Source organism: Amphiura filiformis, chromosome 9, assembly GCF_039555335.1.
Source record: "Amphiura filiformis chromosome 9, Afil_fr2py, whole genome shotgun sequence".
NCBI classification, from domain to species: Eukaryota; Metazoa; Echinodermata; class Ophiuroidea; order Amphilepidida; family Amphiuridae; genus Amphiura; species Amphiura filiformis.
This window is the reverse complement of record NC_092636.1, coordinates 60,069,279-60,141,367: the sequence shown is the minus strand read 5'-3', so window position 1 is coordinate 60,141,367 and position 72,089 is coordinate 60,069,279. Positions and strand designations below refer to the sequence as shown.

Sequence of the window (72,089 nt, the reverse complement as noted above, 5' to 3'; positions counted from 1 at the left end):
CATATTACCGTCTATACCTCACTTGGCTGTGACCTTGACTTACCACACTGAATTTCGTCATCTTTCCCAGGACAATGATAATTCCCATCACACACTTGTTGCATCTCGACGCATGATCTCAATGTGACATCTGCAACTACGTCACACAAATACGACCCAGGACAGAATATGTCAGCTGACGGTGAAACACAAAGGTAAGTGCTTTAAAGCCTTAATGTACGATCTTTTTAAATTTTTAGATTTTTCTTTTTTTCTTCCAAAATGATAAAATAGTTTTAATATGTAATCATTATGAAAGTTCCCAATACATTTGGACGCGAAAAACATTGGAAATTTGCAAAGAAACAACATCATAAACTTCACCTCTATCACTCGAAATATCTCGCACTTTTTGGGAGTTCGGACTCAGAGTTAGTCTCCTACGCAGCCAGTTTGGTTACAAATAGGGCGAATTTGACAGTTTACTCATAGATGTAAGTTGGAACATGTGCAAGTATTACAAATATGCCAAAAAATCAGTTTTGAAAAAATATAGGTATATTCTGAAAAAGGATCGTACATTAAGTTTTTAAAGGTTTTGGAGGTGATTACTGGATGCTTGAATAAATAATAAAGAGTACCTCTTGAGAGGTATGAAATTTACTCGGACGTGCATTATTGATCCTTGCTTGCCGTATTACACATTTGCCAATTAGATAATAGTCCGCGAAAAAAGAAAGAAAAATTTAACTTTGATGTCACTAAAATGTGTCATTATATTGCACATACTAACATACAATAACACACAACACCCTGCTTATAGCATTGTGTGGATAGAATTTTAACAGCTTCTGTTTGATAATACTCACTGCAATCTATTTCATCTGCATAATTGACGACACAATCTTTGAAACCATTACATTCAGCACTGATGTCGGTACAGAATCCTTCCCCGCAATCGAAATCAGAAGGTCTACAAATGTATAAAATATACAATCAGTTGATTTAGATTATCCTAGCCGTCTATCGTGTAATCAGCCCGATTCGATGAACTATGGATGTTCCAGGCGCAACGTAATATCTTTGCAAAAAGTAATTTCTAGTTATTGATAAATTCTGTTTTAAACTACTGAATGACCGAGAACATTAAGGCAGATTATTATTTTTAATTGAAACAAAAGTACTGTCAACTCACTTTCTATGTTTGCAACCAGCTTAACCGTTATTGTAAACCCTTGAAAAGATACGAGATCATCTGTAATCATCCCGATCCACACATCAGTATGATTTGCTGTTAGAGTGCGAAGCTTGGTAGTTCCGGTTAAAATTGTTATCACTGATGATTCCAGTAAGGAATCATGGCCATTTCCAAAAGTAAGAAAATCAAAACCGTCCTCAAGATGGAACTCCAAGATATCAACTGCTACTTTGAAGCCATCCAACCCGAATATTTTCCAGACACAGTTGATATTGGGCAAGTAATATCCAGGGTAACTTGGAGAAGACAAATTGGTTTGAGTGTCATGTGATCGCAGATAAATAATAGGGACACCGCACACACCTTTTGAGAGAAAAAAGAAAAAAGAAAACAATTATAAATGTCCCTAGACATGCTAGAATTATAACGAGACATGTATCAGTTCATATTAAAATGTACAAAACGCCTGATACATGCATGTGTAACTATAATATTGTGAACTCCATGTTTTGAAACCGACGAATTTACATTAACCCTAAAACTACGAAGGGGGAACTGTACCACCCCTAACTTTTTTATCCGTCGTTTATACGCCAAACGACATAAGCTAATCGTAGATCCATTCTTTGCGCTTATTTTAGTGATAACTTTTTTACCCAAGCACCTTACCCAGGAGTAGGACCGGCCATCAAAAATTACTATAGAGGTGGGGTTGGTAAATCCCCAATGATTTTCAAATTATTACAAGAGCTACTGACTTTTTACTTCTTTTATTTCCTTTTATATTTAGAAGAAAATTCGGTGAAAATCGCATTTTTGTAGAATTTTTAGCCAAAAATCAATTTTGCCTATACTTTTGTACATAGCCGAAATTTCCCAAATTTGCATGGGTGCCCTCACTCACATAATGACGTCATAGCGACATTATGTGTAGAATGTTTAAAGTTTTAATGAATAGAGGAGACCCATAGCTATGTATACATTGATATCAAATATAACGGTATAAGGCTTATAATTGCAAATAGGGGGAATGTCAACAAAAACACTCTTCGTAGTAGGTGTTACAAAATATGGCTCGGTAGCTCTAGGGTTAAGAGACAAGTGAAAATCATTGAGAGTCGCGCAATAATTTTTCTCATGAAATTTGAATTGAGGAAAAACGTTTGAGAAGCACATAATAATAACGTTGTAATATTTTCAAGATTGAAAGCTTTAATTTTAAATAGTGTACTGATTGCACATTATAATTTTTAAGCATTTTGCATTTTGTCGTAATTGTAGAGAAACTATGTCGATAACTACTCAGATAACATCGCTTTTTTGACCCAAGCTGCTTCTAATCGTGTGGCTGCTGATGGTTTTTCCCAACTGCCATCTTGTTCATGTATGGTCTCAATGTGGTGCAATTGTGGGTTTGATCACAGTGGTTAGATCCATTTGTCATTGCTCTTTTACCATAATTGATTCACTGGTCCACCAATAATTCGTATAATATTTAAGGAACAGTCACGTAAATAGGCCATAGCAAGGTAGGGATGTCCTAATCAATGCACACATTTTCTGGGTATAAAGTTCTCTTGAATTAACTTACCACAATCCTGCTCATCTGATTCATCGGGACATATACTTTGGCCATCACATAGTTGGTTGTCATGTAAACACATTAACCCATAAATATGAACTCCACAAGATAACTCCTTCATTTCACAAGTAGCTATGGCAGAAAATATCAACTTGAACATTAAATAGTGTTACTGTGTAAAGGCTCTTTGTTACTTACTTGCATATAAATATCATAACAGTGGCGTATCTTGCATTGGTAATATTATATATTAGCATGTTTAATCAAAAACATACCTTTCCTGAAACACTAAAACGTCGTGCATACTATACACTCACACGATTAAACCTGTAATTCGATTTTGCGTTAATCCTGATAATATAGACTTTCAATTCAAGTTGATGAACTTTCACTCAATTTTAGTATTTTGTTCAATTTATTTATAGGACACAAACTTACAAAAGGAATTATAAATTACCATTTGTATCCGTTAGACCAATCTGTATATGGAATCCAATGTTTAAATTATTGATTGCAGCAGAGGAGTGGAACTCTATCCAAACTCTCGACTTGTGGACTAAAAGTGCGTGTGGATACAGCGATCCCCAAAGATGCAATAAACGTGAAGTTGAATTAACAGAATCACCAAATCCAATGTTTAGATATTCAAGAGCGCTCTCATACCAGGAACTGATTTTGAACGCTAAGAATTCTATTATTATTCCGCTAGAATCTGGTGCTACTATACTCCATTTGCAATCAACATTAATGTAGGATATATATTTGGAAATCCAGGTGATGTTAATGGAGTCGTTGTGTTATGAGAAAGGTTCACAAATTCATCTCCGCATATATCTGAAAAGCGAAATGAAAGGAAATAATATATGAGCCAGAAATTTGGTAGCAGAAATTATTTCGTTTTGCGAATGTCTCTTTGCGTATAGTCACGTAACTGTAGTACGTGTTTACCATGTAATCGGTACCGTAATTGAGACAAATTACCTATGAATGTCAATAAATGTTACAATAATTGGTATAGGATATGCACTTGTCTTAGTTACATTAATTTAACATCTTCCTTGATCAGATGATCTCCTGATCCAAGGTAATCTGAACTGCCTCTTGCGCTAATCACTTTTTTATTTATAAAAAAATATGAACATGACTACCGTATTGTTTTGTCATTTACGAGACCAACTTTCTTTCCCTTACTACATCCATGTTCATCGGATCCATATTGACACTGAGGATTATTATCACACACTCTTGATTGAAGCAAGCAACCATAACCAGAAGCACACTGGAACTCATGAGGTCCGCATGGAACTGAAAGCAAACAATAATCAAGATTTTGAGAACGGAAATTCTGACAAAATTATTATATAGACCCGTACGATGTGCCTTACAGATTTTGGTAAAATCTTTCTTCGGTGAACTATAATCGTTTCAAACGCTAAAAAGTTAACTCCAAAAAACTCATGGACCAAGTTCAGGTCTGTAAAAATCAAAATCTTACAATAAAATACACAATTTCATGCCTAATTTTAATACCATGATTCAAATAAACACTATGGTTATCTGACATTACTGAAAAATACAATTATTGTTTTGTATTTGACCGAGAAAATTAATTTCAAAACAAAAGGTGTATCTCAGAATTTTTTATTTCCACTATGCATAACAATGAGGGTAGTAGCGTTCTGAGTGGAAAAGCGAAATGAATGCATGCTTAGTGTGCAAAAAAATAGCTTCTCCTCGTTTTTCTGCAAAAGCGATCGAGTATAAATTCAGCTTTAAAAGAAAATGGTTAGACGTTTAAGGAATTATTACATCTTATAGCATTACCGTATTCAGAAGATGATCGCATAATAATGTGGTACCCAAACCAGGCCACTTTCCAATCTGTTATGAATTTCATCCATATTGTTGTTGAATTGAAAGTAACAGACGAAAAACTTCCGATTCCAGAGAGACGAAGTATCTCTGATGCGGACGATATATTATGACCATTGCCGATGATAAAGAAATCTCGATCGATTTCCAGGTGGAATAGGTTGAAAACTAACACGACAAAGTCTCCATTGATAGCAGTAACTAACCATGAGCAGTCTGCGTTCATGCCGTAATACGAAGATAAACCTATTAAATTATTTGATGCTATATGGTAATCTTGATTTGTGATAAATATGTCTCGTCTTCCACATCGTTCTGAAATAAAACAAAAATTACAATTTGTTTTCTTATGATTCATTACATTGGACATAAATTATAAGAATCCTTCAACTTACCTGTGACACCCTACCTACGACAAAATGGCACAACTTGCATTTTCCCAATTTTCAAAAAAAAAAACATGCAAAGCTTCCATCATTTTTGTCCGTACATGTCATAAACACCGATCCCAGTGTTAGATTTTAGTTTGACTTCAAGGGGTTTGAACTTTGCCATTTGATAGTTGTCATATTCTTTACAGGCACCAACAGCCTGTCAGCCAGATATCTCCCGTTCTGAGTAGGTCGTGCTCTTCCTGATGCTCTTTTGAGATGGTAGAAGCAGTTTAGATACCGAAACTTAAATGTGGAATAACAATTGAGGTATAATATAGATTTGAAGTAATACGTGTGATAAAAAATGATCAAAAGCCAATAGTTACCACACACATACTCGTCCGAACTATCGAGACAGTCTGCTACTCCATTGCAAAGTAGGTTTGGTTCTAAACAACCATATCCCTCGGAACAAGTGTACTCATCATCATTGCATATATCTATTACAATAAAGAACACAATATAGCTTCCTGATTTTTCTGGTTTAACTCTAGTATAAAAATTATCTGGCAAAAGGATCAAAATCTTAAAACAATAGAACAGGTTCTCAAGTTCAATCGTTCGGCGACTGAGTGAAAATCAAGCATAAGATGATCAATCGCTCGTCGGTATTTTTATTTAACAGTATGTAAATGAATTTACAAACGTCACTCACAACAATATTGTTCATCGGAGCCATCCATACATTGTGCATAGCCATCACAGAGTAATGACTCATATGGATCCATGCTGGATTGCAGACAACCGTAGCCAGAATGACACATGAATTCATTGCTCCTACATGGTGCTGTCAAAGACACAATGTAGTACACAGGTTAATCACAGAGTGTAGTCTGGTTGGAGTAGAACTAACTCATTTCTACGAGGGGTATTACCGCCATTTCGGTGGAACTGCACAATTGATATAGCCAAATAGATCCGTATGTATGGAACTTATCGTCAGCCTACTGCGCTAATTGCCTAGGTCATTTTTTTGTAATTTTGAGAACAAAGTACAAAATCAGTGGTTCAAGCATGCATTTTAACATATTCACCAATCATTGTGCACACAAGAGCAAGTGATAATGATACAAATTAGAGGGAATAATCCAAAATTATTAGGTTAATACGTAAATGCATGCTTGAACCACATTGTGTACTTTGTTCTCAAAATTACGTAAAATGACTTAGGCAATTGCCGTAGGAGGGTGACGATATATGATTGCGAATACTTACCGAATATTGCACTTGATTCCAACTCAATTTGGAATGCGAAACCTAATCGTTTTAAACTTGAACCTGTATCAAACGTAACCAAAATCATAGAGGAATTAACCACAAGGGAATTTGGTGCCTTATTTCTACTAAGATGCAAAATGGTTGTGTTGCTTGAGTTTTGTAAAATCCCAATGGTGAGAAAGTCTTCATCAAAATCGAGATAGAAACGAATGAATCTGATAATGATGAATGTGACATCGTCGAGGGCAGTAACAAACCAACTGCAGTGTATATAGTTTGCGTATGGATATCGGTAGAAAGGTTGCGATTTCAGTTCGAGAGTAGTATTTGCTGGTATTTGAAGCCGTTCGTCCCCACAGAAATCTAAACCGTTGATAAGATAAAAATAAAGACAAAAAACAATGTGTCATGAGAAAGTAGTTATAAATGTCGAAAAGGAAGTAGCAAAAAAGTACAGACATCTATAATGCTATAAATCCACAAGCTTCATCCCACTTGAGAAATTCACTGGACACTATAGTCACTCTATTATCTTACTAATCCCTCTATTACCCCGACTGCCCATCATTCAGAATCGCGTTCCCTGATTTGTTAAAACACATTACGTGAGAGCCATTTATTCTACAATAATGGGTCAAGCGCCGTAACACAGTCTGCGCATAGCATTACGCCTGTTTTCGCGTACAATATTTCAGCAATACGCGCTGTCACGTATGCATACTCGCTCCACCATAAAATAATTGGGCTAAAAAGAGATATTGTCTCTTTAAATCGCACTTTTGTGGTAATAGGATAGAAATAAACGTGTCCTTCGATAGTAAAAACGTTTAAATAATGGGTTTGGCTGCTACGTATTTACTACCTCGGACACATAATTTGGTTGCAAATGATCTTAATTAAGCTTCATTCAGGGACGTAGCTTTAAATAGGCACAGAATACTAACCAGCCTTTGTCTAGAATAAGAATCGCAGCCCGAGTTCTTGTATTACCGAGACAATATTAATTAGTTAATTTCTTTCAGGGGGAATTTCAAGCTAGCTCAATTATTCTAAGAATAGAAAGACTCCGAACACCATGAACCGGAGTCTATCGCCTTACCAACTTGACTACTTGATTTTCAAGACAAAGTAGCGTGATGCAGTTGACCTAATACGTTACAGATTCCTCGATCAAATTTCGCTTGAAAAGGCGCTAATTACAAGATCTAAATTTGTCTTTTCCACCTTTTGTCCAATCAAATGTGTCTTTTTCATAATGCGTTTTTATGCATATGTTTTTTAATACATACCACATCCATATTCGTCGGATCCGTCAATGCATTGTGATATACCATCACAGAGTAGCGAGGCATCTACACATACGTACGTGGAAAAACAGCGATATTCATGAAGACCACACGATAAATCTATTTAATAGAACAAAAACATGTTCCTCCATCAAAACCCAAAAATTGTATACTATTTCATACCCGAACCAAGATGTTTCTGTTTACCGTGTGCGCATTCAAAGTACAAACATCAAGGAACAATTCTTTTTCTTTTTTCTTTGAGTAATCAGGGGGGCGATCTCCCCCTGCAGGTCACTGTTTCCATTTGAAACGAAAACTGTATCTGAACAGGGTTTCTATGTATTCTCTCTTTCCCGTTTTTCCAGAGGTACTATTTGTACTATTATGTAATACCTTTGTAAGTATTCCTGTTCAAGACACCTGTCACAATAGAATTCTGGCTACACTATTGCCTCGCCCATAAGATTACGATTAGGGTTAGCTTTAGGGTTAGGGACATAGGGTTAGGATTAAGATTAGGTTATGATTAAGGAATATTAAGAAATTAGGGTAGTAGGATTACTATAAAATAAATTTCCTGGGTTGGCGGCACCATTCACAATACAAATATTGAAAGAAAAGCGGGGTTGTTCAAACCTATAATTACTTTGTTTTTTATTTTTAATAAAGACGGTTTTCCATGCACTTTGTTGTGTAGTCAAGAAGACCAAAGACCGAAGTTTAGCGCGACCACGAATGATGATGTGGTGACATCCCGCTATCTCTAAGGTCCGCTATCTCTAAGGTTCGCTATCTCTAAGGTTCGCTATCACTAACGTGTAAAGTCTATGGAGACAGAATCCCGCTATCTCTAATAGAGAAAAAGGTTCGCTATACCTAAAAAAGGTCCGCTACTTCTAAGGTTCGATATCACTAATTTAAAATAAGGTTCGCTAGTTCTAAGGTTCGATATCACTAATTTTAAATAAGGTTCGCTATCACTAATTTAAAATAAGGTTCGCTATCACTAATTTTGAATAAGGTCCGCTATCACTAATTTATTGAAGGTTCGCTATCTCTAAGGTTCGTTATCACTAATTCGAATAAAGGTTCGCTATACCTAAGGTTCGCTATCACTAATTTTAAATAAGGTTCGCTATCCCTAATTAATTAAGGTTCGCTATCTCTAAGGTTCGTTATCACTAATTTCGATTAGGGTTCGCTATACCTAAGGTTCGTTATCACTAATTTTAAATAAGGTCCGCTATCTCTAATTTTAAAAAAAGGTCCGCTAAATGTTAAAAAAGGTCCGCTATCTCTAATTTTAAAAAGGTCCGCTATCTCTAATTTCAAATAAGGTCCGCTATCTCTAATTTTAAATAAGGTCCGCTATCTCTAATTTTAAATAAGGTCCGCTATCTCTAATTTTAAATAAGGTCCGCTATCTCTAATTTCAAATAAGGTCCGCTATCTCTAATTTCAAATAAGGTCCGCTATCTCTAATTTTAAATAGCGCCCGCTATTCCTAATTTTATATAAAGCCCACTATACATCTCTAATTTTCAATAAAGTTCGCTCTTTCTAATTTAAATTAGCCCACTATCTCTGACTTAAAAGTTATTTTAAATAAAGCGGGAAAGGCGCCCTCGAGTTGAATAGTTTATACGGGTGAAAATATACACATAAAGTACACGAACTCTTAAAAAAAAAAAGCCGTTTCTTAAACACACTAAAACTAAATTACAAGATAAAGTAGTCAATAGATAGAGAATTTTGTCATGCATATTTTCATGGCCTGCTACTATAAACTTGATGTGGGAGTTACCACCTGTTGATGGAAGCAGGAGGCTGCGGTCTTCGGATGGCTGGTAAAGCTGCCGATCTGAAGCCTGATGTGTTATTGATGTAACTGCTTTATGGTAGGATGTTCCAAATGACACTGACCAGTGGCGGATTTAAGTTGTCAGCAAGTCAGCAAGTGCTGACAAGGCCCCCTGTTATTTTGGCCAAAGCCCCCCCCCCCTGCTTTTTTTTTGTTGTTGCTTTAATTGTTTTCTGCAAGGTTCAAAGGTCCGGTGGGTAGAATAGTGCTGAATATGCCCGTGCATGCAAGAGGACATTCTATATGCCTGCATTTATGATTCTTTAAAAGTTTCATTAAATTTTGCCCGTTTTGGCCACAGCAAGAGATCAAAAGTCAAGGGCCCTAGCTGCCCATTTTTATTATTCGGGAATACAATTTCTATAGAATCTGGACTACGAATTGGTGCATTACACATTCTCAAAATACAAGTAGGTCATCTAGTATGGGTCCAGGGCCCCCAATGTTAGATATAAGCGTATCATCAAAGCTGGCTCTGAAACTACAAAGGACCCCGTATGTGGACCGTGATGCAGTTAAGCCTGAAGGTCTTTCCCTGAAGTTTCTGGGGCCCAAATGTCAATACAAAGGGCCTGTCGTTTCTTCAAGAAGGTCAAATATTCTAGGTCCCTGGGCCTAAAATGTTTTAAAAAGTAATTTAAAGCAATAACAGTTCATGCATGGTTCAGCACTTGGGCAGTGTACCTTTACATGGGTATACAGCCTGTCTCGAAAAAAATTGTGCAAGTGAAAAGCGCCCTCTATGGCAATTAGAAAATACCGTTGTGTCATGATGCTTACATCAACGTCAAAGGCGCAGTCTTGTCTCTCAAATGCCGTTTGTTCTGTTCAATTTGCTTTTTTAAATCTCGAAATATGTTTAGTTAACAACGAAAGGGTAAAATCAAAATTGTGCCACTTTTACTAGTGAAGAGGGCTGCACATGTAAATCAATGATAGCTGACGTTGATGCGTCTAATGCACTCCCTCTCATTGGGGGTCGTGGATAAGACGCATCAACATCAGCGCGCATGTATTATTTTGTCTAATTTCTCTCCCAACAAGTAATACGCGCTCATTTACCTATAAGTTTGCAATATTTGTTTGTCTTTCAACATGTCTTGAGTGACAAAGAAAACAGTATTTACCATGATAAAATAATTGACATGCATAATGTATTTAATTTTACAGCAGAATGTCAAATATCTATTTCTCTTTTAATTTGTTTGAAGTGGAAAAAGAGAATCATATAATACCTGTATCATGATAAAACAGTAAAAACTATTTTTATTGTTGTATAATTGATGCGTTTTTTTGATTTCACGAAGAAACTCTTGATAAACTTGATGCTAGTATCATTGATTAACATGTACAGTTCTCTTGATCTTCCCTAGTAAAAGTGGCACAATTGGGATTTTACCCTTTCGTTGTTAACTAAACATATCTCGAGATTAAAACAAGCAAATTGAACAGAACAAACGGCATTTGAGAGCTAAGACTATGCCCTTGACGTTGATGTAAGCATTCTGTCACAACGGTACTTTCTAATTGCCATAGAGGGCGCTTTGTACTTGCACCATTATTTTGAGACAGGCTGTATGAGCCTCATAATGTCAAATATTATTGGGTACAGAGCCCAAATGGGCCCAGACCCAGGGTCCCCAAAATGTGCCTCCCTCCCAATTGCCCTGTGCACATTCCTTTTAGACCTAAAACACTATGTTTTGGGCCAAAATAGGGTAAAATTGCATAATTTTGCCCGCGCGTAGCGCGCACTGGCCATATATTATAGCAAAATTCACCTTCATTTTTCCGTGCTTCACCCGCAAATGTCATAGTAAAATCGAAAACAAAATATGCCTGACTCTCTCTAAATTGTTATGCTTCTGCCGCAATCTTATACGTAAATCAAATTAAACTAAGCCACTTGCGTGCATATATGCCTTCCTTACAGTGAGTTTGGGCCCTCCAAATTTGGCCGGGCCCAGCCCCCCCAAAGGCAAATGCCAAAAGTCCTGGATTTAAGATTTTTCCAACCCCATCCCCTAATGTCAAAAAATCACGCGTACCAACGTATTGGCTTCGTATTCCTTGAGATTAGATTATGACCATTAATCTGGGATTTTGCTTGCTTCTTGACTATCAAGCAAAAACAGAAAAGGAAATATTCCTTGTTCTTTAGTACCGTTTAAACACTCACAAATCTGATAAACCCTCGAATTGGGTATAGAATAGTGTGAAATAACATTGGGCCAAACTAATGATCACTATCAAATTTTGTTCTTACTCTCCTCCCGACAACAATTCAGGTACGTTCCTGATTTCAAATCTTTACCATTGGGCCCCAGGATATTTTGCTGACAGGGCCCTTTTCCTTAAATCCGCCTCTGACACTGACCCCAAAGTGACCCCTTTTGTTGGGAAAAAAATCCTTGTTTTCCTTTCCATCACATGTTGTTTGGAAGATATAAATTGCATAAAGGACCCCCTGTTCGGATTTTGATGATATCAATGATATATTTAAAGATGGAAGTAACTCGACGTATGGCCTAAAAATGCGACGACCCCTATTTAGCTACGGGCCCCCGAAGAGACATGAAAGAAAATAAAAAAAAACTATCTCGGGGTCCGACTAAGTAACTCAGAGTTTAGCACCTAAAGTCTGTGGAAAGTTTTTTTTTGGGTGGTATGTACCATTTAAGGAGCATTTCCATGCGTTTTCGTGTCTGTATCTATTTAAAATGCACGTGAAAAAATGCGGACATCCACAAGCGCGTGCATGGACGCCACCAGGTTTTTCGCTGTACGTGCGTTTGCCGGGAATAGGCCTACATTCATTTCCAATTTAATAACAGCTCCGATTTTGGAAGAAGCTAGAAACCTTTTAATATGAGTAAAGAAGGGTTTAAAAATATAGAAAACAATGTTTATTGGTGTTTAAATTACAAAGAGACTTTTCAATGTTATTGTTAGCTGTTTTAACTATTTTTTTGTTGTAATTTAGCGGTTTGAGATGGATGGTCACAAATTTGAGCAATGTTTACGATTATGTGCGCATGAACATACGAGTTCAAAACGTGGTTAGCAGTCAGATGTAGGGTCTAAATACGGGAAAATCTGTCGCTAATTTTCTTAAAAAGTAGGCCTAAACCTAAAAATGTGGTGTCATTTTCAGATATGCGGAATTTTTTTCTGATTTATGATATCAACAATATTATTATAAAGTTGGAGGTAACTCGACTAATGTCCTAAAACGCGACCCCCTATTTAGCACGTAGATTTAGGGAAAAAAGTCTGAAATTAATTGGCAACTTCTGTAGATTAAATTCAGATTTCCGCTCTCCCCATGGTTCATTTAGAATTGGGTAAATGAATCATGAAAGTACTCCGTCCTTCGGAGGGGACGTTAAGCCGTCAGTCCCGTGTGCAGAGAGCCATACCTGTATATGTATTTCGCAGCCAGTTTCGAAAAGAGTAGGGTGTTAACCCCTGACTGTTCCCAACCCGTCCCGGTGTTCAAATGGAACCCAATGGAAATAAGCTTCAATAGAGGCTTTCTTGGGTTATCCAGGGTTGTCAAAAACCCGAACAAATCAAATCAAATAAAAAAATTAGCATAGATTATCGTAGATGGCAGTACACAGCCCACTGTTTTTTGCCAGGCTTATTGACAATAATCGTATGGTATTGCATATCGTATGGATTCCCCATCTCTTTTCCTCTTCTCTCCCTCTTTTTTCTCTTTTTTCCTCTCTCTCTCTCCTTTTTCCCTTCGCCTTCGCTAGGGGGCGGGGCCCAAATAGCGCTAGGGGGCGCAGGGTCTGAGGGGGCGGGGGCCAAATAGGCAATTTTTGTCAGGGGGGCAATTGCCCCACCTGCCTCAGAAAATATTTTCAATAACGTTTTAAAAACGTTTTCATGACCTTTATATAACCCGACATTTAAATGTTATTAAAAGGTTTTGAAAAAAAAAAACATTTCTGTGTTTGCTGGGTTCAAATATTTTAACATAATCTTATTTAAGTATTGACACAATATTTGGCAAAAATGTTTGCAAAAATAGTTTACTATAACATTTTTGGAAACATTTAAAAATATTGTTGTAGTGTGTTTTCATACAAAACGTTTTAAAACGTTATCATGACCTTTATATAACCCGACATTTTTATGTTATTAAAACGTTTTTACCTAAACCAAAAGCCAAAATATAACTTATTTAAAACGTTTTTAAAACGTTTGTGTGTTTGCTGGGATTCTGCCATGTAATATAAACCACACACTTTCCTTTATTAAACCCATTTTTTCTTCAAAAGTCACTCTCTAGCAATGAATGTGTTACAACTGGACTTTTATATACATACTGGATTTCAAGCAATGTGTTACAGGTGGTTCTTTCATACATACTATTTTTCACATGCTCAATAGACACAGAGGGTGAATTTGAGCTGTTCTTTCATACATATGACAGGCCTATGTATAGCAACAATTTCCCATGCTTAACTCAATTTAGCCAACGTATGGACTTGGGTGGGTTTTGTATTCATATATTCAATTGTAGGCCTATACTGGTACGCGACGGTGAACTGATTCAAATCTCTTTCTGGGTTGTTCGGACCGGACCAGTATACGTACTAGCGATCTTGCAAACTTTATCATGTTTATTAAAATAAAATTACTGATCATAGCGAACCTTACAGTAAATTAGAAATAACGGGTCCTATTTTAAATTAGATGGGCCTTATAGCGGGCCTTATTTTTAATTAGAGATAGCGGGCTTTATTTTAAAATAGCGAATTTTATTTTCAATTACAGATATGAAGCGGGCTTTATATAAAATTAGAGTTAGCGAACCCTATTTGGAATTAGAGACAACGAACCTTATTTGAAATTAGTGATAGCGAACCTTATTTAAATTTAGAGATAGCGAACCTTATTTAAAATTAGAGATAGCGAACCTTATTTAAAATTAGATATAGCGAACCTTATTTAAAATTAGAGATAGCGAACCTTATTATAAATTAGAGATAGCGAACCTTGTTTGAAATTAGAGATAGCGAACCTTATTTAAAATTAGTGATAGCGAACCTTAGAGATAGCGAACCTTAGAGATAGCGAACCTTAGAGATAGCGGACCTTATTTGAAATTAGAGATAGCGAACCTTAGGGATACCGGGATTGTTAAAATTAGAGATAGCGGACCTTATTTTAAATTAGTGATAGCGAACCTTAGAGATAGCGAACCTTCAATAAATTAGTGATGGCGGACCTTTTTCAAAATTAGAGATAGCGGACCTTATTTAAAATTAGTGATAACGAACCTTAGGTATAGCGAACCCTAATCGAAATTAGTGATAACGAACCTTAGAGATAGCGGACCTTTTTCGTAATTAGTGATAACGAACCTTAGAGATAGCGAACCTTAGAGATAGCGAACCTTAGAGATAGCGAACCGTAACCAAGCACTCGTGGGCACCTTTTCGAAATACTACAGTAGACTAGGCTCGATATAATATAAACCCGAGATATTATTCAACACATTGAGAAGTAGTTATAAATGTTGAAAAGGAATTGGCCATTGAAGTACATGAAGTAGCTACGTAAACTGAACAGTAATCTATAATGCTATAGACGAATCCAACGAGCCAAGTCATGGTCAGGATTTGGTCGGCCATTACTGGGTCCCCGCAGCACCAAACTGGTGTTGTGACTGCTCAATTGGGTTGATTAAAATCACTTAAAAATCGATGTTAGATTCTATTGTGCTGTAAACTGTCATCATTCTTTTGTCTACGTGTAACACGGGTGATAGAATGCAGTTTAAAACCCCACTCCAAGGCCGCATCATTTCACATTTTAGGTGAGATGGAGCCGACGGGGACCCAGCTATGGCTGCCATTGAGGTGTAGGAATGCGTGAAATTGGATTCGTCTATAAATCCACAAGCATCAACACACTTTTCAGGAATTCGCTGGACACTATGGCACTCTATTGTATTACTAATCACTCTATTACCCCGACTGCCCATTATTCAGAATCGCTCCCTGATTTTTTAAAATACATCATGTGAGAGCCGTTTATTCTACAATAATGGATCAAGCGCCGTGACACAGTCTACGCATTGCATTACGCCTGGATTTGCATACAATATTTCAGCGATACGCGCTGTCACTTACGCGGAGTTAGTTAAGAAGACCAAAGACCAGATGTTTGCGCGACCACGAATCTACACCTGACGATGTGGACAGTTGTGTCAACGCACTCGTAGTCGTGGGTACCTTCTCGATGGACTACCTTACTACAGTAGGCTCGATATAATGTAAACCCGAGAAATTAATCAACACACAATATAGTGTTTCTTTATTGTTAGCTGATGAATGGTTAAAATACAATAGGTTTTCCCCTTCGTTGCAATAACCAAATCGTGTTTTAATACATAAGATACATACATTTACAAACTTGATTACATTGATAATTCATGTCTTCAAATAATATTTTAATAACATTTCATTTTAATAACATGATGAGTTCGTTGTCACATCAGATTTCCTTTAACGCAAAAAGCCACTGGTCCCGCTCCTATTGTTATACTTCGAATGTATAGTAAAGCTCAATAAAAAGTGCCTGGATAATTATGTACAACAGTATCATATATATTTTTGCTTTATAAAACTGGAAACTAAAACAGCATCGGAGCTTTCTAAATGTTTTCGTATTGCATAACAGCACTGTCATTTTCTGTTTCCTGATTTGATTACTAAATGTAACTTCTAATGTTTGGTTGGCAAGTCACACTTTCTTGAGTAGCTAATTATGAGACGCTGGCTCTTATAGTAATTACTTTCTTGTATTCACAACATTCACTTCATCTTCTTCTTAAATCCATCGCTCGCAAAGTACGTTGTTTATGATAAAATATATGTCATGGTTTGTTTTGGCTGATGAAGACAGTCTTCATTGTTCTTTTGATACATTCTTCTGAACAACACAAATCAGCCATTACTGACCACATCACTCAAGAATACCACGTCATTGAATGGGAAGGGGGAAATATTCTTGACAGAGAGACTCAAACGTATTCACCAGAGAACAATAGATAATAGTGGGCACAGGAAGTATAGCCTATACATTAATAAAAACCAATATTGTGTCTTCAAATATTATGATTTCTAAATGACATATTTAAAAAAATTAAACATGACATACTGCAGTTACTGTCCGTTTTCCTATACACAATACACAGTGCTCTTTCCCATTGACGCGTGACCTCTACAAATAGCCCTACGTTAAAAGTATGCGGATATGACTAGTTAACGTCGCTGTGTGAAAAATAACCGGCCAATATTAAAAGTACTCTTCTAAAGTTCTAGAAAATATAGTTTTGTAACATGTCCTAAATTTTTAGCTAATTTAGATGTTTGGATATATTCGTACTTTGGTGTTTTAGTTAATGTTATAGGTAATAGTACATTGCCTAGTTAACGTCGCTGTGTGAAAAATAACCGGCCAATATTAAAAGTACTCTTCTAAAATTCTAGACAATATAGTTTTGTAACATGTCCTAAATTTTTAGCTAATTTAGGTGTTTGGAGAGGGTCGTACTTTTGTGTTTTAGGAAGGATATGTAAACGACAGAAGAAATTATTTCCAAACCGTGTTAAGTCAACAATCATTATGTTGCTCATTTTCAAGAATGCTGGTTTACAAAAAGCACGCCATTGTCTCATTTCGTGAACAAAAGTACACATACCATTGTTTCCTTTCGTTTCCTTTATAATCGGTTACCCAACTGAAGCTATAATACAAACTTTATTGCGATATCGCACATGAAAACAGTCACATGTGCACAGCCAGAGAAGATCCGATTTAATCAGTTGAGCTGTTTCAATGAGTGTTATCTTGGTTTAATAGCTTTTAATGGGGTTAAGTCCTGCAAAGGTCGAGATGAATTCTACTGTAGACATGACTGCATCATGACGTGCTTCATTCGGCTGAGAAATTGAATGTTATCGTTAAAAATAAAACTTATGTTGTCCAACACAAAATAAACACGTTAACAAGGCACCTAATTAAATCGATAGCTGCTGAGCGCTCCAACAACAAAGAGCGGATGGCTGCATTTCTGTATGTTTTATAATAATTACATATTTGGAAGTGGGAAGGCTGGAGTATTGATATCACTTGTTTTGCCATATGTGTAACTAGGAAGGAACTAGGAAGTGCTCTACGCAAAATAAACACCAACATCTCTCATGTGACCTCCTGAAATTAATTTGTTTTTGGCGTGAAATCAAGGTCATATATCGTTTTGTTCTCATCATTTATCGTAAATGTACTTACCTTTAATTTCCGTGACTGTTTCCACTTCAATAAAGAATCCAACGCGTGTTCCACTGTAATCAGAAATAAATTGTATCCACATCGAGTTCCCATCAACGCCTATAGAATTGGGATGGGTGAAATACTTCATGACCGCGATGGTATTATTTTCTGAAATTGCGTCTCCTTTTCCGATTGATAAAAAATCATTTGTGTAAGAAAGACGAAAATTTAATATGCGTACTAGAAAGTGTCCGGTGCCGTTGATTATATTTAAGTGCCAAGCGCAATATTGATTGTTAGGGTAATTCGATGGGTGGAGTGGTGATGTAAAGTATGAAGACGAGCCAAGTTCCATTTGCAACCATTCAAAGCCACACGAATCTGAACATGAACATAATGGAACAAATAATAATAATAATAATTATCTGTCCTTTTCGATATCATGAAACAAGTACACAAACCGTTTAAGGTTTTAGGCATTTTCTTCTGAGACTTTTTTGTAATGATTCAAAAAAGGACAGAAAAATTTGGAACAATTTACACATTTCTTCATGAGGGTTGTACTCGTAGTCCTAATTTTATGTTTCTACATTTTTAGCTGATTCTTTTTAGCGACCATAATACAACTATAATGAAATATGATCAAGTGGAGTTTCATGTTTACGTGCTGTTTTCCAAAATGCATCAATGGTGTGGGTTGATCATGAATACTAAAAAGTATTGACAGAGGTCGTAAAATAATTATAGAAAACTTACAGCAGTTAAATTCATCTGATGCATCAGGGCAGTTGAGTTGGTTGTTGCAAATAGAAGACTGGCTCTTACATTCTTCTTCAAGTGGTCCTGTTAAACACCATATACTATCAGTTTCATCACAACTTGTAGCTGCAAAATGACATTATATTTTTGCATTAGATTGTTACCCTACATAAACACTTAAAAGTAACAACCTCCTTAATGAATGACCATTATTCCACAACAGGTCTCGTATGCCAAATTTGTAAAAAGCATTGGAAGCAGATTTTATTTCTGCGCATTATGACACCTCATTCGTTGCAATGGTTCCAACAATGATGTCGCAGTGTACATTTAAATGAAAGTAACCCAATGTTGCAGCAAAACCTTATTGCCTAGTATTCAGTATCCATGGAATAGGAAATGTGTCTGCTCTCTTTGGATTATTCGTTTTGTTTCGTGAATTTGGCGAAGGTCACATTATGTGAAAATTGTCATTATTCACATTTTTTACTTAATCCCCTATTAAAATATGACAAGTTCAATATTTTCTGTGCCCAACAAGGTTACAAGAGGTGGAAGACTAAGGTCCGTATGCACAAACGAGTTAGACCGGGTCTAAAAGACCTGGTCTAAGTGGAATTTAGTCCCAGGAGAAAGGACATTTTCCTTTACATTTGCTTAAGTTATTTTGTATTATTTTTGAACTTTGCATCTAAATCTTTATAATTTGCTAGCTAATAAGAGTAAAGGACCATTCCTGATGGAACTTAAGTTATACCTGGTCTAATTCTTTTGTGCATATGGCCCTAAGGGTCTTCTACCTTTAGGTAACACCAGGCAATCAGGAAATGTTGAAACTAACGTTACCACTGAAAGGATACCTTGATAGTGTAGGGCATTCAGGTCATTGTTGGGCAGAAAAGCTTCATGTTTCAATTTGATATCATAAGGAAATAATGACTACTGATGTGAATAATAACAATTTTTATTGATTATCACATGTGTTGATTCTCTCCAAATGTATGAAACAAAAAGAATAATCCGATGACAGCCGAATAGATTTCCTACAATCTTGGGTTTCTTCGATTTAAATGTGCGCTGCGACATCAATATTCATTAGAGAATGAATTTGGAGAAAACACTCGCTGAGCAGCAAGACCTTCCCTCTAAACTTTTAATCCGATAAGCTGATTATCTATTTGTTTTTATGAATTGGAAGACATTCTTTGATGTATTACTGAGCTCAATCATCTGAAATTACTGGAGCGTGAGCCACACAGGCTGGTGGTTCAGCATAGTATTTTATTAACAGAAGGTTTTCTCCAAATTCGTTTCCTAATGTGGAACCATTGCAACAAATTAGGTATCATAATGTGCAGAAATAAATTCGAATTCAAATGCATATCCCAAATTTGCCATGCAACAAGCCGTTTTGAAATAATGGGAGTAATTACCTTTTTTTATGTGTTTACTTAACACGGCCGCTGCAAATCATTGTAGCGACATTTGGTAAATGTTCATTAATATAAGTTGAAATTTCTTGATTAGGCTTCTCAACATAGTAATCGATGTATTGTATCCAAACAGGATAAGATTCTTCGGGAAGAATATGATCACGTCATTTCAGTCTGGTAGTGGGTACTTTTCCATACAACACTTTTATCATAAACTTTGGAGAAATAAAAATTTACCTTGTTCAAAATTAACCTCAACTGTCAACAAAAACCCAATATGGCGATAAACTCCTGAGGAAATGAATTGAAGCAGCATGTCTTGTTCGTTTAGCCATATTCTTGTTCCAGGACTCACGAAAGTATCAAAACTCATAAGTAAATTGCCACTTTGTGTAAGATTTCCATCTAGTATATTCAGTCTATCATTGCCATTAAAGGTATAAAACTGATGAAAAATAAGCGTATAACTGCGGTTGATGTTGTCGACAGCGTTGATATACCACAAACAATTGGCATTGTCTGGGTAAACACTAGGATAATTTGGGGAGGAGATGTTTGCTATAGTCCCAGAAGTGAGGTTCACATGTTGAAAGCATGCATCTAGATAAAATATAAAGATATAATTTGGTTAATGCAAATGAACCAGTCTAATCTTTGTGCAGTTCAAATAAAGGATAGAATTACTTAAAATAAGAAATAATTGGGACACGACATTCGATCGGAAAATCTTTTGCCCTGCCCTACATTCTGCATCCTGTTTCAAGTAGCAATTTTTAAAGAATATGGATGGACTGGTGGATAATCGTGACATTAAATAAATAAAAAAGTATATGACAAGAATTAAGAATTACAAGGTCTGACAACATAGAGGAAACTAATCAAGCCAGCCTACGCATTCAGTCAAGGTCATATTCAATGGGCGACTCCACACGGCGCGGCCAGATCCGCATCAATGTGAAATACTGATCAATGCACATCAATAAGATCTTCTCCTGTGCGCACAGACGGCACTTGAGCGTCCTACACACACACACACACCCCACACACCCCAACGCACTTACAAGAAATGCTTTGATTACGCGATCATTTCCCAGATGAGAATCCGACAGTGCCGTGTAGTTTCTATGCGGATCCGAGTACCGTGCAGACAATATGGATAAGGATTCCTGGAGTGCACTTTGGTGCGCATTGAAGCGGATCCCGCTCTCGTTTGGAGTTTTGTCCAATTTTAATAGGCAATCCTACAAGGGCAAGGATGGTCCGTTCTAATGCGCATCAATGCTTACTTCCCTGGTCGGCATTACTATTTAGTGACTTTTTGTTACTAATTAGTTATCTTCGTTCTTCTTCTTATTTTTATTGATGGTTCTTTTTGTTACTAATTTTGTTCTTTTTGTTCCTCTTCTTATTTTTATTGAACACATTTTATTTAATTTCGTATTTAATGTTTAACATAGTAACAAATATTGAATTGGTTGCATGAGTGAAATTTACACAGTTGTGGACAGTTTCATATTCAAGGTATCTAAACACATAGAACCGAACCCGTGATTTTTCTGCAGGCACATAGAAAACAAAGCATTCGGGAAAGCCCGATGCTTTCCTGAAATTATCTATCGGAAAGCTTCTTATCACGTCACATATAGTTGATTGATTTTTTCATTAAAGTTACAAATACGCGATCTTTAGATATTTATTTTTCATACCTTAATTTTGGGGCGTATTTATAATGTTTATACCTATACACAGTTGCAACTTCCGTCCAATATGGAATCAGCCAATTATGTTTGCGTTGGTAGGAAAACGCTTATTTTAAATTGCGATGATAAAGTCTCGACTGAGCTCGACAATTTAACGATCAAGTTTCCAGATAGTAATTTGTTTTCTTTTATCTCATTATTTCAGCACAAAATACGAAACCATTCTGACGGTTATTACTAATATTATTTTATCATTTTCGTAGAAATAAGAAAGTAATAACTTGACAGTTCGAAAATGGACGAAAAGGAAGAACATGCATGCTGTAACAACATGCCATACAAGAAGAAGTAAAAAAAATTGCAAAACATGTGGATTGTGTGCAACTTGAGATTAATTAATAAAAGGGCATTTCGTGATCCACAGCATCATCCCCCCACTTTTCTAAAAAAATATTTTTATACCACTGGAAACCTCTGGCTACATATGTTTATGTACAAAACATTTCTTGTAGATTAATTCGTTTAGCAAAATTTTAATTAAGTTCTGGTATACCAGAACGAAATAACAGCATATTGTATTTGGAGCAGTGTACTACAAATAATCATGCATAACTCGCAAACGCAAAATCGGAATCAACTGAAATTTTGGGAATAAACTTTTTTTGTGGATATCTACTGAAACATGTCATAAAAAGAGGATGCTAGAACCATGAAATACTTCTTTAAATATTGAGTTTAAACAACACTTTCAAGTGATACAGCCACTATAACACGCTCAGAGACAAGTAAGTTGTAACTTTTGTATGGCTTTTTGTATAATCAATATATTCATTTACAGACTTGTAATGACTCGATTCGGATTTTCAAATTTTCTCCATAGAGATTGTACAGTGACTCGAGTCATTTGACTCGACACGAGATATTGCAAGAAATGACTCGACTCAACCATGAAATGACTTGACTCGTTACAACTCTGTTCATTTATTGCAAATATATGCCTCATCACTAACAAACTCCAAACCATCTTTTAGAGCCTCCTGTCTAAGTCAATCACATACGGACCATACGTAATCCGGTTTACTTGCAACGTGATATATTACCAATAGTTTCGTTGTTCTTCTCACACTCATAACATGAGTATACGTGATCCGAGACACAAATAAGCAATTAAATTATATTGAGAGTACCTGGTCAGCTGATTGTTAGAAATATAAACAAGTCTTATTTATTTGTCATTTAAACTTCCAGAAAATTAAATTACTTGGTTGCGCTTTTAAAAATCTAATTTCAATGCGTATTATTCCCTGATTTTAAAAATAGAAAATTTCATAGACTGGAAAGACAATGATCTGTATATAAAACTTACCTGGATTCTGTGTGTATGAGGAGTCGGTAATGGATAACAGCACAATTACTGCAAGCAGCAGACCAGAAGCAATTCGGTTGTTCATGTCGGCGGACCTGTAACTCTAGAAATTTATTAAATCATTCAGTAGTAAAAGCCATTTTGTTACTGCTTAATTAATGCACGTAACTAAGTGTTATACTTGTCTTGTATGTCGGTCACAGCGATGCTAATAATTTAAATGGCACGTTTGTATAGGTCAAACTATACTTTTTCTGAATCCTAATAATAAGAGGAATACAATTAGGTGGTTTTATCCATATTCGCCCAATTTTGAAATTTGAGCCCTGTATTAGCGGCAATTTTGGATTTATGCAAATTAGCATTTCCCCCTACTTCCCTTTTTCTCCTTTTTGATATGCTGTTCAGGAGGGTGCATAAAATCATCGGTGTTTCAATTTTGTCCAGGTGTGCCCATTATTTTTCTTTCTTTTTTTAATTTCTGTTTTATTTTTATCTCAAAAAAAAAAAAAAAGTTTGATTTTTGATAGGTCTGTCACACTACGACGGACTGGATCAACGTACATCACCGAATACAAAAATATTTTATTCGGTGGAAAAATCACCAGTCCGGCAGAAGATTCGGTGGGATTTTGGGTCCGATTCCCGTTCGTCTCTCTATGCGTTGTGGCCGCTAATAATCCTGCAGGCGTCTTATATCCGATCGTTCAACGTCCGACAAATGACCGGATTTGGGGTCCGATTCCCGTTCGTTTCTCTATGCGTTGTGGCCGCTAATAATCCTGCAGGCGTCTTATATTCGATCGTTCAACGTCCGACAAATGACCGGATTTGGGGGTCAACGTCCTACAAATGTCCGGATTTGGGGTCCGATTCCCGTTCGTCTCTCTATGCGTTGTGGCCGCTAATAATCCTGCAGGCGTTTTATATTCAATCGTTCAACGTCCGACAAATGACCGGCGAATCCGTGGCATGTGGCACCAACAGGGACGTCCACCCTATCAGAAAAATGGGGGAGGAGAGGGTGTTTGAGAGGGTTTTTGACCCCTTAGAGGCAGTGACGTAGCAAGCACTTTTTCAGAGGGTGAACAAAGTGGGGAATGACAACTTTAAGGGGGAAAACTTTGACGAAAATGGTCAAATATTGGCTAATAAGTACAAAAGGGCTACAAATCTGATATATCAGGGCAACCAGCGTCCGGGGCAATAGACGTGAGAAACCTTTGGACAATGAAGGCCCAATTGAAGCCATTTGTCATTTTTTGGATCAATTTTAGCACTATTGTTGGGTACTATTTTAGTTTGAAACAGCCGCAAATTGGTGAAACGAAAGCCCAATTGAAGCCATTGAAAAATTTTCACCATTATGATTATTGTATAATATAAACAATTATTTTAAAAATAACACGTGGATGTCCATAGCAGAAGCAAAAAGGAAGACTTGACCATTTTTCAAAATGAAGGTGCAATTGAAACCATTTGCATGGGCACTGTAGGGCCTATTTACATTATTAGGCCTAGGCCTATTGTGTAGAAATTTAGTTTTAAAATGGAAAATTTGGCAAATTGTTTTTGGTGCATCATTTTTACACTATTATTGCCTTAAACAAAAAAACAAAGAAGGCCCGAACTGAATTTGCAAAATTTAAAATGTTACACTGATCCACTGACATCACTTAGATAAGACTTCAGACTTGTAATTTCAGGTATATAATACATGCATGGATTGATATGTTAAAGTCAGTTATAGACCTAAGTCCGTCTTAATACTGATTTTTTTCACAGGCTTTTGGACCAAGGAACCACATTTAAGCACTGCCTATAATAATCACAGGCCTATACTTAGGCTTACTATATACTATCCTGGGCCTACTCAATAACGTACAATTTAACCTTTTCCATGTTTTCTCTTCTTTTTTCTTTCTTGTCAATCACTAAAACTGGTAGGAATTTGATATTGCGTCCTCTACCCTTCAGAAAGTGCCCTCCTCAATACTACTTACATGCATGGTCCTACTAAATTACGTGCAATTTAACTTTTTCTCGTCTCTTCTCTCTTCAATTTTTCTCACTTTCTTTTCTTTTTCTCTCCTTTCCCCTTTTTTCTTCTTGTCAGTCACTAAAGTACTGGGGCAATATGATACTGCGTCACACACCCTTCAGAAAGCCCCCCCCCCATGATCGATGCACATGTTCGCCATAGGCCTACATCCGGCACAAGCGCCTGCGAAACCTTGCAAACACCTGCGATATATAAACGAAAGAATAACGAACAAACCCAGGGTATTATACAGAACAGTACGAACACACATCGGACAACTTCCGAACATGTGTATTCGGCACACTCCGTTTCAAGTTTTGTGCATGCACAAAACTTGAAACGTATTGTCGACGGACTAAACAAACATCACCTAACACGAAACGCATTTGGCGGATAATAGCAGGACATATGAAGAACATAAAACGAACATTGACGAACACTAACGGATTTGCTGAAATACCATCCGTTTTTTATACGGAAGACCGATCCGGTGTAGTGTGACACTAACACGGTGTGGGTCAACGTACATCACCGAATGCAAAAATATGCTATCCGGTGGTGAAGGCCTCACAGGAACGTATTTGCAACGAACACGGGCCGAGTGCAACGAACAAAGAACAAACATGAACGAAAGGAGAACGAACAAACTCCGGCAATATGCAGCACCATACGAACACACATCGGATAAATACCGAATATGTGTATTCGGTACACTTGTTTCAAGTTTTGTGCATGCACAAAACTTGCCGACGGACTTAACGAACATCACCTAACACGAAACGCATTTGGCGGATGATAGCAGGACATAAAAAGAACATAAAACGATCATTGACGAACAACAACGGATTTACTAAAATACCATCCGTTTCTTGTACGGAAGACCTATTCGGTGTAGTGTGACAGAAGCATAAACGAGTTTTTACCTTCCAAAATAGATCCGCACTTGTTAGAGTAGTCAGAAGTGATTAAAAACCTTTAACTAAAATGAATATGAACCTGTGGAGAATGCTGTAAGCTGCAAACCGCAACTTAGCTTTTGCTACCTTTATTTTGTCGCTATTGCATCTAATGCAACTTTTGCCTGCCGATATGATCAAGGCCCAATGTATACACACTGTTTCAGGTGTAAGTGTATATTGTGTAAATACGTATTGCAACATTGGATGTGATTGATTGCTTTTGTTTCAGTTTACTGTTTGAGAGAAACTGAAAGAGAATCACATTATGCACACTTGTATTCCAGAAATGCTCTGTATAAAACAGATGAGTTGTCTGGCAATATGAGTATTTGAGTATAATATTACAGCCTGATAAATGAGTTGATTGATATATAGATTGAGTTTATTCGAAATAAAAATATTTATACAAAAAATAATAAAGATAACAATATTGCATAATTTTTTACATCTTAAAAATTACATTAAAAAAAATACAATAAACATGATAAAGATAAAAGGTTACAATTCCAAACAAAATGTTTTTAAAACAGGATCACCCATGACAGTCATATATAAATAAATAATTGATCTAGACAAACCTGCTACATCAAAATACAACATAATAATGATTCACATAATTTTGTTATGAAACTCTAGATAATCATGATAATATAATTTCAAGAGAACCCAATGAAAACTTATCATTTTGTAGGATGTATGTTTTCGATATGTTTAACATTTGGAACGAAAGTTTTAAGACATCTACATTATGATAATAATAGATTTAAACGTTTTCAACGTTAACATTTTCTAGATTATAAGTAAAATGCTTAGTACCTATAAAAGATGTTTGAATAATCTTTAAGAATCGTAAATTGCTCCAATATATAAAGACTACTTACCGAGATATTGATAAGAACAGTGTCACATCTTCGTCCAACTGCAAAATCGACAAGTTTAAAGATCACCCTTGTTTATATCGTTTTTGCTAAAGCGTCCCAAACTTTTAAGCAGGTATATCACATAGACACAAACCATTGAATCTTTTTAGCGTACGATACCATGAGTGTAATAGTGAAGAGCGGTCTGAATTGTTACGTGCCGACTTCGCACACCACCACCAGTGAGAGTTCGTAATCTTGAAAGCACTCGGTGTTTTTACTGCTTTAGTATGAAACGTTTCTTAATGTTGTCATCTACAAGCCATCATCGGCAACCAGAAAACTCCGTTGCTCAAACATGTCAAAAGGGAAAATATTGAAGATATTGCAGCAGATCTAGTTTGGGCCCTTACAAAAATTGATGTATGTGGTGAGTGTCTTTTTTAATTCTCTATGTCTGCACAAATCTCAGATGGAAGCACAAGGTGGTTTCGGACATAAGTAGGCGAACATAAAATGTCCACATAGTAAACAAAGTGTATATCCACAAGAACGGCTCATCGGTGCTCAACAATGTATGTTCAGACCGATATCTGGGAATTGTTTAGCAGAACCCTCATCCGGCGGTGCGTCAACTTTGAATCACCATACAAGATTACTATAAAAAGCATACCATCATCAATCTATTGCAATATGCAGGCTTTCTTTTCAATTATTGGTGGTGACTTCAAATTGAGTTTTGCCAATTATATTGTACTACCGTACACTATTCATTGACAGCGCGGGAAAGTACATTTTAATTTTGACAATAAATGGAATATGATGGGAGATGCAAGGTGAAACTGCTTAGTAAACGGATATGAAAAACTAAATAAAAAAACATAAACAAAAATGCTATGCTACTGCGTTCCATAAAAGCAAGGAATTGCAGCTAAGAAACGCTAACCATCATTGCAGTCAGAATCAATTATCTTATTACTTTTCATGAAAGCGGGGACTCGAACTCGTACCGCCACGCATAAGACTCTGGCGCCTCTCTGATTGATTTAGCGTGTCTGCTGTAGCGTTTCTGTCATGTTCACCTAAAACAAATCACAGAATTCATTCCAAACATAGTACAATACGCATGCGCGAATTGCTTGTTTCGTGTTTCGCTCCCTCCACACAAACGAATTTTTTGATTGGCTAACACTTTTTCCATGACGTCATCCAGCACGTGCTGCTCGCACAGGTGATTATTTAGCCAGGAGTTCCCCACTGGCAATAGTTCCCGGGGGCATTGCCCGGGGTGCATTGCTTCTGATCAGGTTTTAATAGGCTAATACATTGTCTCCCTCTCAGCTAATCAGAAACGGCGGCGGCCATTGGCAGACTGTTTGTGTGAAGACAGCGTAACCAAACTGCTGCGCAGGAGACGAAACTTAAAAGTTTCAAGAGAAAAATATGCAAAATATAAGTACCCTGAACATTTATGCATGGATTTTTAGCAAAATATTGGCAAAAATGATAAATATTAATGAGCCTTTTCAGTCGTATTGATAAAGACAATACGATACAAAGAAACTATAAATTGATGTATTACGACAACCGAATGTCCAGTTTGCCTTAAGGGAGGTCTAATGAGCGTGAACCTGGTTTGGATGCAGAGGGAGTGTGCCTGTAACAGACACAGCCACCAGAAAAGGACCAGCTCAGATCGCGCGCCAAATAAGTTTGCAGTCCAGAAATTTCATTTTTTCTCAGCCTTGCAAAAAATAGGCAGAGGTGGGAATCGAACCCGGACCTCCGTGTTGTAAAACCTACTGCGTTACCACTGAGCCAACTGACAATTAGCTATGAGAAGTTTGATAGTAATCCTTGATATTGCTGAATTGAATAAATCAATACTGATAGGTCTATTTATATGTACGATGCTATTCAAATTGGCCTATAAACTAGGAATATAATGTGAAATGACTATCAATCGATCAATTAATCAAGTTGTCAAGTTATCAACAATCAATAATAACCGACGTTATAACGTACCCAATCAAGCGAACATATCAAGGTCATATCAGGGCGTTATACAAAGAATGGTCAAAGGTCAACGTTTCCAAAGAAGTATAGTAATAGATGTAGACACAAGCTTTCGTGCGGGAAACATAAACACATAGTCGTCAGTCGTGTGGTTTTTATGAGATTTGATACGGCGCTGAAGTCTATGGCTGTCCCAATATCAGTACCAGACCCGGTTACCAGACGGCAATGTGTGTGTTGTTACAAGGAATACAAACTCATTTTACCAATAAGTGAACCACATAGAGGAATACGACATCTATCGTGAGCCGATCTGCATTCTGTTGCCTGCAAAAGCCGACGATCAGGTAAAAATTCTAAAAGCAGCGTGACTAGATATTTGCGTTAATTTCATGATACGTGTAAAACGCATTGAAAACGCCAAATTGCAGTCATAAAATATATAATATTAGTAAATCACCCAATCGAATGTTAACGTAGGTATGTGGAAAAGAACTGCAATAACAATAACAAACTATGTGCCCAAAGAGTTGTCTTTGGCATGTCGCTTTTTTGAAATATAACCAAAAATATCAAATTTTGGAAAAACGCCCCAAAATTTAAAACAAACACGAACCTTCCAAAATAAATATATATTAGCACTCGGCGGCCCAGTCACTACCTGCCGCTGTGATTTGAGGTAACTCATTGCTTCCCCTCTCCAGATACCGGTACTTCAAGGTCGCTCATACCCCAGCCCTTAATCAAAGGGCATAATGATCTGTGTACTTTGCCGTACTCAATTAATATATTGAAACATGATCAGAGCATTTCTTAATTTTCAGAAACACCATTATAATGGCACCTTAAATACAGACTTGACATTAAGTATGGAATATTTCTTCACGAAGTGCCAAGACTATTCTGGAAGGGGTCTGCATAAACCGCCCGGGCTAAATATTAATATCGTTCTGGTATACCAGAACGAAACTATTAAGACTATTAAGAGGATCACAAGAAAATCGAGTATCAAAATGCAAACAGTAAGGAACAAAGATGGACAAGTTCTGACTGATTTATCTGATGTGAAAGATAGATGGAAAGAAAATTACGAGGAGCTGTATAACAATAAAAAAATAATATGTCAATGTGGATGCGATTCAAATACCCCAGATGGCTAAGCTGGAAAATGAACCAGACATCCTAAGAGATGAAGTGACTAGTGCTGTTAAGAAGTTAACAGATGGAAAGGCACCGGGTTATGATAGTATAACAGCGGAAGAACTGAAAGCATCAGGAGAAACTGGCATAGATATTCTCTATAGACTCTGTAATCAAATTTGGAAGGAGGAAGTCTTCCCAGCTGACTGGGGTAGAGCAATTATTAATCCCATCTTTAAGAAGAAAGACAAGCTTGATTGTGGCAACTACAGGGGCATAAGTCTACTGAGCCATGCAGGAAAGGTATTTGCTCTAATTCTCCAACGTAGAATCATAAAGAGGACGGAAGAAATTCTGTCAGAGTCCCAGGCAGGCTTCAGACAGGGAAGATCAACAACAGATCAACTGTTCATCCTCAGACAGATAGCAGAGAAACACCTTGAGAAGAAGAAAAGCCTATTCTGTTGTTACATCGACTTTGAAAAGGCATTCGATGCAGCGTGGCAGGAAGGTCTTTGGAAAGCGATGCAGTTCTTTGGATACTCAAACAAGCACATACAACTTCTTCAAGCACTGTATATTATACAGTGTATAATCAGTCTACAAGTACAGTCAGAGTGAACGGCGAACTGACAGAGTGGTTTAGAACAACGGTGGGTGTACGTCAGGGATGTGTACTGTCCCCGCAACTCTTCAACATCCATCTGGAAATCGTAACGCTATACGCAACTCATGACACTACAATAGGCGTCAACATACAAGGACACCTCATAAATAATCTTCGCGTTGCAGATGATATTGTACTGATAGCCGAAAATGAAAGAGATCTGCAAACAATGACCAACAAAGTGAACCTAAACAGCTCAAATTTTGGCTTGAAGATTAACATCGCCAAGACAGAGGTACAAGTTATCAGCAAGCAACCACAGGACCTACACATCAACATTAATGGGGTGAAACTTCTTCAGGTAGACAAGTTCATATACCGTGCCATTACTCAGAGGGGAACATGCTCAGAAGACATCAGGCACAGAATTGAAAAGGCGCTTGGGGCGATTCAAAGACTCAACAAAATCTGGCATGCTAAAGACATCACTTACTCAACAAAGTACTTGTCCTGGCCATCCTTTATGGCTCAGAAACATGGACACTGAAAAAATAGACGAAAATAGGCTGCTGACTTTTGAGATGATCTGCCTCAGGAAAATCATGGGTGTCACCAGACTAGACAAAATCAGGAACACCGTCATCAGAGAAAGCCTAGGTCGGAAGGAGACGATAACTGACAGAGTGACCACAAAAAATCTGAAATACTTTGGCCATGTCAATCGGATGCAACCATCAAGATACCCAAACATACTCCTGACCTCCAATATCCATGCCAAAAATGGACAGATTGTGTAGGCAGACCGTGCTACTAGAAACCTGAGCTCCCTGGCTGAAGCTACCAGTCTATCACGTGATCGGAGGATCTGGCAAGCCATCCTGAAACAGAAACCATCACACATTCCCAAAATGGCGTGGACGGCTTAGGTCAAGGTAGGTCAAGGTAGGTCATACCAGAACGAAATTCAAATTTTAATCTGCAAGAATTTTTTTTCCAGTGGTATAAAAAATTTTTTTGAAAACAGTGGGGGATCACGAAATGCCCTTTTAAGAGCCGCCCAGCAAACACAAAACGTTTTCGACATCATTCGCAAAAGGTTATAAAAGGTTGTCAGAAAACGTTTAAATGTCGGGTTATGTAAAGGGTATATTAAGAGTATAAAACGTTTTCATAACCTTAAAAACATTTTTTGATAATCTACTGCTCAGCAAACAAAAATGTTTTACAGAAAACGTTAAAATGTCGGGTTATATAAAGGGTATAAAAACGTTTTAATAACATTCCAAAAGCATTCTTGAAAACTTGATACAAAACATTCTAAACAGAATGTTATTTTGGGAGTTGAAAAAATATTTTGCGAAAAATGTTTGCCCAAAATATTTTCAATAACGTTTTAAAAACGTTTTCATGACCTTTATATATATAACCCGACATTTAAATGTTATTAAAAGGTTTTGAAAAAAACATTTTAAGAACATTTCTGTGTTTGCTAGGTTCAAATATTTTAACATAATGTTATTTAAGTATTGACACAATATTTGGCAAAAATGTTTGCAAAAATAGTTTACAATAACATTTTTGAAAACATTTAAAAATATTGTTGTAGTGTGTTTTCATACAAAACGTTTTAAAACGTTATCATGACCTTTATATAACCCGACATTTTAATGTTATTAAAACGTTTTTACCTAAACCAAAAGCCAAAATATAACTTATTTAAAACGTTTTTAAAACGTTTTGTGTTTACTGGGCGATTTTTCAGAAACTTCACCCACATTCAAAACTGGTACATTAGAAGTGCATTTCAGTTCTGATCAACACTGGTATTTAGGTTTAGTACATCATCTCAAACTTCATAAATTTGATCATATCAGAACACTGTTCAGAAATTTCAGAAATTTACACCCACGAAACTCAAATTCAGTCTCGTAATATCCGCCATTATAGGCTAATTCACTACATTATGAGAACCATAATGTAAACTCATGGAAAGCACATTTGTCTATCAAAAAATTATTTAACACCATCTCAGGACACACCTCAATAAATATTTAACCCGTGCGGTTTCATCAGACCCTTTCAGATTAGTCTAGTCTTGGCACTTCGTGAAGTCTGTAGTTAGGAAATCTTTCTTTATACCCTTACCCTACGCGCAACGACCCATGTAAATTAGCTGCTAACCCAGCAAACACAAACATTTTCGACATCATTCGCAAAGGTTAGAAAAGGTTGCCAGAAAACGTCGGGTTATATAAAAGGTATAAAACGTTTTCATAACATTCCAAAACGGTTTTTTTTTTGATAACTTACTGCAAACATTCTAATATAATGTTATTTAAGTGTTGACAAAATATTTGGCAAAAAATGTTTGCAAAAATATATTACAATAACATTTTGAAAACATTTTAAAAATATGTTTGTAGTGTGTTTTCATACAAAACATTTTAAAACGTTTTCATGACCTTTATACAACCCGACATTGAATGTTATTAAAACGTTTTTACCAAAACCAAAAATCCAAAATATAACCTGTTAAAAATATTTTTTTTAAATATTTTGTGTTTGCTGGGGAGGCCCCGGATACAATCCGACAACTATACCGACAAGAGAAACTTCACAATTAACCGGCGGTACTTATTACAGGTCAAGTAGCTGGTGGTACAAAGCCTACTGTGACCAACCTCAAAGAGGAGTACCAAATGGACACTGCGTTACTAGGTTCTTCATCTCTCTGTTTATAAACAATTTTGTAAAATGCATTTTTTTGTTAAAGTCAACTCTTTGCAATTTGCAATATTCATGGTCACGAGTGAAAACATTCAATTCTACGCACTAGCAATACGAGCGCCAGATCAATTCTGATTGATTTGATAATGCTGGCTTCTGATATGTGTAGCGTTTTTAATTCAAGAGATTAAAATTTGTCATTGTCTTATGATATGATATACAGGGTGTAACAAATAAAATTTGTACAATTTTGAAAATAGAAAGACACAAGTATCCCGCTTATGTTTTGGTTTGATATTTATATGACTATCAGGATAAGTTATTAGCCAGCAGAAAAGCTTTGTTCCAATAAAATCGATGTTATACAAGTGAAGATATGGCCAATTATGTAACCTAGTCTTAAAACCGCTTGGGCCACTTTTGTTACAAAAGTGACTGAAGAGCCATTCCATGTCAACTCCAGGGATGTGCACCGCAGCACCTCTTCAATTTTTTTCTTTTTCTGTGTGGTGGTAGATATTGACGAGAAAGTAAAATCCTGAAAATTTGAGCTTCATACTCCATTTTGTTTTCCCGTGGCATCAATTTGAAATTAAGGGGGTCAGCGTAAAAAATGTGTCACAACGCGAAAGACGATGTTTGGAGGTCCATAAATAATTTACTTTAAAAGATATATGGCCCTCAAAATGCAACTTCGTCCACCCAGGACCAACTTCGGGGGGTCAGAACTCCAAAAGTAAAAATAATTTTGTGTCCATTTTTTTGCCAGTCAGAGCCCTTTGGTAGGACATTACTCTTATCCCATATTGAGCCTATTAGAATACTTTTAGCTGAGATATTACCCATGCAAAACTCCAATTGTACATTTTTGTACATTTTGACCCCCTGAAAACCAATGTCAGACATTTTGCCCCACCATCAACTTCAGGTATGTTGAAAATATGTTCTTGGACAACATTTCTGAGAGATATTGGCTTTGGGACTCGATGACTTTGCTTTAAAAACATCAGTTAGGTTTGCCTACTCACATATATGTCATTCCAACCACATCAACAAAATGGGTTGGTTGGTCAGTGGTCATCCACTCAAATTTTGCTGAAAATCTTTTCTAGCATACCTCTATGAGCATAATGAACACATGGGAAAAAATGAATGCTCAACTCCAAGCGGTTTGGGAGATATGGCTTGTCAAAATTTGGCCCATAACTTTCTGAGTCATAATGTTTCTGAGTCATAATGTTTCTGAGTCAAGATTCTGCTTCTCTGGGTAAAAGTCACCCTAGGTGATACTTTTCAGCTTAATATCTTTTTCGCAAAATCAAAATATGAGTGTTCCAAAACGTTACTAATTCAATGACGCAACTTGAGAGAGCAAAAAGTGGGTTTTTTTAAGTTAAATTCAAAGGTCGATTTTGGTATTGAAACAGACTTCTTTCTCAATTATGGTTAAAACTTCTATAAGGAGTCAAATTTTGTTCGGTCCCCATTTTGAATACCTAAATCTTTTTGACTCCCCTCCTCCCCCAGGTTTCATTATCATTGAGGTATAAGGACTTTTTATTTGTTTGGAGAAGAGCAGGTCGGGCAACTATTTGATTATTTTTATACATGTTTATACTACATACTCTGAAAATTTTAGAAAATTAGCACGGGTCATTTTTTAATCACATTTTTTCACTAAAATGTGGGTTATAGCGCCCTCAACGGGCACTCTCTGCATAGAGCTACATGTAAAGACCAGTTATATAAAAATGGCCCTAAAAATAAAAACGTCCCATTAATTTTTCCTCAAATTTTGCATATAATATAGATTTAACATCTGGAAATGTAAGGAAAGTGGTGTCGTTGCAGCTCGTCTAAATTCATTTATAAAATGTCCGCCCAGACCAAGGTGAGCCCCCCTCCCCCACCAAAGTATTTATGAACACTCCCTTATTAATTAAAGACAATTCCAGATGGCGAGAAGGAATACTTGTCAGAGATGACCAGCATCAAATGCCACTTTTAATAGTAACGTTTAACTCACTGACAGAAAACAAATGGACAAAGTAAAAGGGTAAAAAATGCCACAACCATGCCCCATGGAATCTGACGTAAGAAATATTACTTCGTATTTATATCATGGTGTGCCGTAACAGTAAGATTAAATATTGACATACCTAGGCTTCAATTTGGGATTCAATCATGTTTCACCGTTGTTCATCACTGTTTAACAACGATGCGGCCGCGTTACGTCGTCTGCGTGATTTACTTCGCGAGGGCAGCTTTAGCTGCCCGAGCGAAGTAAATCACGCAGACGTGCCGACGCGAGTTGTTAAACGGTGATGAACAACGGTGAAACATGATTGAATCCTTTCAACAACGAAAAGAAGCTAAAGAGCGTGTAATTCACATTTGAGGAATGTCAGTCAATCATTGCCACTCAGCCTTACACAAACTTCGATTATTTCTCCGTTGATATCAGCAATAAAACCACAAAATAAAAATGCATGTTTAGCCGCTGCCTGAAAAATACTGAATTCAACTAATTGTAAAGCTTGCATACGCACACATGTTCCAGGCATGACGAATTTTACGCGCTCTTGCGTAACGCGTAGTCTCGCTCGCTTCCGCGTATACGCTACAGTAAAAGTATGGATTCATCACGGATTAACAACGGTTGGCTCCTGTACAAAGGTATAGGAGGAGTTGTTGAATGTACAATTTATTTTATTTGTGGGAATTAAAGCAATGTTGTAACGGGTTTTTATCTTCCAAAAATGTTAGTTTTCAAAGAAAATAGCTATTTCACCCAACACTTATATCGCATGTGTGTATCAGTCTGTCGGCCATTAATGATGCCGATCAGGTGCAATGTGTTTGAACATGAATGGACGTATAAATAAGACGGTATAACATAAAGACAAATAATAATGTACATATACATGACGTCATTTATATATACGTCCATGATTCCCTCGAGCAACGAGACATTTCAGTCATACGCAAATCCGACTAATATCTCGCAGGGTATGTTACGGGAAATTACGGGAAAATCAGAATTAAAAACAAATATGGTGTGTCCTCCTCAGCAAATGTCACAATATTGCTTTAAGTCCCGCTTTAAATCTTGGTATCTAATCAAGTTGTGCTGGTGGTGAAGGTTGGCGAGGTTTGCAAACTCAATTGAAGTGTTTATTTTCCGTCTGCTCTCAATTCAATCAGGCATATGCTCTAAATAATCACTAACTTTCAAATATAAAAAATTAATTTAATTTTCAAGGTAAATGGGCCGATTTCTTCATATGGAGTTTTTTTACTTTGTCGCCCAAACAATCTGATACCAATACAACATTAGGGTTAAATTGCTCCAATGGTTTTGATATTAGAAACAGAAAGTCTATAACATTCGCCAATAGTAAAGTACTTTTAAGTTTAAAAACTGTTGAGGTGGTACATGAGGCTACAATTTTTTGTTAATGGCCATGTTCATGTTCATGCCATCTAAAAGAGACCTATATCAAGTTAGGGTTATTAACGCTTTCTTCAATGATTAAACCTCAATTTGATATGGTAAAGTGGTGGATGAGCCTGTCAATCCAACCTAGTCACCTAAAATGATCATATGAATCATTCTACAACAGGTCTTAAAATGATTATATGAATCAGCTGGTTATTCAGTTTGAGAAAGTGCTGTTGGATTCGTTTAAGAACATATTTTCATATTATAGCATTTTAGTGCAGTGATTTCTTGAACCATTTTTTGCAAGGTTACGTAAGGGTTGTATATATATATATAAAAAAGAAACATTTTTGAACTTAGAAACGTAAGGCCGACAGGGCTGAGGCCACCGATTTTCATATTAAAGACTTGCAACTAATGGAATTCCAATAGGGAAGAGCCCCCGCAGGGTATGAAAGCAAGGTGAACCAAGGATTTCTCAAAGTTTCATACTTAAAGACAGCCCGTCACCCTGGTCACGCTTTTACCTTTTATATACCCCTCATTCTTCAAGCCCTGCCCTCAGTCAACGACTATGGTAGTAGAGCAGTGGCGTAGCCAGGTTTTCGGACCCGGGGGGGCACAACTTTTAAATGTACCGACGGAAATATTTTTTGCCGACGGAGGTTGTGAATTGTTGACCCCAATTTTTTTGGCCAGTGCGGTCCTCTAAAATCTAAAAAGTGGTGGTGGTTTTGGGAGGAGGGGGTTGGCATAATTTTTTAAGCCTTTTTACTTTTAGCAAAATGAACGAGTTTTGTCTATTTTGTACTGTAAAATTAGTGAAAAAATCATAGTGGAAAAAAATACGCATACTGCCACAACAGTAAAAAAGGTGGTTGTTTCAATTAAATGTGGTGTCATATTGTAAAGAGGAGCAAGTAACTATCCATTGACATACAAATGATAAACATGTCATAAATAATCTGAGATATAGATGGAAATTTTTCCAAACTTTTGTTGAGGAGTTTCTTACACAAATACAAACAAAGTCATGAGGATATTCAAGGGTTCATATTGTTCACGTTCAATGTACGAAAACTGATCCTGAGAGTGAAGGTAACGGTGGCGCCACCAAGACAAAGAATCTAAACAAATTTAACGGCAATCAAAATGAAGGCGCATCACTTTTACGTTACTTGTATTTTAATTTCCTAAGCTATAATTTAAAAACTGACTTTCATCTGGATATAATTGAAATGAATATACATTTAGAGACACTCTTGTCCCAAACAAAACGTATACGTGTATTTGAAAAACCGAGAGAGAAAATATCTATAACTAACTACAGTATAACTACCATGACTATACTGTATCTAGTTATAGTTATACTTGTAACGAAACATAATTAACATAAATTGCATATTTACAAAAATTATATATTTTCAATTATTATTTTAATCAAGTTTGAAAAGCATTCATCCCAACCAACTTTAAAACTGCGACTGATAAAATCTTATTAGATTTTGTCATCAATACATTCGAATACGTTATAAGATATTGTCATCTATAAAGTCAAAAATCAGTATAATTATTTCACTTGTGTGCGATTTCCTGAGATTGCTGATATCTGTAAGGACTTAGTACGGTCTCCGTTCTTACTAGATGATCTTCCTTCCACATTGGCGCAGCCAAAACACTTGGCAAATGCAGCTCGATATCGAGAATTGGTTACATTGTAAATGATGGGGTTAACAGCGCTGTTGGCAATAGCAGCAACTCTCCCAACCCAAAGCAATATCGTGAATACAAATTCTCCAACGAGATAAGAACCGTAATGATATTCGATGATTTGAATGAGGGTCAGGACTTGGATTGGTCCGGCGAGAAGGAAAAACGTGGTGTTGTTGGCGATGAGCATTTTAGCAACCTGATTTCTGGTAGTGTCCGTTTTCGGTTTTGTTGATTTTTGGTTTCCAATCTCTGTCAATGGTTCTCTTTGATGAAGTGTCACGCTAATGTTAATACTCAAGATTGCATTGACAAATAACGCAGACCAGAATGGGATAGCTGTTATGTAAAGACCGAGCGGAAGTACCCAGCGATAGTCTAAAGAGCGGCAAACATACACCTTAGTTGGTAACGCCGCAAAGAGTTCACTTTCAGGCCATTTAACACACCGGAACTTCAACGATGATTGGTTTGGAGTGTAAATCGCTGCAAAGACAAACGCAGTAAACCAAGTTGCGATGACGAGTTTGATTGAACGACCTTTACTGCTCACGATTCGATGGTAGAGCGGTTTACAGATTGCAAAATACCTCTCTACAATCACTAGCGTGATAAAAGCGAAAGAAGAAAATAACGAAATATAGACAGGTAGAGTGGTTATCACGCATCCGAGTGATGACTTATAAGGAACATCAAACGCCAAGTCGGAATGAACATAAGACCACAAATAACGTATAGCCATAATTGTTATAAATGATAAGTCCGCAACGGCGAGGTTTCCCAAGTAAAAGTTGGTAATACTTCTCATGTTCTCTAATTTGAACAACACGAAGAGAAACCCCAGATTACCGATAACACCAACTATCATCAATAATGGGAGGACACCCAACTGCAGCCATGTTTCGTGGGTATTGTACATTGAATCGAGTGCTGCTTCATAAGACCATTTAAAGGTGTTGTTTACATGACAAATTTCCATGTTTACGCCGAAGACGCCTGTTTTATTGGTTATAAATTGATGTATATTTGTCAATTGCGAGGTATTATACGTTTTGTGCACGAAGTCATAAAGCCGAACGTTTGATAGAGCGTTTTCATTTGATAGGTTTTTGAAATATGTTAAGGGGTCTCATAGGGACCTTTTCCAGGTTAGCCCTGTTGCAAAGTAAACATGACCTGCACCAACTGTGAGAAATACCATGGGTCAGTAAATGTGGTATTGTTTACGAACTTTTATATCTGGTAAGAGCCCAACAAGTGACAAATTGCAGCTTCCGGAAAATTATGTTTTGGTTTGTTACATTGTATTTATTGAATGCAAACAGTGGTATCAACAAAAATGCACCATAGGAGTGACTTGAAGGAAACGCGGATCTAATCTGCATAATATTTTTGGGAAGAATTTCTGACTACGAGACATAAAATTTGACCATGCCATTGTGAAAAATGATTCTTGTTGCGAATACTGATACTCTTTTTAATATTGATACTCTTTTTAATTAGATAAAACTTGGACTGAATACGGAAAAGTATTGTCTATGTATGTGTAACAAATGTCCAACAGTGATTTTTCTTGACATTTCTCTTTAATGAAAACGTGAAAAATAAAATTTTGCCCCAAAATTTTTACTAGATATAAAAGTGTTCGTAAACAAATAACATACCGGTATTGGGGGGGGGCTGGCATTTCCAACACATAATAGTTGGTGTATATGTCATGTGTATGTTTCGATCAACAGGGCTAAACTGAAAAGAACGCTATCATGGCTATGAGACCCCTTAATAATGCTTCAATTAACTATCCTCCCTTTGAATTCACAAGCATCGAAAAGTAATAACCTTTATGGTTTTGAGTAAATACCTTTTATTGTAAATACTTTTGTTGTATTACGGATACAATAAAAAAAATAACATACATGTGTATTTTAATGGTAGAACTAATATTGATTCTTTTTTTTAATTAGATGAAACTTGTGACTTGACTGAAAGAAAAGACCGATTGGACATAATTATTATGGACAGAAGATGTCAGCAATAGGTCGTTTATTGATAAAAGTATTTTTACAATATCGCAAATTAAACACAATCTTGCGCGATTGTTAAGGAGGTTGTATTTTCATGAGTTTATTAATGCAAAAAACCCTTTTGTGATTTAAACTTAGACTAAGTTATAAATCTTTTGAACTGGACTTACTGTTTTTGTTGACTACAGCATCACGTCACATCCATGAGGCCTCATCAGGCCTAGTGATGTTGAATTGGCTCTGTGTTATCCTGTGGCGTCACGCTGGTAGGAGTGAGTACGACTACCCGCGACTTGGGCTAAATGTTTTGGCAACCCTGGTCAGAGTCTGTGTGTTTATACAGATGATGGTGGATGCGATATCGCTATTTTTGACGTCGCCATTGGATTAACACATAATCATGAAATCTTCACAAACAATTCTAAATTTGTTATGTGGTGTCAAAGCAAAATTATCTTACTCTAAAACCGTTGGGGTTCTGCAAAGTACCCCACTGCAAGTATGTTAATTGTCCATTTATAATCGCTAACCGTGTATTGTGAATGGGGCTGTCAGCCCTGTATCTTCGCCAGCCTCGTACGTCCGAATTGCGTGTCCTATGCCGCCTGTGTTTATATCTCTTTACATTTGCGCCACCCACGTTTTTGTTTTGTCGCCCGACAAGAGGTCTAGTTTTCCGTTGAAATTCAGCTAGGGCTTGGCGTGCGGGGGTTTCTAATCTTTCTGGGAGTCTGTAGACCGACGCACTGCAGTAATTACACAGCCGGTGACGTTAGTCACGGCTGTGTCTTTTTTCTTACAGGATCTTCTTCTTCTTTCTTTCTTTCTTTCTTCTGTCGACCTTTACATTTGCTCTAGCACTGACATGCGTACACCGATTTTGACCTAACTTGGTCATAATCATCAATGACCATGCCCCTACATGTCACATGAAATTCGTGCGGTCAAAGATCAAGTAGGGGTCACAGGGGTCAAAAACGTGATTTCAACTCAAAATGCTACTTCTCCCACAAATTTCGTAGGACAGTAACACCACTTGCACACATGCATTGTTATCACCCAGTGTCTATAAATCATACACAGATTTAGGGTCAAAGGTCATTAAGAGGTCACTTCCGGTATAAAACCAAATTCCTTCAAAAAATTTTATTAGCTAAGAAAAACATAGGAGAGTGACGGTATGTGCACACATGAATTATATCAATCTAATGTATATGTGGTATTTTTTTGTTTGAGGTCAAAGGTCATTAAGGGGTCACTTCCGGTATAAAACGAAATACCTTCAAAATGCTACTTCTCCCACAAATTACATAGGACGGTGACGCAACTTGCACACATGCATTGCTATTACCCAGTGTCTATGAACCATACACAGATTTGAGGTCAAAGGTCATTAAGGGGTCACTTCCGGTATAAAACCAAATTCCTTCAAAAAAATTTTATAAGCTAAGAAAAACATAGGAGAGTGACGGTATGTGCACACATAAATTATGTTTACCTGATGTATATGTGGTATTTTTTTTGTTTGTGGTCAAAGGTCATTAAAGGGTCACTTCCGGTATAAAACGAAAAACCTTCAAAAATTTTTATTTGATAAGAAAAACATAGGACAGTAACGGTATGTTCACACATGAATTGTGGTTACCCAATTCATATGTGGTATTTTTTATTTGGGGTCAAATGTCATTAAGGGGTCACTTCCGGTTTGAGACGAAAAACCTTCAAAATGCCCCTTCTGCCACAAGTAACATAGCAAAGTGGTGCCACGTGCACCCATGCATTGACCCGGGGCATTGACATTAGCCAATGTCTATGTGCGTTTTCATATATTTTGGGGTCAAAGGTCATTAGGGGTCACAACACGGCTGTGTTCGTGGGTTAGAATTGAGGTATGTGCAGAACATGAAAGTGAGTACAAAATACACATTTTAACCTATGTTTTACATCTGTATAATGTTCGGGTCCGAATTAATGGTCCTCTGTATATTGAATATAATCCACTATTGTAATCATAATAATTTATTTAATCAGTTATTTTCCATCATTAAAACACAACAATATAACAAAAAACACAGCTCCTATTTTACTAAGCTGCATAATAAACAAAACACAAATCAATTCTGCAAAAATCGTATCTCATACACAGCACAGAATGAAAATAGTTACATTGATTTTTAAATATAAACAAATACATTTAATATATTAGAACATATTTTAAAGCCAAAAATGGCGGAAATGTGGTTCTGTTTTCGGTAAAATATTGAAAGGAGTGTTCGTAATCAAATAAAAAATAAAAAACAATAAAAAACAACGTAAACCCAATAGTATTATTTTTTTTAAACTAACGAAATTGGTGTTGTTTTACAAAATAACAAAAATGATAATTTAATAGTTTACAAGGTATTTTAATGCGGATTTGTAGTTTTCAGTGTGCTTTGACATTGTCTTTTATGTGCACCATATTTTTAAATAAACATTTTCTGGTAAAGTGGTTTTCTTAAAATTTGTCAAATATGTTTGTTTCCAAAAAGAAAGAAAAGTATTCTTCCCACCTATTTTAAGAGTCTTATTTTTAAAAATTTTATTAGCCCACAAGGAAGGTGCTGTGGTTACCAAACTTTCAGGGGTGGTAAATAAATTCAATATCAGATGGACCATAATATGGAGTAGTTTGTATTGTTCTGTTTTATTTTGGTTTATTGTTAAAGCCATATTATAACATTTCTGTAAAAATAGATTAGTATTTATTTTTCCATAAAATGTTAGCTTTTACTGTCAGATATGTCCCCGTTTAACTTTGAGAGTACTAGGACAATTCTTTTTAACCTTTTTATCTCACTCTAGAACATGGTCACCAGTGGCGTACCGTGGCCGCTCCTACCCCGGGAGGCTGCTTTTACCCCGGGGGGGGCTCGAACCCCAAAGCCCCCCAAAAAAAAAAAAAAAATACACGCATGATCACTGCATACCTTAATGCACTCGTCTCAATTTTTCTCGAGACCTTCTATGTCTTGGTATGACTTCAAGTTCTAAAAATGTTTTCGCTAACTGGAAGCCATACCTGTACCACAATATGTTTACTTCAGTTATCTGACCCTCTGTCGTGAATGGCAGCTTGACAAACTAAGAACAGGGTACAGGACACAATCTAAGAACAGTCCCATTCTTACTTCCAACCTTCTTCACCTTATGGCTTGCCTCAATTTTTTATAATTAATTTTCTAATTTTTTTTATTGATTGTTCATACTTTGGAAAAGCACATATATATCATAAAACAATGGTTTCTTTCTGACAATGCTGTTTTACTTTGAACACGTAGTATATTAAATGTGATTGATCACTACTAGTATTCAGAATAACTTAATATAGTACCTTAAATTGTCTTGATCAAAATTAAGTTTGCATTGAGTGCAATATTTCTAGTATAATCAAAAGGTTTCCTTCAGACAATGCTGTTTTACTTGGAATATAATATACTTAGTGAGATTAATTGCTACTAGTATTCAGAATATCTTAATAAAGTGCCTTACAATGAAAATCTTAAAATAGGCACATCAAATTGCAATTCATCCTACATCAAGATCATAGTTATAAACTGAACCTAACTTCAGCACTTTAGCGCTTGCAGGGATATTGTTCGGAGAACTAAAAAAAGCGAGTTTAAAGAAATAATATTGCTATCCCTAATGTCAATTCAATTTGAATATTTGCGTAACTAATCAATTAGCAAATTAACTATGCAAATGTGTAAATTATCATAGTTGTAAACTAAATACATCATTAAGAAAAATAAGAATGCTTAAATTACTTTTCAACAAATTATTGGCAAACAAGTAATAAATTTTCTATCAAATTAAATCATTAACCATTGAAATTAAAATACTGGTAATGATCAGCACATGTAGAATTGCAACATAAAAATCAAGTGCAATAATATATTGGAAATATTTATTTGGGATGTTTGTGGTACTCTGTGCATTTAAATAGAGCATGTCAACAATCAATCACAGATTGTAACATTGTAAGATTGGAGCATAAAATTTGATCATTTTAATTTTACATATTTTCAGTAACTAAAATAAAATTTGGTAAATTACAGGGTAGTTACTGTATTATTGTACTGCAACATCTGAAGCTTGACCAAACCAATGGAAAATATATGTTGTAGCGGTGTGTATATTATATTATGAATGTTCACACTTGCATGCTCACATCAGCAAGCATTAATGTAAGAGTAATTTTGTTTTTGTGTGCAGAATTCAGATGATTTTAATATAATTTGTTTGAATAATATTATTATGCACACACCCTGATACGAGGGGTGGTCAATATGTAATAAATGTTGACCTTTGACCCCATGGATGGGTATTTGTGATAAAAAATTCTCAATGATAAAGACTGAACCTTTGCTTTCAAACCAAACATGTATAATTAATAACACGTACTTGATTACGTAATAGCACTGCCAAATAGCTCCAAATGGCCCAAAAAAAAAAAAAGAAACGTATCTATGTACTTATGGTTTAATTCACTAGTTCATTATTAGTAGTCATGACAGCATAGCGGTTTAGAACACCTTTGGTTCGAAACCCGGTGGTGAAACAGTTTTTTTTAACTCAGACTTGACTTGACTTAACTAGCAAGTTGTGACATGTGTAAACAAATTTGCAAAAAAATCAGGTTTGAAAAATAACTAAAAATAACTAAGTTTTTCAGCGAAAATGATTACATACATACATACATAAAAGGTTTATTAAAAAATGTCATCACAGTATAAAAACCGAATTGCAACAATTTTACATACAAATTCAACAACATAATAATAATCATATACATGATACGAGAAAATTACGAAAAATATCAAAACAGCATTGTAAGATTGGAGCATAAAATTTGATCATTTTAATTTTACATATTTTCAGTAACTAAAATAAAATTTGGTAAATTACAGGGTAGTTACTGTATTATTGTACTGCAACATCTGAAGCTTGACCAAACCAATGGAAAATATATGTTGTAGCGGTGTGTATATTATATTATGAATGTTCACACTTGCATGCTCACATCAGCAAGCATTAATGTAAGAGTAATTTTGTTTTTGTGTGCAGAATTCAGATGATTTTAATATAATTTGTTTGAATAATATTATTATGCACACACCCTGATACGAGGGGTGGTCAATATGTAATAAATGTTGACCTTTGACCCCATGGATGGGTATTTGTGATAAAAAATTCTCAATGATAAAGAATGAACCTTTGCTTTCAAACCAAACATGTATAATTAATAACACGTACTTGATTACGTAATAGCACTGCCAAATAGCTCCAAATGGCCCAAAAAAGGAAAAAGAAACGTATCTATGTACTTATGGTTTAATTCACTAGTTCATTATTAGTAGTCATGACAGCATAGCGGTTTAGAACACCTTTGGTTCGAAACCCGGTGGTGAAACAGTTTTTTTTAACTCAGATCATCAACGGCGCTGTTCCATTTACAATACACGCTTTGCCTTTTGTTGCATCTCCTCAATCTTGTTGCTATTCTATTTCCAGTTGTATCTTATTTGCATGTATGGAAATAAATAAATAATATATGATATGATGTTATTACAGCAGAGGTGTAAATATTCAAATCAATAATACCCATTTGCAGAACCAATTTATTGACAGCCAAATATTTGTGCAAATGCTTGAATTGGAAGTATCACATTCTGATGGACAATACATATACAATACTATCATACCTATATTAAAAACTCCAGAAATAGAATCAATTCTTGTATAGCAGTAGCACTTATCCATCCTTAGCTACAAGAAGAATGGTAGTTAGTCTAATTAAATCATGTGACAGGACGTGTAAGGAGGAACAGTTTTGTGACAAGCTATATTCCAGTCCCGGATTCCAGTGGATATAATGTTCCGGATAGGTTATAGCGGATACTTAGTGGACATGTTATACACCCGCAGGCGAATACTATTCCGATACTTGCAACCAACTAATGTCCACGATTCTTTAAAAACAGCCCTTCTCCATTAAAATTCATCATAATAATCTGATGCGGAAAAGTACATGTAATACAGTATCTTTATTGACATGCAACACCGTTCTATATACATGCAACACAAAATAAAAAAATGCAAATGATAAAACTAGCTCGCTATACACCTATCCGACTTCGCCATTACTGCGGTGTCCCCGATGTAAAACTGCGGTGTCCCGAGGTCGGGGGTTCCATCCATTATTTATTGTGTGCTATACAGAATTGTACCCGGGAATTGTATTACAACAGTGATATTCAATACACAATCATGAGTATTGAATTACGAATTAAATCTCCCGCTCTGGTACATCTGTGTTGCCGTCAATAGAGGGCCAAATACAGTAAACGCTTCTCGGATTGGTGTATAGAAATCAAAATTTAGATGTGTAGTGTGATATATTATTTTACAAAGTTAATTTTAAAAATTCAAATGTTAATATGCAATTAGATTTTGTAATCTGTAGATTGGAAATGTCTTTTAATTCTTCTGCTTGTGATTTGCTGGGATTAATGATATCTGAAGTGTCTGTGTGCCGCCGTTATTACCTGATCCTCCCTCCACATTGGTACAGCTAAAACACTTAGCAAATGCTGCTCGATATCTAGAATTGGTTACATTGTAAATGATGGGGTTAACAGCGCTGTTGGCAATAGCAGCAACTCTCCCGACCCAAAGCAATATCGTGTGTGCAAAGTCTCCAATGAGATAAGAACCGTAATGATGTTCAATGATTTGAATTAGGTTCATTACTTGAAAAGGTCCAGCAAACAGGAAAAACGTGGCATTATTTACGATTAGCATTTTAGCCACCTGGTTTCTTGTGGTGTCCGTTTTCAGTTTTGTTGACTTTTGGTTTCCAATCTCTGTCAATGGTTCTCTTCGATGAAGTGTCATGATAATGTTAATACTTAAGATTACATTGACTAATAATGCAGACCAGAATGGGATAGCTTGAATGTAAAGGCTGAGAGGAGGTATCCAACGATAGGCTATAGAGCTGCAAATATTGACCTTCGTCGGTAGGGACACAAAGAGTTCACTTTCAGGCCATTTAATACACAAGAACTTCAACGATGATTGTGATGGAGTGTATATCGCTGCAAACACAATCGAAGTGAACCAAGTTGCAATGACGAGTTTGATTGAACGGCTTCTACCGCTCACGATTCGATGGTAGAGCGGTTTACAGGTTGCAAAATACCTCTCTACAATCACTAGCGTGATAAGAGCGAATGAAGAAAATACCGATATGTAGGTAAATAGAGTAAATATCACACATCCGAGAGATGACTTGTAAGGAACGTCGAATTTCAAGTCCGAATAGACATAAGACCAAATATAATGTATAGCCATAAGTGTTATAAATGACAAGTCCGCAACGGCGAGGTTTCCCAAGTAAAAGTTGGTAATACTTCTCATTTGCTGTAATTTGAACAACACGAAGAGAAACCCCAGATTACCGACAACACCAACTATCATCAACAATGGGAGAACACCCAGTTGCAACCACTTGTGGTGGCTATTATACAATGCTTCTTCATAAGACCATTCGAATGTATTGTTTATATTGCAACTTTCCATGTTTACGTCGAAGTAGCCTGTTTTATAGATGATAAATGGAATTTTGTTGCGAGGCGTACGTTTGTGCATATGAAATCCTAAAGCCAAACGTTTAATAGGACTCTTTAATTTTATATGTTTTTGAAACGCGTTAAGGGGTCTCATATCGACCTTTTTCAGGTTATATGACCTACACCAACAATCATGTGTGAGAAATGCCATGGGTCATTAAAAGTCATATACTTGCTTATTAAAGTCTTAATGTACGAACTCCGACAAACTTTTATTGTGTTATTCTTTATTCATATTGTTGAAATAATATGTGACGTGTCATGTCAAAAGCAGACACTTTTGGGCAGGATCGTAAATGGAGAAATAGCCAAAAATCTGCCCGGGGTGATTTTTTCACAATTTGGGTTTGTTGCGAATTTGTGATGCTATTAATGTTAAAAATATTATCTGATAGTTTCAGACCCAAATATAACTGGCATCTTGTATTTTATTGAGACATTTTTCAAGGTAATGCCTACTCTCAACATTGTCAATAATATTTTTAAAGGCCGATATCTCAATTTCCAATTTTATAATACCATAACTTACGAACTCAATATCTTCCCTTAGGAATGTCTGATTACATTGGGAAAAACGGCATTGTGGAGCAAAATATATCAATATTTAAGATATGTAAAAACATCAAAATTGATAACCTGCCCAAAAGTGTCTGCTTTTGACATGACACGTCACATATTAGTAATAACTGCCGAGAAGGGTTGTTGTGCATGTTAAGCTAAAATAACAAGGTAAAGTGAAAGAAATCCTACTAGTTATTTTGGCCATTTATCATACAGTTGTATGGGAGGACATAAAGTCATAATAAAACAATATGCCATTATGGCGAACGTTGCTCTGTTGACCTACAAAGACAACATATTTGACCGATTCCATTAAGGTGCATAGTTAAGTCAAAAACTTCAATTTTGTGACCACTCTCTGGCTAGTAAGGTTTGACGATTGATTCGACTTCTATGGACCATTTAGAAAAAAAAATAGCCCCCATGTCCCTCGCGAAAATCGAGAGGCCAAAATCCAAAATGGCCGCCGCCACCATTTTGAAAATTTATGTTTTGAACCAGAGCACCTAAATCATGCACAAAGACACTTTTTCGGATATGTCGTGTACAAGGATTCCGATTCTGACATTAGTTTGACATTTTGGATTTTGGCCTCTAGCGAAAAATGCCGGGATTTTCGCGAGGGACATGGGGGGCTATTTTTTTTTCTAAATGGTCCATAGAAGTCGAATCAATCGTCAAACCTTACTCGCCAGAGAGTGGTTACCAAATTAAAGTTTTTGACTTAACTAGCAAGTTGTGACATGTGTAAACAAATTTGCAAAAAAATCAGGTTTGAAAAATAACTAAAAATAACTAAGTTTTTCAGCGAAAATGATTACATACATACATACATAAAAGGTTTATTAAAAAAATGTCATCACAGTATAAAAACCGAATTGCAACAATTTTACATACAAATTCAACAACATAATAATAATCATATACATGATACGAGAAAATTACGAAAATATCAAAACAGCATTGACCAGTACATAGGGCCCATACACTCATACAGACCCAATCACACACCCAAGCACCCTACGCACATCCCACCAACACACTCCTATGAACGGACACCCACCACACATCAAAACACACCCACCCCTACTCACACCCCCATCACACACACAAACAAATCACACACTGAACACACCATTAAACGCCCACACTCACTCCAACACTACCCACACGCACCCCACACACACCCCTACACTTGAATTCAAGCCAAAAAAATAAATAGAATCCTGCAACTACATAAAAAAGGATATTGTACTTGATATAATAATACAAACAGCATGAAATGCGCTAGAACATAGCAATTTAATAACACTCCTAAAAATCAGGCACGCTAATGTCATAATTTTCATGAGGGACATGGGGGCTATTTTTTTTCTAAATGGTCCATAGAAGTCGAATCAATCGTCAAACCTTACTCGCCAGAGAGTGGTTACCAAATTAAAGTTTTTGACTTAACTAGCAAGTTGTGACATGTGTAAACAAATTTGCAAAAAAATCAGGTTTGAAAAATAACTAAAAATAACTAAGTTTTTCAGCGAAAATGATTACATACATACATACATAAAAGGTTTATTAAAAAAATGTCATCACAGTATAAAAACCGAATTGCAACAATTTTACATACAAATTCAACAACATAATAATAATCATATACATGATACGAGAAAATTACGAAAAATATCAAAACAGCATTGACCAGTACATAGGGCCCATACACTCATACAGACCCAATCACACACCCAAGCACCCTACGCACATCCCACCAACACACTCCTATGAACGGACACCCACCACACATCAAAACACACCCACCCCCTACTCACACCCCCATCACACACACAAACAAATCACACACTGAACACACCATTAAACGCCCACACTCACTCCAACACTACCCACACGCACCCCACACACACCCCTACACTTGAATTCAAGCCAAAAAAATAAATAGAATCCTGCAACTACATAAAAAAGGATATTGTACTTGATATAATAATACAAACAGCATGAAATGCGCTAGAACATAGCAATTTAATAACACTCCTAAAAATCAGGCACGCTAATGTCATAAGACAAAATTGCACAAACAGAGAACTTTATGGCACCTTTTTGTTGCACTAATCAGTCACATACAAGATTGGGCTCTTCCTACAACGATCAGTTCTACACCTGAGTATGGTCAGTTTCTTGGAATTCCTCGAATTTCTTTCTCGGGAAGGAAGGACCCAACTACTGAACTGCTCAGAGTTCATGAGTGACTTAAAGAAATTCAAACATAATTGATCTCTTCTGACACATAATGTATTGATACCACAGATCTCAAGAGCTTCGTTATAAGTTATGTACTGCTTCCCCATGATGATATTGCACGCTCTTTTCTGAATTCTTTCCAAATCGGCACTTTGAGCAACCATGAGACCAGGGTGCCAAACGGGAGCAGCATATTCTGCCAGCGGTCTTACAAAACCAGAGAAGATAGTGACAAGATCATCACGGGGTAAGTTGAAGTGCTTCAATAACTTGAGCATATAAAGTCTACCATTAGCCTTCTTAAGCATATCAGACACTTGAATGTCCCTTTGCAGATTGGAACTGATTTTGACACCCAGAATTTTGGCGGATTCAACAACTTGAAGGGGAACATTAGAAATGGTAAGAGGAGCCTCATCAAGGGGCTTCCTAAGGAAAGACACTTTCATTGTAGCACACTTTTGGGTTTAATTGCATGTGATTATTTTCAGCCCATTGTTCAAAATTGTCCAGATGATCCTGCAGCACTGAAGTTTGTGCACGCGATCTAGGTTCTATAATTGATAGATCATCAACATATTTTAATGTGACCAATGGGGTATCAATGGCCGCGTCATTTACGACGGCGACGAAACTGAGCGGGATTATTGGTGTAATAATCGAGTCGTAGGTTGAAAAGTTGCTTTCAAAGAGGCCTCGTGTCGTAATCATGCGTGCCTATTGGTGACCGGTGTCACCAGGAAAATTAGCTAAATTTAGCAGCTGGCCATGTCCATATTAATAATCATCGATTAATAATCATCTAGTGATGTTTATTTAGTAATGCAAAACACTGCCTTGTTTTACAAAATATTGAATCTGAATCTGAAGATATAATGCATAACACTCCTGGTGGAGTCATCTACATCTAAAGAAATCATGGGCAGAACCAATTGGTATCGACGTCCAGATTCCGGTGGCATCACAAATGTCTAAAAACAACTCAACTGAGGGTGCATAATCCAAGGGTGCGCATAAAAACAGTGATGAGGCTGGGTTTGAATCCTCTGGGTCGCTTGTGTAGAGCTGAGCTGAGTGTGTCTGTAAGTAGCTCCAGACCTTGGTATTGAACGATGTGGTTGATGTTGACTCATGAATGATGGATGCAGGAAGTATGTTCCACTGGGTAATGGTACGGGGGTAGGAGCTATTTTTGTCAGTCATGGTTCTGGCACCGTGGTTGATGTATTGGTTTGGTCTTTGGCTGCGGGTTTCTGCTCTGTCAGGAATATCATCAACAAATATAAACTTCTTGGGGATGGAGAGTGGAAGATCACCTGAGTTGATCTTGTGCAACATGGTCAGACTTGCTGCTGTTCTTCTGTCTTGAAGAGAAGGCCAATTCAGCTTGTTGGTTGAGGTGGTTTGTGACAGCTATTTTACATCACAAAATAGAAATAAAAAACACACATTACAAAAACAATAAAAATAAACCAGTCATAAAAAAACAGACAGAACAATACCGCAATTTGTAGACTTAACTTGCCACAAATCACATTGCAATTGCTGCCCTATCTATTTTGTATGTAGAAACGTTGCTGTTCCTAAAAGCGATTTATTTTATTTGCTTATTTATTTATTTAAGCTGATTTTACGACATGTCGAAGTTCATGCAACGCGCCTACTTTTCAGGATGAAAAAGTCTCATTTTGAAAGTAAAGTCATGATATCATGATCTATGGATGTAGTGATCCTTAATCTACAAAAATATATGTTTTGGGGCAACTACCGTAAAAACTCGATAGTTAGCATATGTGCTTACTATCGAGCGCTTTTGAAAACATGGAATTGTACCAAAGTCCGGCGCTTTACCAACTGAGCTAATGGGGTTGAGACACACATTTGTAGGTTTACTTGTTCGTATATAGCTATGTGTATCGATGATTTGCTCAAAACCCTTTACACTTTTGTGGATGGGGCTCTTCAATGTTTACATGTATGTTTTAAAATCGCTCGATAGTAAGCACATACGCTAACTATCGAGTTTTTATGGTATAATATTTGGGGAGCACAAAAAAAGAAGTTTAAGCAGCATGTTAAGTCAAAATTTTAGTCAAAATCAAAAGCGTGCTGTTTGAATTACGCAGAGATCCGGAAGCCTGCGGTTACCAATAACTTTTCAATCACTATGCCCTATATCGACCTAGATCAGATATTATAGTCTTTGTTCCAGCCGACCTTGTTCTCCTTCGTGACGAATGAGCACAATACAGTTTGGAACCGAGACTAGCAATATTTAACACCGTATTAACGTACGTTAAAACGTAGAGTCCACGTGCTGCATATGGAACATCGCGGCAATCTTTCTTAACAGATACGCAACACTTTCTATAATACCCAAAACACAAAAATTTAATAGTGCCAATGAATAGAATGAATAGAATTTCTAAGTTCCATATATTTTGAATTCGCTATATTTAGGTGCGTAGTGTGATAAATTTCATATATTAACTTCTTGAAGATATTCATCAGGACTGTTCATGATAAACTGGTATTTGTAATTTCTTACAACTAGTCCAAAGATTTCCACTTACTTGCAGACGTTTCGAAAACTGACAGTTTTAGGTCACACCACCCTCTTCACCGGAAACTAGGCGTTGTTCGTACCCTTCTCGATAGAAAGAACAAAATTGTCACTGAAGAGCAAGACAAGGTAGAGGAGGAAACTCACATTAAGGGGGCTCTCCAAAAATGCGGATACCCAGATTGGACCATTGAAAAAGTGAAACACCAGATGGCTACGCCTAAGCCCAAGAAAGACAGATCTAAGAAAGACGATTCCGCTAAATCGAAAGGTCTTGTTGTCATTCCCTATGTGGAGGGAGTCTCAGAGCGTGTCTCGAGAGTGTTCAAATCTTATAACATCTCCACCGCGATGAAGCCCCATTGTACGTTGCGCAACCTCCTTGTCCACCCAAAGGACAAACGGGATCCCCATCATTCTACGGACGTCGTCTATTCAATACCATGTAAGAACTGTGATTTGGCATATATCGGGGAGACAGGAAGGAAATTCGGCAAACGTTTGGAGGAGCACAAAACTGAGGCTGAGAAAATTGGTGATAATATAGAAACCAGAGCCACCAGAAAAGCATCCCAATCAGTTGTTCACAAATCGGCTATCACCGATCATGTAGTAGAAAACAATCATGTCATCGATTGGGAGGAGGCTAGGATCGTCGGCAAAGAGAGTAATAGATATAAGAGATGGATTAAGGAGGCGATCACCATCAGAAAGCGGGGCAATACCATGAACAGAGACGAGGGGCAATACAACTTGAGTCACGTCTTTGACGATCTGATAAGTGAAAATCAACTGGCAACTCTGTTGCCAAGCAGCAGAAATCATCAGCTGTACACAGATCGTCATTGCAACAATAGCATCGATAAAGAAAACTGTCAGTTTTCGAAACGTCTGCAAGTAAGTGGAAATCTTTGGACTAGTTGTAAGAAATTACAAATACCATATATTAACTATTTTTAAGTGAAGAAAATGTAAAAATGTAATTCGATTTTTGTAATCTGTAAAATTGCACAAATGTCGTTTAGTTCTCCTACATGTGATTTGCTGAGATTGATGACATCTGAAATGACTGAGTACCACTGCTGTTACCAGATCTTTCTTTCACATTGACACAGCCAAAACACTTAGCAAACGCTGCTCTATATCGTGGATTGGTTACATTGTAAATTACGGGGTTAACTGCACTGTTGGCAATAGCTGCAACTCTCCCAACCCAAAGCAACATCGTGTATGCAAAGTCTCCAATGAGATAAGAACCGTAATGATATTCAATGATTTGAATTAGGTTCAATACTTGAAAAGGTCCAGCAAACAGGAAAAACGTGGCATTATTTACGATTAGCATTTTAGCCACCTGGTTTCTTGTGGTGTCCGTTTTCAGTTTTGTTGACTTTTGGTTTCCAATCTCTGTCAATGGTTCTCTTCGCTGAAGTGTCATGATAATGTTAATACTTAAGATTACATTGACAAATAATGCAGACCAGAATGGGATAGCTTGAATGTAAAAACCGAGAGGAGGTATCCAACGATAAGCTATAGAGCTGCAAATATTGACCTTAGTCGGTAGAGACGCAAAGAGTTCACTTTCAGGCCATTTAATACACAGAAACTTCAACAATGAATTTAATGGAGTGAATATCGCAGCAAACGCAATCGCAGTAAACCAAGTTGCAATGACGAGCTTTATTGAACGACTTTTACCACTCACGATTCGATGATCGAGGGGTTTACAGATGGCAAAATACCTCTCTACAATCACTAGCGTGATAAGAGCGTATGAAGAAAATACCGATGTGTAGGTAAATAGAGTAAATATCACACATTCGAGAGATGACTTGTAGGGAACGTCAAACTCCAAGTCAGAGTGGATATAAGACCAAAAATAACGTATAGCCATAATTGTTATAAATGACAAGTCCGCAACGGCGAGGTTTCCCAAGTAAAAGTTGGTAACACTTCTCATTTGCTCTAACTTGAACAACACGAAGAGAAACCCCAGATTACCAACAACACCAAGTATCATCAACAATGGGAGGACACCTAGTTGCAACCATTTGTGGTGGATATTGTACAATGAATCGAGTGCTGCTTCATAAGGCCATTCGAATGTATTGTTTATATGGCAACTTTCCATATTTACGTAGAAGAAGACTAGTGTATAGATAATAAATCGATTGAGATTTTGTCGATTGCGAGTTGTACGTTTGTGCATGTGAAGTCCTTAAGCCAAACGTTTGATAGGTCTTTCTCATTTTATATGTTTTTGAAACGCGTTTAGGGTATTTTTAGGTTAGCCCGTGTTGAAAAGCAAACATGACCTACACCAACAATGCTTGAGTTCAATACCCCTCTTTTGAAATCACCAGAATCAAAAAGTAATAACTTTCTTGGTTTGAGTAAATACCAATTACTTTTATTGTAACACGAATACAATAATAGGAAAACATACATACGTACTTTCAGGCTGAAATTAATATATATCGATATTGTTTTTTAATTAGATAAAACTTGAACTGAAAGAAATGAGCGACTGGATATGCTAGGGACAGCAAATAACTGTATTAAGTCTTTTATTGAAAAAATTATTTTTACAGTTACAAATTAAACCCATCAACACACTGAGGTTGCATTTGAGGATGATTTACCTGAAGTTATAGGACCTTTTGCGATTATACATTATATATATTTCATGCATCTTTATAAAAGGTTCCTCCAGTTTAACTTTAAGATCGTTTCTGTTATGGATAGAATGTGATAATTTTACCGTTGTAGAAATGTTGACAATCAAGGAGTTTTTGATTTGAAGCAACTATGTTATGATTAAGACCGAATTAAAAAGACTAGTTTGCGTCTGACGTCAGGACAAAAGCTGACCTGCGCAGTACGGCATTTTTGGTTTGGTCGACAGAACGTCATACGCAAAATAGTGAAATAAAAATAATTATTCTGTTTTCCATTATAGTGTTATTATTATGGTTAAAAATCGACATGAAATGAAATTCTGATAAAGACGTTAATAAAGGGAGTTTGAGGATGTTCGGGGGCATTTGAACAGGATTGCTTCACAACTTTACCGCCGAAATAATAATGGCATGTCTTATGTATAATATTCCACATTGAAGGCCATGCCGCCTAGTTTGAAAAACATGCATAATTACGCCGTGGTTGCTATGGTAACAGAACTAGGCCTCTGATTGGCCAAACACGAGAATAAACTCAATAACATAAGCACCAATAAAGAAAAATGTTGTGGTTTTAAATCACGCAATGAAATAACCTTGTTGGCTGTAGCCACGTGGCCACATGTTTTTGTTCGTCTTGTTGCCAAATATGACCCCCATGTGCGATTTCGTTCATATTATTATTGTGGTCATAAAGATTCCTAAACATGTCCTCCGTAAACCTGATACAGAACATTCTGTACCTGCAGGTATGCATCTAATTGTTTATTTGGACGTGGTTACTGGTATGCCAAATGAAAGTATTTATTTACATATTCACATTATGGTGATCTAAAATCTAATCTATCATAATCTTACTATAATTTGCCTAATGTTGTGTGTATGTGTGTGGGTAAAAGGCTCCGTCAGTTTTGATCCCAGCATCGCCAAATTCACACATGGGATGAAGAAAAATACGGGGAGTGTCGTAAGCTACCTTCGGTCGAAGTCGAAGGTTAAAGGTCAAATTTTAAACTTGGTCCGATTGGGCTGTAACTCGGTGGGTGGAATCCTTGATGCGAGGGGAATGCGGAGGTCACATTTGGTTGAGATCGGTAAAGAATTGGGCCCAAAATCAGTGAAAATGTGGATCTTTGTTAAAAATCCAAAATCCACAGTGCCACCCTGTGAACACTGTCTGTTCATCTATAAATAGCTCTGATGCATTCTGTACATGTATGCACTTGCTCGATCTATACAGTGTTTATATTAACCCTTATAAGTAAGAAAGGGAGTAGTCAGTAAAATAAATACATGCATACATTAATTTAATTAATTAATGTCATCTAAGGTCTAAGGTCATCCAACAGGTCATCCGGGGTCAAAGGGCATATGGGGTCAACGGGGTGAAACAGTATCCTATCAGCTGAATTGGACTTAAACTAAATTAATTAATTAATGTCATCTAAGGTCAAAGTTCATCAAACAGAGGTTAAAGGTCATGGGTTCATGCTATGTTGCTGTTATGCATACGGGCATATTGAGCTTAATAATCATTTATGCATACGGGTATAGCTCTAGTATTAATAAAGGCACAATAACGACACAAAGAAGAAGTTCAACACGTTTTAATAAATATGAGAGCTTTGTAAAATATACGGTCCACAACTTATAAGTTCCCCCTTATACTTTTTAGAATAAGTCAAAAAATATATTACGAAATGTAAAAATGTAAAAAGATATGTATAGCGAAGTAATAGTGAAGTAATTGGATTCCTTGCCCCTATAATATACCAGTGTGTATTACTTTTTTGAGAAAAATGCAAAATAAGTCACAAAATTTATCAGGGGGTGTAGTACCACCTTAACAGACACGCAACACTTTCTATATATATACAAACACAAACAAATCAAAGAGTGCAAATGATAGAATTTTTAAGCTCACTATAGAAATCAAAATCTAGATTTGTAGTGAAATAAAGTTTGAGTAAATTTTGAAAGTGCAGAAAATGTTACAATTGCAAACGTCTTCTTGATTTTGATTTGCTAAGATTTATGAAATCTGAAATGACTGGGTACCACTGCTTTTGGGTACCGGGTACTCCTTTGCACGGCAATACGCCATGAAAAGTTGAGTGTGAGGAACGTTTTTGCCCTCCTCAATTTATGGATTGATTACCTGTGATGACGGACACTGACAAAATAATGAACATCTTCTACTTCGTGCTGTAATCGTGCATCTAAAAAGAAGTAAAGCTTGAGTTCAGTGGTCAAAACACAACCGTTTACCCCTAGCGATATAAGTTTCATATCTACAAAGAAAGCTTTAATACCTTCCAAATGTCCAGAAACTGTGTAACTTAATAAGTTTTAACTTACAAGTGATAAGATGTTAGATTAGATTTTGTCATATATTGTAAACGTTCGCCTAATGGCGCACATGGGCTCCTTTGCCTTGGGGTAAATTTCATGTACAAATTGAGAGCCCCCTCCTCTGAAAATCCTAACAAGAATTAAGGGTACATGCCCTTATTTACTGCTGGGATTTTTACGGGATGGCACTTTTAGATTGTGCCTAAAATTCCAGTTATCTTATATTAAGGCAACCCATAGCGCCATTAGGCGAACGTTTGCAATATAGTCGAAAACGTTATTATATTTTTTATCATCTATAACATCATAAACGTCACTTATTTCACTTGCGGACGATTTATTCTGATTGATGAAATCTGAAATGACTGAGTACCACTGCTGTTAGCAGATCTTTCTTTCATATTGGCACAGCCAAAACACTTAGCAAAAGCAGCTCGATATCGAGAATTGGTTACATTGTAAATGATGGGGTTAACAGCGCTGTTGGCAATAGCAGCAACTCTCCCTACCCAAAGCAACAAAGTGTATGCAAAGTCTCCAATGAGATAAGAACCGTAATGATGTTCAATGATTTGAATTAGGTTCAGGACTTGGATGGGTCCGGCGAGAAGGAAAAACATGGTGTTATTGGCGATGAGCATTTTAGCCACCTGGTTTCTTGTGGTGTCCGTTTTAAGTTTGGTTGACTTTTGGTTTCCAATCTCTGTCAATGGTTCTCTTTGATGGAGTGCCATGATAATGTTAATACTTAAGATTGCATTGAAAAGTAATGCAAACCAGAATGGGATAGCTTGAATGTAAATGCTGAGAGGAGGTAGCCAGCGATAGTCTACAGAACTGCAAATATTGACCTTCGTCGGTAGAGACACAAAGAGTTCACTTTCAGGCCATTTAATACACATGAACTTCAACGATGATTTTGATGGCGTGTATATCGCTGCAAACACAATCGAAGTGAACCAAGTTGCAATGACGAGCTTTATTGAACGACCTTTCCCGCTTACGATTCGATGATAGAGCGGTTTACAGATGGCAAAATACCTCTCTAGAATCACTAGCGTGATAAAAGCGAAAGAAGAAAATAACGATATGTAGACAGGTAGAGTGGTCAATACGCATCCGAGTGATGACTTATAAGGAACGTCAAACTCCAAGTTGGAATGGATATAAGACCAAAAATAACGTATAGCCATAATTGTTATAAATGACAAGTCCGCAACGGCGAGGTTTCCCAAGTAAAAGTTGGTAATACTTCTCATGTTCTCTAATTTGAACAACACGAAGAGAAACCCCAGATTACCGACAACACCAACTATCATCAATAATGGGAGGACACCCAACTGCAACCACTTGTGGTGGATATTGTACAATGAATCGAGTGCTTCTTCATAAGACCATTCGAATGTATTGTTTATATTGCAACTTTCCATGTTTACGCCGAAGATGCTTGTCATGTAGTTGATAAATCGATTGAGTTTTTGTCTATTGTGAGGTGTACGTTTGTGTCCGCAATGTCCTAATGCCGAACATTTGATAGGCATTTCTCATTTTATAGGTTTTGAAAAGCGTTAATAATGCTTCAGTTTATAGGTATCCCTCTTTTGAAGTCACGAGCATCAAAAAGTAATAACCGTAATGGTTTTGAGCAAATAACTATCTACTTTTGTTGTAACACGAATGCAACAAAATATATTACCATGCATATGTATTTTGAGACTATTAGAATTAATAGTGATAATCTTTTCTTAACCTTAATAAAACGTGAAAGAAAGGAGCATGTGGACATGTTAGGGACAGGAGATGAAATTAATAAGTCCTTTATTGAAAAACGTAGTTTTACAATTGCAAAAAATTCGTTTGGTATGATCAATTGTAAACACGCGTCATTTAATTGTCTACTGATGCATGGGCTCTCTCGTGAGTAAAATAAGTCACTTAAATAAGTTCTTAGTTATCAAATGAAAATGAGGTTATAGGACCTTTACGTTTTGCGATGATAAACGCATTCAGGGTTAGCGGAAAAGACTATGTCAATTTGCATTTAATATGATGAGGTCAACGAGAAATAAATCGATATTCAAATAGCTTCTGATATCAATAGGTTCTCTCATGAGTAGAATAAGTAGATTAGATAAGTTAATGTTCTTAATCAATTCACCAAAGTCGTGTTCACACTGTCGGACTTTATTCACTTAATAACGGTAATAAGTCACTATTACCGGTTGTAAGTCGCCTAATACCGGTAATAACTCACTTATGTCCGACTGTGTGAACACGACTTTAAATGAAGTTATAGGACCTTTTAGTTTTGCGATGATAAGTGCATTCAAAGTGGGCTTCTGATGTGATAGCAACATTATCAGTTCATTTGAGGAGCTTCTGATAATATGGACAGATTTTACGTTACTTTCAAATTGTGGTGATTTAAAATATATTCGGAACATACTTTCTGTTAAAAACTAACATCGATTCCAACGCCAACAACTCCTGTAGCGACGCCTGTCGACAAGGTAATCCGTCTGCAGTTATTAACAAAATGGTCAAGATATTCTTATTTATATTTTAATTACTTTTTTTCTTCCGCTCTTCAATAAATGGCATAAAAGACAATTGATGTGCTAGTGTAACGTTTGGATGCGCTCTTGACAATTACCTCAACGAGTGGAAAACATGTTTTTATATTTCTTTTAGATATTTAATTAAATGGCTATTTCTTGAAACCGTAAGTATCTGTAACTTTCACAGTGCAATCGATAATGACTAAAGCGCCACCTTGTTTTTATTCTTTATACATATAATATGGTCAGGAAATAAACAAAAATCACACATTCGTAATTAAAAGGAGTTTAAGTACACATACTGAAATCTTCATTCATTGACTATGTACTATTATATCACATTGTGTAATAATCTTATATCAGGATAATTTACTTTTACGAGCAAAAGGAAGGTTGGATTAGGAGTGCTTGTACCAGAAGACTGGCCTGGCGAAGACTAGAAAAACCAGATTTATCGGCCAATTACTGTAAGTACATTTTTTCATGAAAAAATTATTTCAGGCGAGCTAATAAACTTGAAGAGTTCGATGTACATGTTTTCCCGTATCTTTTTTATGTTGATTTTTGCATAGGTAAGAGGTAAGAAATGGGGCATGATGGTGCAGCGGTACGGGCTCTGCCTTGCAATCAGTGGATTGTGAGTTCGAACCCCAGCGCGGCGGTGTCATCGTGTTATGCACTTGGGAAAGGCGCTTTACTTTATTTGCCTCTCTCTCTCTCTCTCTCTCTACCCAGGGGTGAAATAGGTAGCTGTTCTGAATATTGTCCGTTGAGCGCCGCCCAAAAATATGAGCGTGCATGGGCATTGGTATTGAATGGCAGGTGACACATTCTTACGGCAGCGGAATAAATGCAAAGCGCTTTGATACGTGTGAAAGGCACTGTATAAATACCAACATTTATTATATTAACATATATTAAGATATTAATGTCAATGCATGGTATCAACAAAAGTTTCTGGATGGATTTTCAGATGCATTGAAATTTGAATGATATGAGTATGGCGATCTCTCGCTCGCTCGCTAGCTTTTGTTATGTGGTCTCTCTCATAAGTAAAATAAGTCAATTAAATAAGTTACTGACTTTTTCTTAATAGTTGATAATTGATTGTAAAGAAATGTCAAGAAGAAGCAAATAAATCTAAATACTTCACGATAGGTAAAACTTACAAAACGAAGATTTTAATGCAGCCAGTCAAAAAAATATTAGGCCTAAAAAGATTTGTGTTCCCCCTTTTCAATCGACCATAAAAGGTGAAATAGGGTTGATGTTTTTGTTTCATTAGAATTTTCATATAATATTTGCTATAAAATGTTTTGCCTGTTTGTAACACAACTCTGATACATATTTAAAAAAAACCGAGCCAGACCACCCTTATAAATCATTGTTTTCCATCGTATTTTGTGGTACATTTTAAATATTTTATCTAGACAAATATGTTGCTTCTAAATCTATTTTTTAATATCAAAAGGCTCCAGACTTTTAAAGGCAGTAAAACATTTTAGGCCTAAACAACAGTTAGTTATAACAAAATTAGAAGACAATATAATAGGAAATATTGAAGCACTTCTACTAATATTTATATGGTTTTTTTTTTTTTTTTTAACGTCTATTACTTGATGAAATATCAAAAGCTTTTTTGAACAACAGGCATAATAAATAAACGCACCAGTCGCACACATACGAAGACAAAACACTGCATTACTCACGTTCTGAAACACTTAAAAAACTTAATGTATTTCAATTCGTCCCTGGTCATCATATATGGCACAATAGATGCAAGATCAAAGCTAAAAGCAATATCTATATTCATTTAGGGGTAAGGCTTGATTGTTCTCATTTGTTGTTTATGTATGCTGTGACTTGGAAATTTTTATTTCAATTTGATTATAACGAAAATCATAGTTAGTTTGTTTTTTCAATTCTCATTTTCATCAAATTTGGGAAAGCATTCGTCCCAACCAGTGATATTTTCATACTGCGAAGTTCGTATGGATTATTTAAGTTACGTTTAAGAGTAAATAATTGAAAACAATAAAATTGATATGAACGTGTAGAGAACATTGTTAACGGTAATTCTTTTTCGTGTGTTTAGTTAGATGTACTCCCCCATTCCAGAAAAATACAGCACTATTTTTTTTCCTGTTTTGCCAAATGAAAGATAGCTAAATCCTAATCCTTTAGGTAGTCCTAAAGGTCCGTTCATATTACCACCGCATTTGCGATGCGTTGCTTTGCGATGCGGTGCGTTGCCGCACTGCATCGTACTGCAAATACTGCATTGCGATATCGCAATGAAGTTAAATACATTTTAACTTGGAAATGCGACGAGTTGCGTTGAGTTGCGATATATCGGTAACGCACCACACCGCATCGCAATTGCGGCGTAGTATGAACGGACCTTAACTCAGGTGGTGGCCGCATTGCATTCTCTAAATTCAGTAAATTTTCATCGTCAACCGTGTAATTGAATGGAATAATTTTGAAATTTTAAAACGCTTGAAATATCACAAACAAATAGGCCTATGTTGATAAATAATATAAATACAAGCTAAATCCGTCGGGGTTTGATAATGAACCCCACAAAACTAACCGACTATATTGGAAAATGCCATACGGCCGGGCGGTTTCACAAGTTGCCGGCTCGATCATGTCATCCGCTGCCTGTCTTAACTGGCAATAAAAGTATTTCATTCTAAGCATTCAAAGTCATGAGTATTATATGTTATTTTTGGTAATTGGTTATGAATCATTTTTGGAAAATGTGTTTTTCAAAAATTAGAATGCATAACTTGAAATTAGCCTTTGTTCAAGTTTGGCTTGATTGTCACAGAATACAAAAAAGGTCGAAGAACGCCCTAAATATGCATGTTTTAGCCTTTATTTTCAAAACTGTTACTTTCATTGCCAGTTAGGACTAACTAAAGGATTAGGATTAGTATATTTTTTTAATCAAAAACAAAATTAGTTCTGTATTTTTCTTGAAAGGGGAGTAGTGATAGAAATAACAGCTGAATGTGTTACTTATCAGCTGGTAACCGATATTTTTTTATTTGTTATTTATTTCAGTGAAGACCCTTCAACCAAATTTTCCCAAATCTTCATCACCCGTGCCGATTATAGATTGACTTAGATATCCCAGCTACTAAAGATATACCAATGGAATCTTTTAATCTCAAGGGGTCCATGGACATGAACGAAACAGTTCATAGTACAATAACTTCCAATTTATATTTGGTACCAGTGCCATGGGATTGGCGGCTGATTGTCCAACTCATCCTTGCCATCGTCGGTATCATAGGAAACTCCATCGTGATACATGTGTATCTTCACACCCGCAAACTGAATACGAGTGCTACGAATAGATTCATCGCAGCTTTAGCAGTTGCTGATATTATTACATCAATTTGCATAATTCCTATTCCAACTCTGTCCTACGTTCCTGACAACTTCGGAGGTCACTTCTACTGTAAAGTGGTACATTCATCGTTTCTGTTGTGGATATCCATTGTCGCGTCAATCTTTAGCCTTACCTTTCTCGCAATAGAGCGCCTCGTTGCTATAGCTCAACCAATACGATACAAACGACTCTTTTCGGTCAGGATGACAAGACTCATCATTATAATGATCTGGATGTTCGCTTTCGTTTTTAATGCTTTTGTGATTTACGCCGGTCATCTTGATGACGCTAAAGGGGCCTGCTATGTCGACTTTGGTAGTGTGGAATTTCAGATATTCATCGGCGTTTCGATTTTTGTTATCGAATATCTTGTACCTGTTATTTTGATGCTTGCAGCAAACATTCGATCCATTCAACTTTTAAAAGTGCGAGCTCAGGTTTTCACTACAAAGTCCAATCAAACACCTGCAAATCTTGCCCTACTTCAAGCTCGACAACGTGTCATGTACATGTTACTATCTGTGATAATCAGTTTTATCATCTGTTGGTCTCCGGATCAATTTGCCTTTCTTGCCTTCAATCTCGGCCTAGTGCCATATGAATATCTGTACAGCATTCTGTACAGAGCATTTGTCGTATTGGCCTTTGCAAATTCTTGCCTCAACCCCGTCTTGTATGCCCTGACTAATAAAAATTTCAGGAAAGCTATCCAACAACATTTGTTCCGCTGCTCGATTCGCGCCGGCGAGCCAGTGAATCTTCTTTTTGATACTCCGGTTGAACCTGGCGAACTTTCCAGATCAAACATTGGAACAAAGTTGTCTTCAGTTAATAATATGCCTCCACCGCCTTCAGGGTTTAAGAAACATGATGATGACGCAGTGACTAACAGCATTTGACCACAATGCACATACCCCTCAGACACCCCCGCCCCTGCGTCGCGCAAGCGTGAGGTGATGGCCTCTACGCTACCATTTGTTTGATATTTTATTATTTTTCTCAAATTAGGCCCCCTCTGACTGCTCTAGATCCGCCACTGGTACAGTGTAGCATTAGATCATCACATTCTGCTGTACAGTCAAGGTCAAAGGTCTTACTTGCCATATTTGGCGTTGGTCTGGGACTGGAAGTATTAGCTCTTAAAGCTGTTGGGCCACGCCCATATTATATGCTAACCATGCTTTTACTCAGAGTTAATTTCTCATTGTTAATTAGCCTTAACAATAGGTAATCTGAAATGGTCAACAATACCTGTCACTTGAAGAGCAGGTAAATATTGGAATCGTGCATCTACTTTGTTATTCTATTTTAATACCACTACGTTCTTGATAGCTAGTATTGTTGGAAAATGCATGCTGGTAACTTTGCTCGTAATCACATCAGTCTCATTTTAAGCATTGATTCCATTCAAGGTGTAAAACGACAGAGGTGGTAAAAATATACCTTTAAGGAGCAGGACTAGCTATTTACAGCAATATTGATGTATACTGCCTTCATACTAGTAGTGCGGGAAGTGCAAAACATTATCTTATTACTTTAAGAATTCATCACATTGCCTGATCTAAATCAGCTAACTAGAGATCTAGTGATGATGATGGCATCTCTAATCCTCAACAAGACCATGGACAAAAACACAACGGTTCCAGATATTTATTTGGTCCCAGTGCCATGGGACTGGCGCCTAATTATCCAACTCATCCTTGCTATCGTCGGCATCGCAGGAAATTCCATTGTGATGCATGTGTATCTTCACACCCGCACACTAACGATGAGTGCTACGAATAGATTCATCGCAGCTTTAGCAGTTGCTGATATTATTACATCAATTTGCATAATTCCGATTCCGACTCTGTCCTACGTTCCTGACAACTTTGGAGGTCATTTCTACTGTAAAGTGGTATATTCATCATTCATGTTGTGGATATCCATTTTTGCATCCATTTTAAGCCTTACCGTTCTTGCAGTAGAGCGTTTCGTTGCTATAGCGCAACCCATACGATACAAAAGACTCTTTTCGGTGAAGATGACAAGATTCATCATCATAATGATCTGGGTGTTTTCTTTTACCTTTGAAACTTTTATACTTTACACCACGCATCTTGATAAAGTTACAGGAGAGTGCTATGTCGATTTTGGTAGTGTGGGGTTTCAAATGTTCACCGGCGTTTCGGCTTTCTTTCTTAAGTATCTTGTACCTCTTATGTTGATGCTTGTAGCAAACATTAGAGCGATACAACTTCTAAAGATGCGAGCCTTGGTTTTCAACAGAAAAACTAATCAAAAGAGCGCAGATCTTGATTTACTTCAAGCTCGAAAACGGATCATTAAAATGTTACTAGCTGTGATAATCTGTTTCGCCATATGTTGGTCTCCAAATCAATTTGGCTATCTGGCCTTCAATCTCGGCCTAGTGCCATCTGAATACTTGTACAGCAATCTATACAGAGTATTGGTGGTATTGGCCTTTGCAAATTCTTGCCTCAACCCCGTCCTGTACGCCTTGACTAATAAGAACTTCAGACGAGCTATCAAAAAACATTTGTTCCGCTGCTCGGTACGCACCGACGATCTACTGAATAATGGTCTCTTTGATACTCCACTAGAAACAAGTGAGCTGTCTGGATCAAATAAGAGCACAGGTGGCACAGATTTATCTATAAACATCATTTTAACGTCGATTTCAGCGTCTAAGAAACACTATGATGACTTAAATCCTAATAACATTTGACGACGATAAAATGACAATTCTATGGCCAAAAGGTGGACAAAACAATAAACGTTAAATTTGTAAGGCACACAATTAATATCAATACTTATGTATATTTAGTTGTTTGTGAATATAATTATAATGATTTTCCACGTTTACAACGTTTCCCAAGTAAGATAAAACGCACCAACACGTTGTGGTTGTAGAACACCTATTCATCCGTCACTCTCTCCCGGAATCGTTCACATGTCCCGTTTTCACGTTACCTAATCTACTTCAGTTAACTAGAAATCTAGCGATGGCATCTGCAATTCTCAACGAAGAAAAACAATGGAGAAAAACAGAACGTTCAAGATATGTACTTAGTCCCAGTACCACGGGTCTGGCGGCTAATCATCCAACTCATCCTTGCTATCGTCGGGATTACGGAAAACTCCATTGTGATACATGTGTGTCTTCACACCCACAACACAATATAAACATGATAAATGGGTCCATATGGCCAAAAAGTGACAACAGTGATCAGGTGTTAATTCAGAGCCGCCGAGAGCCATTACGGGCCCGGGGGTAAAATGATCGCACGTCCCCTCCTTTTCCCCCCCCCCGAGGTCTCTTTTCTTTTCTTTTATGGACCCATAAACGCACCCCCTTAACCCCCCTTGTCGGCGGCACTGGACGTTATTAATTTTGTAAGACACAAAACTAACAGCACGTTTTTTAAAAGTTATTTATTTGTATATTATAATGATTTCTCACGTATGCAACGTAAGATAAAGCTCCCTCTTCATTTAGTGGGTGTGGCAGACCCTTCAGACGGATGCAAACCCTGAAGTTATGAGCTCCGGTTATAGAACTATTGCTGTTCAATAGTCAGAATGTCATATAATGCAATCATCTCAACGTGTTCTCTCTGACTCATCTAGATAATATCGATTCAAGGGCTAAAATAGTAGAATCTATGTTACTGTTTAAGAGTAGCAACATATTATAGTGATAGCATCTCTAAACCTCAACAAAAACGCCCAAAGGTTCGCAATATTTACTTCGTACCAGTACCCTGGGACTGGCGGCTGGTTTACCTTGTTATGGTCACTAAAATAACCCAGGCCAGAATCACCTGCACCCGAGTTCACTCAACGCCAAACACATAAACACACTGTTTATTATTATAAAATTGTTTCGCTAATTATGGCATTTGTTATTATCCTGTATTATTGAACTTGTGAAATAAATGTTTCTTGAAATAAATTGAATTTAATTGAATTGAATTGAATTGTTTGTTTTTATATGCGGCGGGGTGATCACTTTCTGTCCGGTGTCGGTTTACCATCTATCAGTTCTCCTCCCCGTATGTATCCTGCATGTATTCTATATTATCCTGCATGTATTCTATATTATTCTGCATGTATTCTATATTATCCTGGATGTATTCTATATTATCCTGCATGTATTCTATATTATCCTGCATGTATTCTATATTATCCTGCATGTATTCTATATTATCCTGCATGTATTCTATATTATCCTGCATGTATTCTATATTATCCTGCATGTATTCTATATTATCCTGCATGTATTCTGTATTAACATGATTAATCAGGTCTGACCACTTCGTTCGATTTCTGTTCGTTTCTCTGCGCGTTTTGGCCGGTAATTATCCTGCAGGCCTTCTATGTATGTATATATGTATTCGCTCAACATCCAGCAAATGATGCGTTTTATCACAATAAAGGCGTTTTATTATTACGATGGAAATATTAGTCGAACGCGACGATGTTCACAACACCGTAGTACGTACATGGCATGCGGGACGGATGCACACATCAAAGGATAGTACCGTAACACAACCGACGGAGTGATACACATTGGCGACATCGGCGCTGGTAGTAAATTCCAATTTTCTTTGCTTTACCTGGGTTGTTCGGTTCAAAATTAAAAGGGTAGATATCTGATAATAAAAGCTAACATTTTATGGCAAAGAAATACTAATCTATTTTGAATGGAAATGTTATAATATGGCTTTAAGGGCTCGAGCCAGCTTGGTTTCAAATTGGTCCAAAATGGAAAAATCGGCCATGTTTGCTGTTAATTTTTGCCTAGCAATACTGATCATAGGTTCAAAATTTATGGTGCATATCAATGACCAACCTCTCTAGTTTATTATTTGAGCATGATCACTTGTGCAAGGTCCTAGGAAATTATGTAAATATGTCTGTATATATAATGTTCCACATCGGCTCACGCACTTTTTTATTTCACCCCAGATTTCATATCTTTCCCTAATACCGATTTCCGCATCATTTCGGTATAAAATGTTGAAAACTCCAAAGAAATAATTATGATACTTATTTCGAACTTCGGAGCTCAACAAATGCCTTAATTAGTCTCGTCAAGACAGAAAATTCATGTGATTTTGCATCTTGGGAAACGACCATGTGTACATGCTATTTTGTCAATGAAAATTCACGAATGTTCCCACTTTCACAACGAAAAAGAGTTCTACATCATTGGTTGGAGCGAGGAAAAGTAAATTTACGTGCATTCAGTAGTTATTTCCTGTCTAAATCGTTCCGTTTAGTGCTAAGTTCAGGTCATTTATGTCCAATCTGCCGAATTCGTGCTACGCAGTTTTTGAGGATAAAATCTTTGACTATAAGCTTACGTATTCAACGTATCGACCCGAAATTGGACACGTTTCAAAGCCAAGACATGCTTTGCTCTGTGGTTTGTATTTATACTCACGATTATCATCTTCTGTTGATTATTTCAGGTTTTTCCTGCAAAAGTTGAGTCCAACACCCCATATCTCACAAACACATGTCATTCAGTGGAAAAAATACTTGAAATACAACCTGATACAACATCAACTATAAAGACTAAGTTCGGTTCACATTAAGTTCACATTGTGAACCAACATTACAAACGATGAAACTGTAATTGACCTAGGGGATGACGATGAAACGTCGCTTTTCCTCGCGACTCCGGTGCGACTAGGTCTAGATCGACAAGGGACTGGTGTGTACATACAACCACTGACTGTCATCATGGTTTATTTTACTGTGGTGGACTTTACAAAGCACAGGCCCTAAATGAAAAAAAAATGAGCACCATGAGTACGCATGCTCCCAGGCAATGAACAATGGGAACACAACGTCACATCATGAGATGTCATTCATAATTGGTTTCTTCTTAAATCGCTTTATAAAACTATAAATTGTAGGAGCTACCGGAAGTTACGACATGGAAAGGTGCCCAAAACGGGCGTGACAAAGAGGCGGAGCTATTCACAATTTCCCGTTTTGATTTTCATATTTCTTATTTGTTAGCTTTCATTTTGTTTTCATTATTATTTTATTTGACTTCTGATACGTATAAATCTTAAAAACTACCATTTTCATGATATACTCTTGATTTATAGCCATTTAATGGGCGGATCATTAATACTATTCATATTGAAATTAGTTGACCTGCTAATATGTAAATTATTGAAAGTGGAACAGCTGATCGCCACAGTACTCGGTAAGCCTAAGCTGCCAAAGTAAATACATGTAAAGTCATCGCGTCGAAGTTGGTTATAATATTTACAAGCTCAAAGTAACTTTTAAGGTAAGAAAAACAATATGAACTATAAATTAAGAACTGCCGAACGAGTTCAGTTTTGCCCTAAAAATCAGACCGACCTAAAACCACCAAACTTGATCTCATGTGTGCCGAATTTTGCACTGCTAGCCTGTAAGTGTGGCAGTTGTACTTTGTAGTAACTACAAATTTGGAATATGCGCAATCAATGAACCAGTCAGTTGTCAATACATGTATGATGTAGTATAGTACATATCATACGTGTTGAATAAACTGCTGATACATAAAATGTTTGCAGATGCATGCCCAGTGGGCACACCCGACGTTGAAATCACGTTGAAATCAGGTTGACGTTTCGACGTTGAAATCACGTTGTATTTGCAAATCGACTCTAACCTGATTTCAACCCGATTTCAACGTTGATTCAACGTCGAAATTTCAACCTGATTTCAACCTGAATTTCACGTTGTATTAACGTCGAAATTTCAACCTAATTTCAACCTGAATTCAATCCGATTTTAACCTAAATTTAAATATAATTATTATATAGTAACAAATTTATACGTACCCACGTGTAGAACCTCACCGCTGTGGTCCGTCTGGGAGAATATTATCATGAATTCATGATTATAGGCTAGGCTTGGTATCGCCCCTGGGTAACTGGTATCGCCGTCGTTGTCGGTGCAGAGGGCCGGTGCATTCGGCATCCATACGCGGGATGCAACCGGGTGTGGAGTCGTGGTGAGCCGCGCGCAGTGGTCGGTGCAGAGGGACGGTGCAGTCGGCATCCATACGCGGGAGTCTACCGGGTGTGGTGTCGGTTGGCCGCGTGCAGTGGAGCATGCGTCGGAGTCGGAGGGCCGGTGCAGTCGGCACCGCAACGCGGGAGGCAAACGGGTGTGGAGTTGGACCCGTGCGCGGCGGTCATGTTTTTGACCAAAAATCACATTTATGAAAAAAAATCACATTTTTAACCAAAAATCACATTTTGCCCAAAAATCATTTTTGACCAAAAATCACATTTTGACCAAAAACACATTTTGACCAAAAAACACATTTTGACCAAAAACACATTTTTGACCAAAAACACATTTTGACCAAAAACACATTTTTGACCAAAAACACATTTTTGACCAAAAATCACATTTTGACCAAAAATCACATTTTGACCGAAAATCACATTTTGACCGAAAATCACATTTTGACCGAAAATCACATTTTGACCAAATATCACATTTTGACCAAAA

The 72,089-nt window shown here is 36.7% G+C and overlaps 4 protein-coding genes across 4 annotated transcripts in view; 1 reads left to right on the top strand and 3 right to left on the bottom strand.

The window, feature by feature from the left end:
• The window catches only part of LOC140161243 (G-protein coupled receptor GRL101-like), an 8,882-nt gene extending 7,926 nt beyond the window's left edge, over positions 1–956 (bottom strand). The window contains exons 1-2 of the mRNA XM_072184698.1: positions 849–956; positions 44–175 (exon numbers count right to left, since the gene is read on the bottom strand). Coding sequence (XP_072040799.1) covers positions 44–104 — 61 coding nt within the window. The 5' untranslated portion in view covers positions 105–175; positions 849–956. The remainder of the gene's footprint in view (positions 1–43; positions 176–848) is intronic.
• Positions 957–38,351: 37,395 nt separating this feature from the next.
• LOC140160196 (thyrotropin-releasing hormone receptor-like) lies at positions 38,352–39,233 on the bottom strand. The gene has a single exon (XM_072183474.1). The coding sequence runs from the start codon at positions 39,231–39,233 to the stop codon at positions 38,352–38,354; it is 882 nt and encodes a 293-aa protein (XP_072039575.1).
• A 7,804-nt stretch (positions 39,234–47,037) lies between these two features.
• LOC140160195 (thyrotropin-releasing hormone receptor-like) lies at positions 47,038–48,141 on the bottom strand. The gene has a single exon (XM_072183473.1). The coding sequence runs from the start codon at positions 48,139–48,141 to the stop codon at positions 47,038–47,040; it is 1,104 nt and encodes a 367-aa protein (XP_072039574.1).
• An 18,009-nt stretch (positions 48,142–66,150) lies between these two features.
• On the top strand, positions 66,151–67,284 carry LOC140160194 (galanin receptor 2a-like). The gene has a single exon (XM_072183472.1). The coding sequence runs from the start codon at positions 66,151–66,153 to the stop codon at positions 67,282–67,284; it is 1,134 nt and encodes a 377-aa protein (XP_072039573.1).
• Positions 67,285–72,089: the final 4,805 nt, after the last annotated feature.

Coding starts and splice junctions, on each gene's coding strand:
- LOC140160196 (XM_072183474.1), bottom strand. CDS start 39,233: ATGGCTATACGTTATTTGTGGTCTTATGTTCATTCCGACTTGGCGTTT.
- LOC140160195 (XM_072183473.1), bottom strand. CDS start 48,141: ATGGAAAGTTGCAATATAAACAATACATTCGAATGGTCTTATGAAGAA.
- LOC140160194 (XM_072183472.1), top strand. CDS start 66,151: ATGGCATCTCTAATCCTCAACAAGACCATGGACAAAAACACAACGGTT.